Source organism: Neopelma chrysocephalum, unplaced genomic scaffold (genome assembly GCF_003984885.1).
Source record: "Neopelma chrysocephalum unplaced genomic scaffold, ASM398488v2 Primary Assembly neopelma1_84, whole genome shotgun sequence".
Classification (NCBI taxonomy): domain Eukaryota; kingdom Metazoa; phylum Chordata; class Aves; order Passeriformes; family Pipridae; genus Neopelma; species Neopelma chrysocephalum.
In genome coordinates this window covers 4,777,434-4,845,614 of record NW_020897746.1, presented here as the reverse complement: position 1 = coordinate 4,845,614, position 68,181 = coordinate 4,777,434, and the positions used below count along the sequence as shown (strand labels likewise).

At 53.4% G+C, this 68,181-nt stretch overlaps 4 protein-coding genes across 25 annotated transcripts in view; 1 reads left to right on the top strand and 3 right to left on the bottom strand.

The window, feature by feature from the left end:
• The window catches only part of GALR2 (galanin receptor 2), a 3,211-nt gene extending 3,071 nt beyond the window's left edge, over window positions 1-140 (top strand). The window contains exon 2 of the mRNA XM_027691972.1: window positions 1-140. This exon is cut by the window's left edge and continues 1,389 nt beyond it. The gene's annotated coding sequence lies outside the window, so the exon portion shown is untranslated.
• A 4,580-nt stretch (window positions 141-4,720) lies between these two features.
• Window positions 4,721-25,364, bottom strand: EXOC7 (exocyst complex component 7). Of its 11 annotated transcripts, XM_027691959.1 has the most exons (22): window positions 25,183-25,364; window positions 24,229-24,294; window positions 22,964-23,148; window positions 22,197-22,302; window positions 21,439-21,661; window positions 20,354-20,521; window positions 19,315-19,326; window positions 14,564-14,656; window positions 13,537-13,605; window positions 12,117-12,262; window positions 11,723-11,875; window positions 10,980-11,078; window positions 10,320-10,382; window positions 9,931-9,997; window positions 8,615-8,653; window positions 7,496-7,561; window positions 7,100-7,220; window positions 6,603-6,698; window positions 6,255-6,318; window positions 5,677-5,718; window positions 5,389-5,522; window positions 4,721-4,975 (listed from the first exon to the last, which is right to left on the bottom strand). In XM_027691959.1, exons 1-22 carry the CDS (start codon window positions 25,240-25,242, stop codon window positions 4,873-4,875), a joined length of 2,175 nt encoding a protein of 724 aa, XP_027547760.1. In that variant the 5' UTR covers window positions 25,243-25,364; the 3' UTR covers window positions 4,721-4,872. The 11 variants fall into 11 exon arrangements, with proteins under 11 accessions (XP_027547760.1, XP_027547762.1, XP_027547764.1 ...); XM_027691961.1 differs by lacking the exon at window positions 8,615-8,653; XM_027691963.1 differs by lacking the exon at window positions 13,537-13,605.
• A 9,240-nt stretch (window positions 25,365-34,604) lies between these two features.
• Window positions 34,605-41,277, bottom strand: FOXJ1 (forkhead box J1). Of its 3 annotated transcripts, XM_027691548.1 has the most exons (4): window positions 41,174-41,277; window positions 40,105-40,327; window positions 39,776-39,945; window positions 34,605-37,036 (listed from the first exon to the last, which is right to left on the bottom strand). In XM_027691548.1, exons 2-4 carry the CDS (start codon window positions 40,271-40,273, stop codon window positions 36,236-36,238), a joined length of 1,140 nt encoding a protein of 379 aa, XP_027547349.1. In that variant the 5' UTR covers window positions 40,274-40,327; window positions 41,174-41,277; the 3' UTR covers window positions 34,605-36,235. The 3 variants fall into 3 exon arrangements, with proteins under 3 accessions (XP_027547349.1, XP_027547347.1, XP_027547348.1); XM_027691546.1 differs by having other exon boundaries at window positions 39,776-40,327; XM_027691547.1 differs by lacking the exon at window positions 41,174-41,277 and adding an exon at window positions 41,088-41,116 and having other exon boundaries at window positions 39,776-40,327.
• Window positions 41,278-42,854: 1,577 nt separating this feature from the next.
• Window positions 42,855-67,479, bottom strand: RNF157 (ring finger protein 157). Of its 10 annotated transcripts, none has more exons than XM_027691540.1 (21): window positions 67,316-67,479; window positions 61,990-62,108; window positions 57,909-57,997; window positions 57,267-57,413; window positions 56,610-56,727; window positions 56,427-56,493; window positions 56,240-56,283; window positions 55,811-55,858; window positions 55,519-55,590; window positions 54,811-54,970; window positions 54,343-54,455; window positions 53,824-54,062; window positions 53,627-53,735; window positions 53,330-53,447; window positions 52,710-52,915; window positions 52,502-52,567; window positions 52,133-52,181; window positions 50,553-50,663; window positions 49,847-49,942; window positions 45,854-45,894; window positions 45,280-45,381 (listed from the first exon to the last, which is right to left on the bottom strand). In XM_027691540.1, the coding sequence occupies exons 1-20, from the start codon at window positions 67,401-67,403 to the stop codon at window positions 45,854-45,856; spliced, it is 2,100 nt and encodes a 699-aa protein (XP_027547341.1). In that variant the 5' UTR covers window positions 67,404-67,479; the 3' UTR covers window positions 45,280-45,381. The 10 variants fall into 10 exon arrangements, 9 of the variants coding, with proteins under 9 accessions (XP_027547342.1, XP_027547343.1, XP_027547341.1 ...); XR_003535585.1 differs by having other exon boundaries at window positions 45,341-45,381; window positions 48,733-49,942; XM_027691543.1 differs by lacking the exon at window positions 49,847-49,942.
• Between the last annotated feature and the right edge of the window lie 702 nt (window positions 67,480-68,181).

Genomic DNA, 68,181 nt, shown 5'->3' with positions numbered 1-68,181 from the left:
ACAGCTTGGACACGGCTCAGCCTCTCATCAAAGTGAGGTGATTGTGGAGAAGAGTGAAGCAGAGCAGCAGCACTGCTTCCCTGAAGCCACGGTGTGGGACTAGACAGCCAGGGCCGTGTGAGAGCTGAGGGTCCCCAGCCAGTCAGGAAAGCCTTAATAAAGCCTCTTCATCTCACCTCCTGTGTTCAGCTCCCTTGAGACACCCCACAGCTGCAGGGGAGGAGAGGAGGGTGCTGGAGGGGTGGTGGGACCTGCTGGATGGAGGGAAGCTGAGGGTGGAGGCGGTGGAGGATGTGGATTATGTTTGAGCACATCCATGGAGGGAGGTCACTGTGGCACAGGAATGTCACTGCACCCTCTTCATACAGCTGTACCTGCCCATGAGAGGCTGGTGTGATTCACAACCTCCTGCTCATTACACTGCAAAGGCTCTGTGAGAGCAGAGCCCTGTGACCACCAGCAGCCAAGGGCCTTAAATGAAAGCCCTCATTTCTGTGCCACAAGAGCATCACTGGAATAGGATCAATTAACTCTTTTGAAAAGCCTGTGGCAGAGCACAGCCAGAGTGGCAGTGAAAGTGCACAGGAGCTGGGATGAGCTGTCTGCACAGATTTCCCTCTTGTGAATCTCTAAGGCAGAACTCTCCAGGACTGGGCTGCATTGCAGGAGGCTATTTCTGTCCAGGACCCTGGTTCTCCCTGGGTGTCTGGTCAGGACACAGCTCTCCTCCACCCCTCCCCAGTGCTTGGCCTTTCTTCTGAGAAGCTTTTGGCTGTAAATAATTTCTTTTCCCCTGCTGAGTGTTATTATAACCAGATCTTCCTGCCCCAATGCAGAGAGCCATAAATCGGCCACTGCCTCATATCAATAACTGTGATATTTAGTCTCAGCTTCCTTGCAGCATAAGTCACAGAGAGCAGCATATAAACAGCTCCATTAATTATATCTGGATTTATCTCCCTGCTCAACCCTTTACAGCCAGGGAAAACATTGGATCGGCTGCACAAACACAGCTAAAAGCCTTATCTTCCTCCTGCGCTCATCTACCTCTGCTCAGAGGGCTGCAGGATCTGGCTGTGATGGATCCCACACACACCAAGGGGTTCAATCCCCTCTCCTGGACAGTTATCAGCTCACCTTGGGGATGGAGATGTTGACCCATCACCTCTGCACTGCCCAAGGACATGGGTCCCTGTGCTGGCATGGCTGTCCCCTGTCTGCTCATGAGCGCAGAGCATCCCAGAGCAGACACTGACCCTGCTCCCCTCCTTCCCACCCCAGCCTTTCCAAGAGCCCTCCAAGCCCACAGCTGAGACCTGCCCTACCCTGCTAACTGTTCTAGAGCTGCCCAGCCACCCATGACCACTTTGAAGGCACGTCCCAGGACACCTCTAACTCAGCTCCCAGGGCACCAAAAGGTTTTTCTGCCACACAAAACCATGTTGGGAAGTGACTTTCCCCCACAAATAACAGAGCATATCAGGAAAAGACAAGAGTATCACGATCTGCTGCTACTCAGCACCCTCCCAGCTGAGGGAGGCAGGCTCCTGGTCTGTTCCCTTGGGAGGTCTTGTCTTAAATTAAGACCAATGCAAGTCCCCATGTTCCAGTTAAAATTTAATAAAAGCATATTCAACTGGAAATGAAAAATAAATAGGCTAAAGTCAGCTCTCAAGTCCAAGAGTGCGCAGGGACACGAGGGACACTTAGCTGAAACCTCAGTTAATGTGAACTTGGATTTATCCCTGGAGTTAAAGAAGTTGTTTTGGTTTGTGGTTTTGTTTTGTTTTCAAACACTTACTCTGCCAAATTTGCTCCCCAGTATTAGGAGGCAGCAGGTAGGAGACACCCAGATCCTGGCACAACCCCAGCATGGGCCTCTGTGGAGCTACAAAAATAAACAACGGAGAAATGGGGCTCTGGCCCCAAAACCTTGGGCATCAGAGAGTCTGTGTCAGGCAGAATGGGAGGTGAGGGGAGAGCATTAAACCTTGCAGGAGCCTTGGAGAAAGCAGAGGGGGAGGCAGAGGGGGTTCAGCCCCATCCGTGGCCCCTTCCCACGGTCTGAGCATCACTTGAGGCTCTGCAGTCAGCTCTTAGCGAGGATGTGAAGGGCTCAAGTGTGAGAGGGCCAGGCTGTGCTGGCTGCCATGATCACTCTTAATTAACATGTTGCAAACACATTCCTTACCATAAAAAGCCAAGGAGCACACGGAGCAGTTCCCTGCACTGTGCAGTGTTGGACAAAGTCAGCCTGGAGGGGGCCAGTGGCTCCTCCTGCTCCCACCCCAAGGGAGGGGTGGCTCAGCGTGGAACGGGCTGCTGCTCCCAAAGCAGGTCTGGCTGCTGCAGGGGCTGCTCAGCGAGGCTGAGAGCCTGTCCAGCTCCCCATGTTCATTCCCTGCACAGGGGAGAAGCAGGTGATGAGGGAATGGTTAGAATCAAGGGTGAGTGGGAGGCTGGATTTAAGAAACAGGGACTGGATGGCTCAGTTTTCCCTTTAACGCAGGGAAAAGGAAGGTCTTGATTACCACCTGGGAATAACATAGCTCTTCCTGCTACCTCCTCTAGCTCCTCCTCACTGCACAGCCTGCACAGCCGCCAGCAAGCTCAACTCTCAGTCCCCAGCTGCCTCTTACCTCCATTCCTTACTCCAGATGCAGGAGTAAGGGGGCATCCCTGGGGTAGAAAACAACCCAACCAGCTACTGGTGCTGGTAGTGGAGAGCCATCTCTGACTGCATCTCCCCACCAGCCCTGGTCTGTACAGCTTTCCTGGGGGAACAGGCTGACAGCAAAACCCAGAAATGCCTCTTTTGGCATGGGTCATGCAGACGCATTCCCAGAGTCTCTGGAGAACAGGATGTGGCCTTGTCCCAAACCCTAAAAGATTTCATGCATTTTCCACAGGCTCTGGTTGGCACAAGAGCGTCAGCATAGCAAGGATTCCAGCTCCTGCACACTAAAGCTCAGGTGCTCCAGAAATGCTGCAGGCAAAGCTCCCTCTTCCCTCCCCTGGCTTTGCCTGCGACTGTTCTGGGTGAATTGCCTTGCCCTGGGATCAGGGGCAATAAAACATATTTTACAGCTCAGCCTGAATTCCACACACTCTCCTGGTGAAAGAAACTCACATCAGGCTGCTGCAGTGGCAGAAACACATCCAGAAAGATGGAATCCAGGTCCTTCTGGTGAATGTCAGTGTGTGTATCCAGCAAGCTGGACACTGCACACAACACAAGCCAGCAGCACTTTGCTTATGCTTTCCATCACTGTCTGGCGCCTGCTAGCCTTTGGAGGCTCTTGGAGCTGGCAGAGGTGAAAAACAGCAAGTGCTGAGGTCTCAGGTGTCCTCAGACATTTGAGATCTAAAAGCAGGAGGGAAGGTCCCTGCAGGGAGGGCTCTGGGGTTGGCACTGTGAGCCTGCACAGACACATAGAAATGGCCAGGTGTGGTGGGTGATCAAAGCTTGAACTCACACTGTGGTCCAGTGTGGGCTGGACAAGCCTGTCCAATCTGCTGGTTTTCAGGCACTTGTTACGCCAGGTAGTGTTTCAGACCAGGCTGAGGAGGAAGAGGAGGTCAGGGGTTTAGAAAAGCCAGGAGCTCCCTGAAAAACATCTGTCTGAGGAGGCAGCAGCCGAGGCAAGAGGCTGGGTCGGCCACAGCAGGACCTGCACTAACATCCAACAGCTCTGCCACTGCTGGGCTAATCAGACACCAGCAAACACTCCAGTAAACACAGCTCAGGTGAATAATGGATTTGCTCCAAATTACAAAGCTATTGTGAGTGCTCCTCACTCTCTGGAAACCCTGTATTTCAAGTGTTACAGGCAAACAGTGGAGCAGCAGCAGGAGAGAAGGAGGTGGGAGCAGGAGGTGCCTGGCCAGAGACCACAGATACAACAGAGGTGTTCCTCTGAAAGGCTTTGGTGCAAAGCTGTCAGAGTCCAGTTCCTGTATCAAAGCCTGCCAGGATTGCTCCAAGGCATGTGGGAGAGCACTTGCTTCACACATGATGCCCATGGGCTGAACAGAGGGAACAGGCTTGGATGCTTGCAGGGAAGAGATGCATCAGATTTAAGAAGACAGGAGACAAAGGAAAAAGAAGGATGGGAGGAAGATGCTGAGCAGAAATCTGTATGTACACTTCTGCACATGCTCTGCCTCAGGTTGAGGGGCAGCACTCAGCCAGGCCACCACGGAGCTCCCTCTGGTTTCCCACTGCTCTGTCACAACTCCAGACTGCCTTCACCCCACCTGCCACTGCCTCATAAAGGACTGAGCACTGACACAGGGACAGCTTGCCAAATTTTGGGTAAAACACCCTGGTGCATGACTAGACTGCACCACCACAGCCAGACACCACCACACCCCAGAACTGGCATCGCAGCCCATCACTGAACTAAATAATAGTCAAGAGTAACAATGTGAAAATCCTTGGGGATCCTACAGAACTGAGATTCCCAAAACCCATCAGGGAAGCACGTGGCACCATGTGGAGCTCACAGCTTCCTGCCCCAAACAGAAAGGCTGTATCCATAAGGTTGGGGGGGGGGGGTTGTGTGTGTGGTTTTCTTTCCTTTTTTTTTAATCACACTCCCCATGTCTGCTGCACATCAAGGCATTAACACAAACCCAGGTGAGAGGATGCCCAAATGTAAGAGCCCACATGGTAGACTTTGCCTTATCCCATGGATCCAGAGCAAAGACAGCCAGGAAGGAGTGTTTCCACAGGTTTATAAATCTGATAAATACAAGTATAACACCCTGCCCACCACAATGGGGCAGGGGAGAAGGGAAGGGAGTCCCAAGGGTTGCTGAGAGAGCACTGGCTTGTACTTGGCAGCTGGAGAGTTCACGACAGCTGGAAATTTATGCTGATGTGTCAAACAGCTTCTCGATCATCTCCCCCACCTGGTCAACCTGGTATTTGATGTACTTCTCAGGGTTCTTGGTGAAGGGCACATTGCCATATCTGCAAAGGAAGACAACCCCCAGGTGACAAATGACTGGAACGCAGCAAAGAGACCCACTGGCCCCTCCTCTGCCACAAATCAGCTCCACTCCAACACATACCACCTGAATCCAACAGGGTATCCTGTACAGAGCAAGTGACCTGCTTCCACTGGTCTCACAAGTTTTACATGAGCAGCCCAGGGGGACTCAGAGCTTTGTATTCACTAGAACACCTGCGCTCACCCTGACCGAAGAATCGGGGTGACAGCACGTGTCTGCAACTGGTAGAGATCAGCTTTTGGGCATGTTTGAGTGTGCAAGGTAGAGAAGCTGAGACAGGACAGCAAGGAAGTGCCTCAGCTCAGGCTACACTAGGCCTCAAAGACCTCTGTAAATCCACAGAAGAGAGGACAGTGTCGCAGGAGGCCTCACCTGTTCAAGAAGGCACCATAGGTCTCTTTCACAATGGTTTTCTGTGCCTGGCGGATTTTGTCTCGTTGCTCCATGTCTGGAATTGCCCAGGCCTTCTGGATCTTACACAGCTCCTCCAGCCCATCATTGAAACCCTGTTAAAAGTAAAACTCGGTGAGCATCTCATCTCCACACCGAATCTGATGCTCTTTCCCTCTGCTGCTGATCACCAACAGTTCTCCTCCTCAGGCAGATCTGTCTGTCCCAACCAACCAGGGGATGTTCTTATACCATCCAACACCTCCTTACCTTAAAGCGCTCCTTTATCATCTGCCTCTCCTTGTCCTTGAGCTGCAACAAGGAGGGAAAGGATTTTATTTCATCTCCAGGAATAAATATCCAACATCAGTGCTCACCCACAACTCCCCATCCAACCTAAGCAATATGCAACCTACTTGGTTTGGATTCCCTCTCCTAAAGCAGTGAGGAGAGAGCTGCAGAGAGCAACACACTCTACATTCAGCAAGTAGCTTTCAGCTGAAGTAGTTTTAACAAGAGTAATTTTCATCCAGAACAGACATAAAAATAGACTTCTTTATGCTTTCAGCCCTTTCCAAGGGAGGGTCTCAGGGTTTTGCAAATCCAAAATAGAAGCATGTGAAGATATAAGAATGGAGGCAGAGATTAAAAGACTTGGATGAATCTGGGGCAGGGGAGATCAGAAGGCACTGCTGCTCTCCATCTTGTGCCAGCCACAGCTTTCACTCTGCAGAGCGATACTGGCATGAGATATAAAGAAGGTTTCTGAGAATTTTTTAATATGACAAAGGAGAAGATGTTTCTAGCAATTTCTGTCATCTCAAGCCCATTCTTGCCCATCCTCTCACCTTCACTCCTGGTTGAAAGACAGGCAGGTTTCTCTCCAAAATGTAATCTGTTACCTTCAACCAGCTGCACATGAAATGAGATGGGAAAGAGGCAAAGAGGAGTTACTCATACCTCACTAGAGCTTCTGTGCCTTTACCCATGACCCAAAGGCCAACTTAGACAACACACACTCCAAAACTTTCCACAGTGACCCCTTCCCAAATTAGATTAATTGCTTGAGAACTAGAATAAGTGGCTTTGGTTTTAGACAAGTTTCTGGTTTAGGCTAATCTCTCCCACTGCTCCAGCAGCACTGGCTGCCAAGGAGCTCCCAAACCAACCAAACCAAGGCAAAAGCAGAGGATGACCTGCGCTGGTATGTCTGGATCTGCTGCTCGATGAGCTCCCGGTAAGACCTCTCAGCTGTTTTCTGTGTCACAGCCACCAACTGGATCAGCTCGGACCTGGAAGAGCAGAAATTCTGAGGAAACACCTGAGCCAGCTGCTCTCCGGGCTGCTCTCAGCGTGGCAGCATTTCAGCCCTCATCAACAAGTCCTTTTTTGCCCTTCCCAATAAAAGAGCCCTTGACACGTGCAAAAGCAGCGACTCAAAGTCACTTTCCAGTGTCCTCAGTCCTCCAAAGATCAAAGGATTCTCTACAGCCTAAGCCATCTCAAATGCTTTCATCTGCCACTCTCGTGTAATGTGATGTTTAAAATACTGCAAAACTTTCAAAAAGGCAGTTTCAAGAATAGAAGATAAAGCAGATCTGAGACAGGCTGGCAAGTGAATGCTCTTAACGCAGAGCTCTGCTCCAAACCCAAGCCTTGGACTTGAGGGAGATTTACCCAGACACACACTTACTTCTCCAGAGATTTCAGAATGTAGTTGTAGTTGTTGTGCAGAAAAATGGCACTCAAAGCTGGGTCTTCATAAACCTTGGATTTACTAAGAAGGTTAAGCTGCAAGTTGCCCAGCACTTTGCCTTTAAGAGGGAAAAACAGAGAAAAAGTTTTGCACTGGGACTTCTCTTTACTGACAAAACAAACCAAGCTGTGGGCCCACAGCAGAGTGAACAGCACAGCCCCAACTGCCTGTACAAAGGGTACAACCATGTGGACTTAACAATCCTTACACAGATCTTCCCTCAGCAAGTCACCAAAACCTCTCTGCAAACTATTGCCTTCGTTGCACCTGGCAAATGAGCCAAGTGAAGGAGAGTCCACGGGGCAGGAGAGGGAAGGTGAGCAGGGTACTCACAGATGTAGGTGCTGAGCAGCCGCCTGCTGAACTCTGAGCTGTAGCTACTGGCTGAGGAGCTGGTCTCTGAAAAGAAAAGAGTTTTAGGCCAGTTAACATGCCCTGAGAAGGGGGGGGTATGTGTGGCCACTCTGCTTCTATTCAAACAAGCCTCATCCCTGTTGCTATGGAATTAGTGCAGAGCTCCCATCAACAGTGAAATTAGCTCCTGCTTCAGAGCTGACTGTCAACAGCTCATCCCTGGTGAGGGCGGGAGAGCTCTGCATTCCTCAGTCCTTGTATCTGCATCAAGTGCAGAGCACTCCACCAGAAATCTCTCCTTTTCTTCTAGTGCTCAGAGGACACTCCTCTGATCAGAAATAATGTCAAGAAACTCATCCACCCCATCATTCCCCCACCACCCGAAAAGGGTCTGTAAGCACTAGAAATTGGCAATCAGAGAACAAATAAGCTGCAGCTGTTAACAACAAGCACACAATAGTAATTGAAACAAGCAGAAGGGCTCTGGAAAGCTTCAGCCATCCCCATGGTTGCTGACAGGGCCTGCCTGGCTCTGAGGGGGATGTGCCAGCATGGGAGCCTGCCCTTACAAGCAGTGACTCCGGGCTGGCACATGCTCCTCTGTCTGTGCATAAGGGATGGCTTTCTGCCCTCGAGGGCTTGTGGGCATGGGGCCCAGGGGACACGTGGGGTGGCCACCTCCTCCTGCCCCCACCAGAGAGTTTGGCAGTCGGGCCTAACTCGGGTGGTCCGAGTTCACAAGCACCCCATGGGAAAGGCCTCGAGGCTCCTGTTGCTGGGAGCTGGACAATACAGAGCTGAGTGCACATGGGATAAAGCATGATCCCAGCCGGGCCAATGTGCTACCTGTGCCAAAGAGATTCAGTGCCATGAGAGTGTCTTGAGCCTGTTTCAGCTCATGTGGCATCCCTCATTGTCTGCTGCTGACAAAGCCCTCCCTATTCTCTCCGGCCTACTGGCAAGAATTACCTACCCTCCCCTTCTCCCCCTCTTCAATAATGTGTTAATTTATTTACCACTGCTGGAGGATAAAGAATTAACATACATCACCAGAGTCCGAGGCAATACGAACAGGTACGTGTGGGTAAGTCTGCTTACCTCTGGGATCTAAAGGAATATTGTATGTGTCCCCAAGAACTACAAAGATTAGGCAGAGCAGAGAGAAAAGGGGAGGGAGGAGAGAAGAGAAAAGAAATGCAAAGTGCAAAAAGACAGGTTAGAGACCACCATCCCTTTGAGAACAAAGCAGATATTAACACAGAGCAGCCACAGACAGGTACACAGGAGAGCAGGCAGAGTCCTTCCAAGGCCTCAAATGGAGTGGAGATCACAGAGGAAAGGCAGAGTCCAACCTCCTTCCCCTGCTAGAGACATTGTTTGCTTTGTCACTGGTTGTATTAAGCAGGATACCTCATTCCAAATCTGTTCAAACCCTCTTTCAAGGCAAAGCTACCTCAAGCCTATGCTACCTTTTCAATCAGCTCTAAGACAGATCCCCACTGCACGACATATATGTCAAGACTTCCAAACAACAGCCCCGGGGGACTACATGGGGAAACAGTTGATTTTTCCAAGAAAAAACTAAGACCAAAGGGCCACAGAGAGAGAGCCAAAGCCCAGGAGGATCTGAGCACACTGAGCTTGCAGGTGGAGAGGGCACAAGGCAGTGGCTAGAGGAGCTGTGGCAAAAAACAGAGACATTGAGTTAATTTAGAACTGGCAGAAATTTCCAAGCAGGAATTTGCAGATAACAGTCTGGAGGCAGCTCTAAGCTTCCCTATACCTCTGCTTCAAAGGGGGTCCCTAACCCTCTCCAGCCTGTGCCTCCTCAGGGCCCTGGGCCCCCTGAATCATCTCCACTTCTCCAGCCTGCTCTATTCCAAGCTACCTGAAAGCAGGAGCTCTGCCAAGGTCGAGAGCTCACTGGGGAGCTGGGAGCTGCTGCTCTGCACAGAACCAAAATCACACTCCAGCTGATAGACAGCAGCATCCCGCTACACAAGGCAGCAGCTCTCGGCTTCTGATCTAGGCATTTATTCCTGGAATGAGTCTCTTCAGCATCCTGGAGAGCAGAGCTAAAGCTTGTCTCTCTGATAGGGCACATGGCACACAAGCAGCTCAGGAGACCCAGCTTGCCCACAGCTGGATGCTAAGGAGATTCTTGCTGCTGCTGTTGTATTCTGAGCTGAGGAGCAAGTGTGGAAGGCCAGCAAGGAAACTCTGCATCCCTTGGAGTTCTCCAGATAACCAACTATGTGGTCATGGCAGATCGGAGGACAAGACAAACCACAGGGTGAAGGACAGGAGGAGAACAAGCTCACAGTGCATGTTGAAGTTTGATTATTTTAAGGAAGATGTCCAGGCAATTTGAAGAAGGAACTGCATGCCCAGCCAAGCCTCATGCATGTATGTACCTTGTGATGCCAGCATGGCACCTGCTGTCTCCTGGAAATCCAATAATTGCTGTAGGAAAAGGATGGCCTGGAAGCAAGGAAGGGAAGTTAGGAGCAACCAACATTGCATCTCCTATGCTCTGCTATGAAGAATCATGAAGGACCACTTGCTCCTCCACATTTAAAACCTCCGAGAAACAAATCACTACACTTCTTTGAGCTGGTGAGTTTTCTAACACAGTCACCCATGGCTGAGTCAGGGCCACCAGCTCATCTTGCCATGGAAGCCAGGTAATTATTTAATTGTTAATACCATGACAGCTTAACTTGAGAAGTTTCCCTACTGCTCCTTTAAAACCCTCTTCAGAAGCCGTTTTTCACAAAGGATGGTTCAAATCATCATTACTTACATTGCTGGTGAGTTCATGAACTGTCCCATCTTTTGGCATGTTATATTCCTTGTCCGGATCGTTCTAGGAAGGGAAGAGAGAGACATATAATGAGCATGTAAAAAAAGTGAAGACACCTACAATACAACTGCTGCTACAAGTGAGCTGAAGGCTTGTTTATCCAGCCTCTCTCAACACCCTCAGACCTGGCTCTTGCAGTGCCATCTCCTGGTGCTCAGAAACCACAGCTCCCACACCCCAGCAGCTCAGAACCACAGGTGTTTGTTCAGCATGTGACCATCATACCTTCAGCTCACCTGCCCGGCAGTGCATTCCCCAAGCCCACCTTACACAGGGACAGCTTAACATGAGTCCTCCAAAACTTTTCAAGGCAGCAGTTTTCCTTTCTTTTGTAATTGAGATTGATACTGATACCTGCAGAGGCCTGGAAGCTTATGTCAAACTATTTGTAGTATGCCTGTTAAGAGTCTTAGGCAGAGGCCTCCTGTAGTTGAAACCAGCACCAAGCATTTGGTATTTGAACATCCACAGTGATTCAACAGGTTCCTGCTTTAGTCAGAATCTGCACAGTGTCATGGAAAGATGAAAACTAAACTAGGGGTTCCGCTCAGAAAACCCCTCTTCCAAGCCTGCCAGAGACAACACTGAGGAGAATCCTACCTTAATGTTGTCTGCAAACTCTTCCAGTGCCTTTGCACCAGTGGTCTCCATGGAAGTGATCAGCCCTGGCAGTTTGTTCTTAGTGCCTGCTGCAGTTCCCTGGAATGGTTCCACAGTAGATCAGTGAAGGAAAACAAACAGTATCTGAACTTCCATCCAGCATCTACCCTCCCTCATCCCCCATCCCAGCATCTCATTCTCACTTTTCCATATGCCAGAAGAATATTTACAGCACCATCAACAACACATGAAATCCTGCCAGGCAGAAAGGGAAGATGTTGTGACCCTAACAGTAATTAGGACTTGCTACCTCTCATGGTTTGTCTTACACATTATCTGATACAGGAGATTGGGGCATCACAGCTGGAAGCAGATGGAAAGGAGCCTTGCTAAACCTGGACGCCATGACTGACACATAGGGAACCTTGTAGTGTGGTCCAAGCAGGCTTTCCTCAGAGCAGCTCAATAGTATCAGAGTTGAAACACCTCAGAGGCCATGAAAACAGGAGAATTATGCAGGTGATCCATCATGGGGTCAGAACTTGAACTTGAACTGCTGCTGAGAGATGCTGAGTTGCTGGTTCACCACCACAGAAAGAAGCAAGGTGCATTTGTGTCACTTCCAGTCCATGCTGGAGGACAGAAGCAGCATGGCTTTGCTAAAAGCCACTGGGATAATCCATTTCAAGAAGTTCTCCAGACGACCCAAGCCACAGGAGCCTTTCCAATCCCATTACACTTACCTGCAAGACCTGGTCAAATTCTGGCTTCATCTGCTTAAGATGCTTCAGGATGGGGAAGATTGTGAGCACAGCTGAGTAGTCGTGTCGGATGATGGCTTTCCGGGCAGCTGAGACAATGTTATCCCCCTCCATGATCAAGTTATCTAATGACTCCTGCAACAAAGCCACAGACTCAGGAGGAAGCAGCACGACTTTTGCCCAGGCAGCACAAGGAGCTCAATGCAAGACACATGTTACAGATGCCCATTTGGCTGATGGGTCATTTGTGGTACCAGTGAGGAACTCTGAGCACATGTTCTCCAGGGTCTGTGCTTGACCCCATTCCCTGAACAGGTCCTGGAGGACAACCCCAGCATCCTTTACAAGAGAAGCAAAACAGAGAGGCTCAACTGACCTGGATGAGAGAATCAAAGGTCTTCTTCTGGTGGTGCTCTGGGACAATTTCTGTCAGGAGCTGGTACTCGCTCTGGGCCAGTTTGACAAAGGCACTGACACAGTGGATGTAGGCGTCGATCTCGATGTCGAACACGTCGTCCCTCCCTGCAAGGGCAAGAGGGATTTCAGAGAGAAAAAAATCCACACTGAGCTTCCAGCAGCTCTGCTCAATCCAAGGCTTTGGTTTACACAAGGCTCTTCTGGAAAAGTAGGCTCTGGCTTTGCACCCATAGGTGTGTGAGAACAAGAGCTGTCTTCTCACCACACCTGCCCTGGGTTTGTGCATGGGAAGCTCTGCATATCCTGCAGGAAGCAGGAAAAGTCATCTGCAGTTCAGGAAACGCATCAGGACACCAGCTCTTTCCAGCCTCATGACAGAAGGGAAGTTTGGAGCTCTTCTGGGATACAGACTAAATTTAATCAAGGGCTTGAACACAGAGTACTAAACTCAGGAAGGTCTGAGGTGAATTATTCAACATCTCTGCTTGTATTTTTAGAATTCCTTATCTCCATCCATCATGCAGATGAAGAACTGCCATTTTGCATCAACATTTCTGGGAAATAAGGGCTGTCCTGGAAGGCAGCCTCTTCCCACAGGCAGAAAAGGAAGATAAAAACAGGCAGATGAACATTTACATCCTATGAAGCAGGAATATCAGCACAGCTAGGTGAGTTATCTGCCACACAATGATGCATAAAAATGAGTCCTAGACTACAAGTGTCTTGGACAAGGATCCATCAAAGATCCTACATGGATCTTTGTGCCAGTGTGATTCACGGGCTGGCACCAACTCATGCCAACCACTGCTGGATGTGTCTGCAGGACAGACATAGACAGACACTATCCTGCAAGACAGTAAGATGACACAGAGAGGCCTTCTCTAAGCTATGGGCTGCTGCTTCTCTCCTCACAGCAACTTTTGATGGAGAAAGAACCAATTCTTCCCTACGCCGACAGGTCCCTCAGGTTGATATTTTAAAAGTTCTGGTCAGCACAGGAAGCACAAATATGGTGTGCTTTTACAGACTGCCTACAGTGCTATGGCCCACTATACTGTAATGCTGCACATGATCCCTTTCCTGTTCACTTTGCTTCACCTTCAAACAGGCCAGTAGCCACCAAAGTGCCCCTCAGCATAGCCTCAGTCAGTCTCTGGTTGGACAAAGTTGGGGTTCCCTGTCTGAGGGCTTGGGGGGTGTGTGATTAGTGGGAGTGAACTCTACTGAGAAGAGCCAGAGCTTCTTAGCCAGAGGAGGCCCATGCTTCAGGACTGCCCACAGAGACAAACAGCCACTGGCTACAGAATACCAGTGCAGCATGCTGGGAAGGAGGGATGGATGTTAGCCAGCTCATCACGGAGTGACAACACGGTACTTACCCGCAGCCGGCCCGTGCTTGTCGCTCAGGGTATCGCAAAGGTGTTTAACTCGTAAATCATGCTCATGACCTAGTGAGATGTCAGCCGGCACAAACAGAAGGCGCAATTTATCCAGGGTGGTTACAGCATGGATGCTCACACTGGGCTGGATGCTGCTTCAAGGCTGGCTTATTGGATCTGATGGACACCATTTTCCCTACACAGTCCCAGGAATGCTTCCTGACCAGATCCCTTTGTTGGGCTATATAGCAGCAGCAACCCTTTGAAACCTGATGGGAAGTGCGAGTTAAGTCGTTTGTTGGGCCACAGAGTCCCTTGAACCTCCTGCCTAAGTTCTGAATGGGATTGCAGGCACCAAGTCCAATTTGTACCCACAACCATTACAAATCCAAACTCAAAACCCTGCTCAGCATGAGAATTTTCCCCCAAATGAGTGATGTTAGTCACCATTTGGGTTTTAGGAGACTACAGCATAGGTGCTGAAGAGAACTGCTTTGGATGCTTACACAGCAGGAGGCAGGAATTTCTTTTGGATGCTTTGAAGCAAATGACCTCTTCTCCCTTATCTGGCACAACCTCTATGAGCAGAGGAGGTCAGAACATGGAATATGGCCATTTAGGGAGGTGTACAGGAACAATACACTGGCTGTGGTCCAACACTTCAGCATCAGGTTTGGAAAGGTCACTAGGAAACTGAATGTCTCAAAGTTCAGGCAAAAAGAAAAGAGAACAGGAACACCACAAGCAGATGTCAGCACAGCAGAGCTTCCATTACCCAGGTGGCTGTGGTGGGTCAGTGTTAAGGTAACACTCCTCTCCACCTTTACTCATGTTTACAGACACCTTGAAATTTGGACACTAAATTCAGAAAAATAATTTGGCCCTCCAGCATCTCCTTGTTTCCCCAAGGATAGCTGTACCTAACCAATGCTGTCCACCAAGCACTGGACTAATGGAAGCCCCACCTGGAAAAGCAAGACTGATAAACAGAGAAAGTCAAGGGTGATGTAGCTAGAGCTGTGATTACCTTCCATAGGAATGAGGTTAGAGGCCCCCTTTTTCCCATCTAGACCATGCTGAGAGTACTGTTTCAGAAGGTTCTGAGCCTTACGGATCGTGCCTGTCACCAGAACCAGAGAGAAGAGACAAGAAGACCTAGAAAATGAGTGAAAGAAAACAAACCCAGAACACCAGCCCTCCACCAGCATCACCTGGGCCCAGCAAGAGGACGCTGGGCACCAATGAGCATGCTCAGTACAGGAATGTGAACTCCAAAATCATGTCCAAGTGTGCAGATACAATGGCATTTCCAGACTGTTTCCCTGCTTTCAGGCTGGGGGCATAAATTCCAGCCAGGTTACAGAACCAGGGAGTGCTCGAATCAGTTTGGAGGGGGGGGTGAGAAACACTGTCACAGAAGGGAAGCAGTGAAGCTCCCTTCCCTCTAATGGGTTTATTTAAGTTGGTACTCTGCATCCAAGCATACAAGGTCTGTTGCTTTTCCTCAGCTGTGGAAGCAGGGCTTTGCATATGGACAATTCCTGTCTGGCAACACGCTGCCTGCTCCTCGGAGCCACAACTGCAGCCACTTGGTAAGAGGTGCCTTTCCAAGGGGTATTTTCTGAGCATAATCAATAAAGACCCATCAGGAGCCCCACAGCCAAGTCAAGGAATGGCACAGGAAGCAATAAAAGGGTGACAACCTCTGGGCTCTAGGGAGCAATTGCAGCAGCAATTCCCATCCCAGGAATCACAGAATAATGGATGCTGCCCACCCATGTCTAACTCGCATTAAGCCACCCTAATCCCCAAGACACTTCTCTTCTAAAGAACCGCAAATCAATTAAAACCATGGAAAAAAAATAACACGGGGTTAAAAGATTTATACTTAACACACACAAAAACCAGACAGAACTGAACAAAAGGCAATGCTGGATATACAGCTAGAAAGCACAAAACAAAGCATTAATGGGACAACTGAAGACTAGGCAGTGTTTCCACATTAAAAGGTTAGTCGTCATGCAACAAGCTACAATTACCACAAGCACATGGACACCCTCTCACAGCAGAGCTTTGCTGTTGCCTGCACAACAGGGAACTGGAAGTTTTGGGAAGGCAGAAGGAGCTTCCATAGGAGACCCAAATGAAACAGAACCAGGCTGAGTAAATGAAGAAGCCAAAAAATAAAAATGCGGCTGCCAAAATTAAGAATCGTTCTTCCGCCGCAAAGTAATAAATACTTCAAACATGCAGAAAATCCCTGCTCCCATCAGTCACTGGAAATGAGTGTTGGCTGCCCAAATGCTGAGGGGAAGCACAAGTACACACAGCTGCAGAACAGCATTCTGGGATGCAGGACAGCTTCATCCCATAAAGGGATATATGGCAGGGGAAAGGAAAATTCAGGTTCCCCTGACAGTGCATCTCTAGTGGGGGAGAACAAGAGAGAGCAGTTCCCATTAAATTACTGCCCTAAACTGGTGCACTTACTAAATAACAGAGCATGGTTCCTAAGGCATAAATTTTCACTGGCAACATTTTTCTTCTACCAGTTCAGAGTGTTCTCAACCACTTAGTAAAGAAAAAAAAAGTCATATCCATAAAACACATTCTTCCAGTAGGAAACTTCTCCCCTCCAGACCCACACCTGGGAGGTGGGCAGACTTACACCCTTGCTGGCTGATGCATTTGCTCTTAAGCTTCTGCCATATGATCAAATGAGCGGGCTCTGCCTCTTCTTCCAAGCTTCCCAGTGCTCTTCACACCCCACATTTCCACTTCATTTTTAGCTACTTTCAGAAAGCTTAAAAACTTGGGCTCAGCAAGTTCCTCTGAGCAAGGAGGGCTGTGGCAAGCTCTGGAGAGATGCACTAAGCTCTTCCTTACTGCTGTTCCCACAGCCCAGCTGATGCAGAGCAGCTCAACCTGGGTACTGTTCTTCTACCACTTCTTTCACCTTTCCCACTTTCAAGCATCCAGGGGGAGGGGAAAAATAAAAAGGAATAAAAAGAGAGGGTAAACTGGTGTGAAAACAAAGCAGACAGTACAACTGCTGCTGCTGTCAGCAGGGTCTCACTGCACAGGTATGCAGGGGATGTCTCCAAAGCCCACCCCTCATGGTTTCTTTTTCTTTTTTTTCCCTCTTTTTCTCAATTTCAGGGGATGAAATTATGCTGCATTTTGTTTGCATAAACACAATTACCTGTGTTTACTGACACACGCCGAGTGTTGGGTGTCCATGGGCATCACTTCAGTGCTGCTGGATCCCTCTGACTTAGCATTGTAATTAGGCTTTAATGGATTCTAGTGGAAGCCAAATGCTTTTGTTCCAAGATTTTTTTCCCCTATTAGGCAGCTCCCTAACCAAAGGGGACTGTGTTGCAGCTACTAATGAAAACATCACATTCAATCTAGGCAGTGATCAGTATGGGAAGCAGGAATGGGCTCTGTATTCTGTCACTCAGCCTGCCTTCAGGTACTCTTGCCTCACTACTAAGCCAAATAGGTAACTAGGTACCTATTTGGATCATTAAGGAAACTGGAAAAGGGCTCCCCTACAGCTTGTAAAGAGCCATAAAAGTAAAAAAAAACCCAAACACCTGAAACTTCTGCTTCTGTGGCCCAGTTGTTAAATAAAGTGGCTTTTGGGCATACGTGAAGCACAGTTTTCCTACTTGTTGTCCTGTTTCTCCCTTCCATTAGGCAGTGTTCCATCCAAGCAGCAGGGAACATCCTCTTTACTTAAGCAGCAGCTGCAGGAATCTGTATGAAACCAGACAAAGCTCTCTCTGGCTTTTGCTTGTAGGCAACAAGGTCGAGTGGCCCCATCCTTCCCAAAAATGCAGAGCTGCTGAGCTACCTCTACCTGCTGCTCTCAAGCCAACAGGAGAGAACAGGGTCTACAGGCATCACAAAGAAGTTGTATTTTATGTGCATACGTTTGCAGTGGGATGATTTGGGAATGTGAACACACCTGCCCCCTGAGACAGACTGCTTGACATTTCAAACTACAAACTAAAACCAGAAAAAGCCCACAAATTGCTTCATCTGTTCAACTTGACAAGTTGCATTTAAGGGGAGAAAACTCTGCTTTAGAAGCATCTCCAGCAGTCAGATTTTAAACTGCACGTTGTACCAACAGGAGACAGCACAGGGAATACCAACAGATAAAACAGGAACAGAGAGATGAAGACCCTCTGAAACCACACATGGATGTGGAGCATGTTCTCTAGAATCCACCATAGTACCTAGGAGGGTCTCTGCCTTGTTACCTAATACCTCACCTTCCCTTCAGCTTTAGCCTCTCTTGTGCTTTGTTTTGTGGGTAAAAAAAGCTACAGCACATCAGATTTAGTTTGTTATTTACCCCTTGCAGTAGGTTAAAGTGTGCATTGGGGTGTGCACTGGGATATTCTTATTTAAAGACAAAGGAAATCAACTCATTTGTTGGAACTGTGAGAAAACCCCCTTGTCTGAAACCCAAATTGGCAGAAATTGACTTTACTTACTGAAATAAAGTAATAGAACAGAAAAAAACTGTCTTTGTCCATAACTGAACAAAGGCTAAACCCAGGGAACTCAAACAACACCAGGTAATATTGCTCTGAACAGAGCCAGTGCCAGTGTGAAGGGGGTGTGAGACCTCTACCTCAAGAGCTGTCCTTGAAAGCTGATGGAACTGCAGAAAAAAAGGTGAATCTCTGGTCAAAGACGATTTTTTTTTCCATTTTTAATTTCACTTAAGTATAATTCAGTAGCCATAAGAGATGGTTGGTGTATGAAGTGTAACCACCACTGTCCTTCAAGAGCTACAGTCTGGTTCTCTGTCCTTGTTCACGGAAGATTGGAGACAAATTAGCCACTATTTTTTCTTGAGATTAACAATAACCCAATGGATCATTTGAAGTGCTCTTTCCTTCACACACCATCAGCTCTGTAAGTGCACTCAGGCCATGCTCTGTGCCTTCTACCTGGCCCATCTCAGAAGATCCAATTAAACTGGGAAAAAGACATGAAGATCTTCTGGCAAATTTACAGCAAGACATTCACCATGACAAGTAACTCTGGATGCCCAAATGCACCCACTTTGGAGAAGTCCTGCTTGTAGGGAACAAACACTTGTGGCCCTCCAACATGTGGGCTCCTTTCTGTACTCTCTATGTGATCATTCAAGATCTGAGACTCATTAAAAAGACTCTAGTGATTTTTTTTTTTAATCTGTCCATGAAAAAAACCAACTAATCCATTCCTGACTCTTTACCTAGAGCACAGGGGAGATGCTACCATTTGTCAGGCTGCTCAGAAATGTTTGCTGACCATACTGAATGCATTGCAATCAAAACACAGCATATTTTTCCAGAATCAGGGGATAACCGAGAATTGTGGACCAAATCTGAAGCATCTGCAACCTGAGATCCCCTTGGCTCAACTACAGATCCCTTCTGGCACTTTTTAAGTGGCTCAGTGTCTCTGAACCCCTTATCAGGGGGTTCTCTGCTGACAGGGGAAAATTCACTGAAATTCACAGTTGGGCTGCAGTTCACAGATCAGCTTTCAGGAACAGCTCCAGGGCACAGCAGCAATGGCACAGATTGATTTTTAAAAGACCAGAGGGGTGATGTCTGGATGCCACAGCCTTCCCCAGGCAGCCCTCCCTCCCTGAATATCACAGGCACACCCTCTGCTTTAGCAAGAAGAGGCCCAGCAAAGCCTCTCCACACACAGAAGTGAAGAGAGTGAGCACCAGGGCCAGCACACACACACATAGACACACATTACCTGGGATGAGGACTGCATTCACAGCAGGATTATAAAAATAAACACAACACAATTAAAATGGGTATTTCTTCTTCCTCCCTTTCCCCATCCCATCCATTCCCACTCCCTACCCACATTTCTTACTGTTTTCCTGAACCCACTAAGAGTATTTGGACAACACAGGAAAAAACAGTAGGGAAGGAGAGTATTGGCCAGGTAAACTCACAGAAATGTGGACTTTTCTGACTTGATTACTCTTACAGATGAGACAACAGGGTGCTGGGACACAGAGGGACAATATCCCTGTGCTGCTGTGGGAGATATGTGCTGGCTTTTGCTGGCTCTCCTGGCCATGCTCCCACTAGATGGCACATTCCAGAGATGGGAATTCCAGCTCTGCACTCCTCTACACCAGAGTGACCAACCTCACCAGCTGCAGAAAATGCAGCAAAACCTCATTATGAGGAGAGGAGGAATAACCCATCAGCCACATCCATAGCTCTTCCAAAGACAGGCTGAGGCAAGAGCTTTAAGAGCCCTTCCAAATTCAGACAACGCTGGATCTCACTTTTGCAGGCACCTACCAAGGCCCCATCTCAACTCCTGACTCCTTGCTTACCTAGTACAATAATAATTTAATAATAGCTAATGATAAGTGATGTATTTTATCAGATATGAGCTTTCTATGTGCTGTGACACAGACTACATTCCACATTCCAATGCTGAGAAAGGTGTTCTCAGATCAAATCCTTTTACAGCCCTCTAGGGTCTCTTTTTACTCATTTCCTTTCTCAAGTCCTTTCCTCTCCCTCTACACAGGGCCCCTCTCCTCCCTTTACAGCACCCAGAGAACAAACCTGATGGCTTGACTGACAGACAGAAAGCACCTGTAATTCCAGTGCTGAATCCAGGGCAGAGAAGAGGTGTTTATCTCCAAAATCTCAGCCCTGCTCCTGTCCCAAGAGCACATTTTTAGACACAGAGGCTTCCTCAGCAGTGAGAGGGCCTGCAGGTGTGTGTTCAATGCCCAGTACAGTGATCCCTCTCTTCAGGGACTCACCTGGTCTCTTGATTGGCTTTTTGGTGGGGGTGTCCTTCCTTTTGTTCTGAATGGCAGGGGAATAGGGCACCCCAGAGGAAGAGCTGTTCTTACGGAAATGGTCTTTCAGCCCCTTGATGGAGCGGTCGAGCTGGACAGAGCGGATTTGGAAGTAAACAGTCATGAAATCTAAGGAGACAAGGTAGAAATAAGATTATAATTTAATGAGGTGCTCATCATTTGAAAGCAGAATACAAAGTGACCAACAAAATATGCTCTGTGTGCTGGAGTTGCCTGTGATCATGGAAAAATTCTTAAGAAGCTTTTAAGGATGTTCGTCGTACTTGGTAGGCACAGTAATCCCCATTCAGAAGTAAATCACTGAGGTGGGGGGTTTTCTAGGAGCTACATGTTGCAGGAAACCTGTACTTTCACATACAAGTCCACAGTGATTCACTCCCAAAGGAAAAGTCAATAAAGGAGTATAAGGCTCCAGTCAGATCTTGCTGCAGAACAGGAAAGGAGAGATAGGTACAGACTGAAGAAAGTCCGTGCTGTTCTCCCCCCGCCCTTGGTCACATCTCATACAAAAAGTTATGCCCATAAATATTTTCCAAATGGGAATAAATGACCAGTGTCTTGCACATTTATAAAACCTGAGCACTGGATAGCTGCAGCTCCAGCAGAAGGCATTACAAATGCAAGTGCAATGGATTTCTGCTTCAGGACAGACTATACATTGAGATAATTTGTGCTTTATTTGCACAGCTCATTCTGAAAAATTCAACTGACAAACCATCACTTCAGTCTCACTACAAACACTAAAACCAGCAAGATCTTCAGGGGATGGAAAGACTGAAGTACTCACCTAAAAGGTGCCACTAAGGCAGTCACTAGTCCTGCCAGTGCTGCCAGGTGCCCACAGCAGTGACTCACGGACTGGTGGCCACAGCAGAGGCTTCATGGCTGAAGGGGTGGGATGTACAAGCCCAGCTGTGCAGGGCTACACACACAACCCTCAGCATCCCCCTTTTGGTCTCAACCACACATGGGAAGTAGTGGTAAGAGACAGAGCTGCAAGGGAGCACCTGTACAGCACTACCAACCTTGATTCCTGCCGTTCTCCACCAGCCAGCCAGAAATGCGGATGATGTCGTGCAGGACACTCTCCGGGAGGTGCTCCAGGGACATCTCCTCCTGTGTCTCCATTTCATCATCTCCGCTGATCAGGTCCAGGATGAGGATGGGTGGCACTGGCTTGGTGTGCCGTGTCATCAAGCTGCGGAACTCGGACTCCAGGGACTCCTTGCCCCTCTCAAAGAGGGATTTCTGGCACAAAACAGCAGGACAGAAGCTGTAATCAATCACTCACTTCTGCAATCAATCACTCGAATACTTCTGCATAAGAACATACTTTCTGCAGCATTTCTAACCACTGCCAAGTGCTTCATGCTTCAAACTCCAACCACGCCTGTATCTGAGAGACACTTAAAGGGAATTAAATAAAAAAACTGCTTGGGAGTCAGTCAGCCTTCAAGTGGGATTTAAACAGATCACCCATTCTGCTCAAGCAGCTGAAGGACTGACAAGAGCTACTCAGGAGGAGGTTCAATCAACTCCTCCACAGGTGTAAGATCTGCTTTCAGAATTCCTCCTCGCACAGTGCACAGAGAGTAAAACACCAGGAGCAGAAATGCTGCTGAGGACAGGCTTAAACAGGAGCCAAAGCAATGGTTCCTTCAGCTGTGCCCAGACACCACCTTCACCATGCAGCAAACCCACAGCCCCTCACAGCAAGAGGACGAGCAGCAGGGCTCTGTCTGTCCCTCTCCCACCCATGCCAGGTTCCAGACCCACAACCTACCACACGGTTCAGCTCCGGGCTGTCCGGATTGTTGTCCTGGAAGTATTCCACTGCCTTCTGGATTTTGTCCATGCAATTCAAGTATTCCTCCAACCTCCCAGTGGGGCTAAAAATAAAACCAAAAGTAAAAAGCAGTGCCCCACAAAGCAAACAAAGAGGATAACAAGTAAGTATCAGATGAAACTTAGGATAAAAATAACACGGAAAGTTTCAATTCCCTTTTCTTCATCTAGGAGGAGATCATGGAATTCCCTTTTGCCTCCACTCAATGCCTCAGCAGAGTACCCAATCCATGTAGCAAGTGCAGAAGGACTGCTGATGGACAGCACATAACTCTTGTGCCTTGCCCTCCTCTCTCAGACAGGCCCTGATGGGAAGGCAAAGGAAACTGCACATGCCACCCCAGAGAAGAGCCACAGAGCAGGCTCCAGAACAGCTCTGGTTCATCCTGGATGCAATGACAACACTGGTGGGCAGGAAGAACCTTTGGGAAAAGGGCAGAGGAAAATAGACAAGCCACCAGTGCTCATGAGATTCATATGGCAGCACGTCTGCACATCCTGGAAGGGACATCAGTGCACAGTCTAAGCTGTCTTTATCCTATGGGGATGGAAGAAGGTCAAGTCAGTGTGGACTGAGGGTGGGGAAGGAGTGTGGGAAGGGTACCAAGCACACGAGGATGAGTGTGTGGAGTCGGCTCCCCTACCTCTATCCCAAAAATCCAATAGGATGAAACTCCCCAGCAAGATCCAGCTGGCTCAACTCACCCTTCCTTTATGATCTTCTCCGTGTCTTTGGCCACATGATAGTAACTGATGACATGATCCAAGCAGGACAGGGTCTTCTCCACATTCTCCTGCAGGCGCTGCAGGTTCTCTGTCTGTTTGTGGACTGGGATAATCGAGTTCTCCAGCTTCATCAAACGACTTTCAAAGGAGGACAGGATAGAAACCTGCACACCAAGAGAGAAACCAACGGCTGAGGACATCCTTCCTACAGATCCATGCAGTGGGGTATGAGTTAGAGAAGGTCAGGGACTGTCAGGGCCCAGCTTCATTTTTTGGGCTCTGCTACCAGTTTTCCATGGCTCCTTAGCAGCTGTTTCCACCCCTCTACATCCTGATTTCTATTAACAGTCACAAAACAGATCACCTGACACACAGAGGTGGGCCAGCCCTGAATTAAATGTTTGTAAAGAGTGAAGATAATGTTCTAACACAGTACTAAGGACAAGCAAAATTTTATTTGACAGGGCAAAATAAATCCACAGGAATTGCTTGGAGGTGCCCCACGTAAAAAAAGCAAAAAAAGCACAAACCAGCAGCCACTTTACTCCACACCAATGAGACCCAAAATTGAGCTGCACAAATGAAGGTTCAGGATCAATATAGTGAGAACCTACTTTTCCATCACAGACATTTGGTTTTAGAAGAGGACTGTGATATTGCTTCTGAAAGGTGGGAAACAATATTAAGCTCATAAAAGAGTACCTCAGTGTCATCTTTTCTAGGCCAAAATGTAATTCCTAAAAGATTCCCTCCTATGTTATGTTTTCTACACTTCTCTGGTGCTGCCTCTATGACTTCCTTAAAGCCCTGAGCCCAAAACTGGACACGGTATATAAGCTGAGGGCTTATGAGCAATTACAGAACAATAATTACTCCCTACCTTTGCACAGACAACTCCCAAAATAAAACTCCAAACAAAACCTGAATTTATGCAGCAACAACACGATGCTGTTGCACAAACTAATCTGAGGTCTATTAATACCTCTTCCCAAGAGAGAGGGCTGACTGTGGTGGAGGTGAGGCCAACAGCTCACCTGAGCCCTTCTCAGAGCAGCAGAGAAGCTCAGGACTGAGGCATTGATCAGGTTTCCCCTCTGCCCAACCACTGAAGCAGAAAGTGCAAATTCAGAGGAAGTGGTTCATTACTCCACATCCCTCAGATGGGCACAATGACAACCTTGAAAACTAACAAACCTAAGAAATAAAGTAAAGTAAATCCAGCCCCAACATTAGGACCTCCTTACCATGTTCTTGGTGAGCTGGTCACTCTTCTCAAGGCTCTCTTTGATAAAGGACAGAGTTTCTTCTTCCTGTCAACAGGATGAAAAAAACAGTCTTCAATCCTGAACACTAAGCTTTTAAGTCACTAAACATTACACATAGGTTTTTACAAGTCCTGGTAAACACTGCAGCAAACCATGTTTGGTCTGATGCTGAGGACACATTTTAACAAGCCACCTCTTAGCAGAAATCAGAGCAAGTGACTCCAGGTGGGGACACATCATGTAATGAGTGAGGTTTTTATGGATTATTTGTTTCCCTTCAATACCACAATATAAAATAACACCTCCCAGACCACACACTTCCCTGCCATAGCACAACACAGGTGTTGCACTGGCACCTTCCAAAAACCCTACATGGGGCAGAGAACTCAAGTGGCCAAAGCAAAGCAGCAACCAAGGGCTGGTTTTAAGTCATTAAAGCCCAGAGGCTTTAATGCTATTCCGGAGGGAATAGCAGACTGCAAGGGCTGTTTTTAAGTAACCTAAACCCAGATATAGGGGTGGAACAGAAGCCAGCAAGGCCTGGTTTTAACTCACCAAGGCCCAGAGACAGAGGGAGAACAGCAGCCAGTAAGGGTTAATTTTAAGTCACCTAAGCCCAGATATAGAGGTGGAAGAGCAGCCTGCAAGGGCGGGTTTTAAGTCACCAAGGGCTGGTCTCCCAGGCTACATTTGGAGAGCCCGCAGACGCCCCTGGGCCCGAAGAGGGGGCCAGAGATACCCCCTGCACCTGAAAACCAGGCCTCGAAGGACCGGAGCAGGGTGACGAGGCCCTTGGGGGTCCCGGGTCGCCCCCAGACCCGGTGGGGACCTCCAGGCCCAGCCCCGTCTCCCCGGCAACGCCTTGGGGATGCGGGCCTGGGCCCTGACCGCAGCCCCGGCAGAGCCCCCAGCGGGTCCCGAGCTCAGCCCCACCTGCTTGAGCTTGTCCTCGATCTCCCTCCGGCGGGCCGACACCTCCTCGCTCGGGATCATCGCGCCGGGGCCACTCGGCCGCTCGGTGCCACCGCGCTCGGCCCGTCACCGCCCCGCCGCCATGATGGGCGCGGCGAGGCACGCTGCGCATGCGCGGGCAGCCCCACAGCCATCTTGAGAGTGGCGCCGCTTGAGGAGGGGCCGGGCCGTGGCAGAAGTGGAGAATGCGCGTGCGCGATGCTCTGCGAGCGGCCATGTTGGGAGTGGCGGGAGGGCTGCGCCGCCATCTTGGGAGTGGCGAGGTGGGTTAAACAATCACAGACTTAATTGGGTTGGAAATTGATCTGAGAACATCGAGTGAAACCTGTGACCCAACACCGCCTCGTCATACAGACCATGGCGCTTCGGGCTGTGTCCAGTTTGTCCTTAAACACCTCCGGGGACGGTGACCCCACCACTGCCCTGTGCAGCCCATTCCAATGACTAATCAGCCTTTATATGAAGAAATTCCTTCTCGTGTCTAACTCAAACCTCCCCTGGCGCAGTTTAAGACTATGTCCTCTCGTCCTGAGCGTGGCACTGTTGCGTAAAATTTTCTTAAGAAAGGATGTTCTTTGATGTTTGGTCTTTGTATACTTTCAAGCCTAATCACCAAGAAGGGAGATTTAATCAGTGAAACAGAGAGCAGCTCACAAGCCCTAAGTGAGGGCCAGGTGTTAGAAAAACAAATTATTTGTTGGTAGAATTGTCTTGTTAAGGTTTAGGGCTTGACATGCTTCAGTAATCTCAGACCTACAGGGAGGTTAACAAAACTTGGGAAGAAGGATGTACTGGTGATAGTGGACACAAAAAACGCAGAATTTAAGGGCCTCAAGGACATTTGGCAGAATCCCCAAGATAAGGAAGAATCTAATAAAGCCAACTCAGCAGCTGAATCAGCTCCAACTGGATAAAAGGTAATTCTGGCAGGGGGAGATCTTGACCACCAACCCATGGCCACCAACCCAAAACAAGAGAAAGACTGAGCATGTGGACTAATTAGCATGAGAAGTGAGAGACTCATTAATCAATAGAAGATAAGATGCTAATTAATAAGATAACTATGTTACTTGTAGCTAATGAACACTAATTCCTTTGTTTACTGAAACATATAAATAGTAAAATAAATAGTAAATTGATAGTTGATGTGTTTAATTTGTGGAATTCCACCGAGCACCCAGACTTGTGCAACTCTGAAATAAATAAACAGTGTCTGAGTATGCAATTATTGGCTTGCTGCACACCAGGTAACGACTCTGATTTTTGTGCACAACAGATGTGGAAGGAGATTGCTGGGGTTTGAGCCCAGGGAAATGATATTATAGAAAACTGAATATGAATTACGGAACCATAGGCATTTTGCAGGAGTGCAGGTTCACCCAGCCGTGTCCTGCATCCACTTTCTAGGGAGATATGTTATCCCACAGGGAAGCTGCCACCTGCTCCCTCCTGCAGCACAGATGGGGAATATGGACAGGTGTATCACACACTGCAGGCTCTGCATCCTCCTAAATGACATCCAGCTCAGAGCAGGGAGCTGGTTCTCCCAGTACCTGCAGTCCCAGCCTCCCACCTTCTTGTGCTGCTCTGAGGAAAAGGCTCCTGCTGCGCAGAGGGACCAGCGTGTTCCCATCTGTCTTCCCCTTGTCAAACCACGCCAGGCTCTGGAAAGAAGCTGAAACAGCCCAAAGGAGCTCTTTTGTTCAACAGCTTCAATGGATTTCATAACCCACCCTGTCCACAGGTGTGCCCAGGCTCTGGCTCTGTGAGGGGAGACGTGTTTTCTCTGTGTGATTTTGCCTGGTTACGTTTTGTGGGGACACCTAATAAAGGGGTTCTTGAGGGTATAAGAGAGAAGATCCCTGTCCAGGCTCAGCCCCCCACTGGGCTGGTATGATTGGGAAATGTTTTTTCTCCCTGTACAGCAGAGCCACTTCTTTCCTTACAGCATTCTGTGCTCTTTCTGCCAGCACTCACCCCCTCGTTCAAAGGGCAGCCAGAGCCAGAAGAAAACCTCCACTCACTGACTCTGGGGAACAGTTGTGCCTGCTCCCCCCAGTAATGCTGTTTATCTGCTGAAAAGCCAGAAAAAAAGCTCCCTCACCCCTCATGGAGTGGCAGACCCCTCAGAGCAAAGAGGGTGAGTGGGATAGAGGCAACCACCTCATATCCCAGCTGCTGTGTAGGGCGGTAAAAGAGTGAATAAATGTACAGAAAATACATCATATAAAAACTGCTGGACTCTGCAAACGTGAGGTGTAACACCACATCCAAGAGGAAGCAGCAGGAAAAAAAAAAAAGGCTTTTGGTCAAACGTAAAGAGTCAAAGTTACTTTGGTTAAAAATGAAAAAGAAGGGGTAGAAAAGCTGCAGTTTGAACATGTGTTAAAATAAGGTGCAAAAGGACGCAAAGATCTCTGGGCTGTAAGTCCCCTCAGCTCATATCTGGCTGTTTTCCCAGCAGCGGGTGCAGCTGGCGGAGCGGCAGCTCCAAGACAATCCCGGTCTCCTTCCCGCCGGAGCTGCCCTGGCCGCGCCACTCTTCCCGCCCCGCGAACCGCGGGGTCCCCGCACGCCCGCCAGGATCCCTTCTCGGCGCCAAAGCTGCCGCCCGGGATCAAAGACTGATGTGGTGACACAGCAGTGACCGTGGAGGAATGCTGAGTCACCTCTTGCTTCCCACTCCATGAGGCAGAAGAGGGAGAAAAAGCCTCTTTTTCTCCCCTGGAGAAGGGATTTTTCACTCTCAGCACGGGCACAGAAGGTGGAAAACGCAGAAAACATGGATGAATAAGGATTGCATCTCTGCAACGCTCATTTGAGTGTGGGTGTGCTAATAAAAGATTTAATGAGTCCCTTTTACAGCATTTGCCGAGCAAAACAGGTCCAAATGCTCCAAACCCCAAGACACAGGATCAGATAGGAGCCCAACACCTTTGGGGTGTGGAGACCACGGGGTTCAAACAACATCTTGGCCCCGTTGTTCAGCAACGGGAGTTTTCGCCACCACAGGCATGAGGAAGTGGCACCCCAGGGACGTGACAGTTGCTGCTCTCTGAGGACAAGGTATTCAGGGCGTTGGTCACCTAAAATGCCACTGAAAAGAGAATCAAACCCGATTTGCAGATCTCTCTGAGGCACAGAGAGATTTTGGTTTTCCTGCTCAGGGCTTGGCAGCAAGTCGCTGGAAAGACCCAGATATACCCCAAAACCACATTTCTATTGGCTGGCTTCATGGTGGCAAAGGTCATTGTACAAAAGTGTAATCTTGACAAGACTTGGATAAATTCAATTAATAGTAGCTCTTAAAGCAGGGACATTCTGTCCCCTGCATTGTGGCTCAGTACTGCTCACCACAAGAACAGTTCCTGCATTAAAAAATAGTTATCTTATTGCAAAAAAAAAAAAAAAAAAGAATTATGCCTGTTTGCCTCCCCGCCAGTGGGGCTAATCCACTCCTGCACAGAGGGGACAGTGGGGAGGGGATGGGGCAGCAGCATTCCCGAGCCGCAGGAGCTGCCTGCAAGGATGCAGTGTGTGGCAGTGAGGGCAAAACAAGGTTAATACAACCAGGAGCCTCCAAAAGGGTTTTGCATTTGATGTGGGAGAGGAGAGAGATCAGAGTACAGAGGACCCAGGATTAACATAAAATTACAAAATTTTCAATCTGGGCTGCAGGGCTGTCCCAGCCCGTGTGACCCAGCAGTGCCCCGGGCTGTGGGAACACCTTTGCCAATGGCACTGCCCTCACCTTCTCCCCAGACACATCCTGTTCTGTCTCCCCTCAGGTCAGCTGGATAGAAAAAGCGATTAATCTTCGGCCAAATTAATCTTCGGCCAGATGAATCTTCAGACAGAAAAACCAGGAGCTCTGAGCTTCCTGACAAGAACCTGATTTTCCCGAGGGAGAAAGTGTGCACAGACAGGGCACGGGATGCACCTGGGCATGTGCCCTGGCTGCTACATGTCCATGAACTTGAACAGATGAGACAGGAACCAAATCCACCACAGGACTTTGCCTCCCTGGTAACGCCCCAAGCCCTGCTGAGTTTGCTTTGATCCTGACCTGGGCCAGACCACTGCAGTGCACATCCATAGGGATGTGTAGTGCTCCCAGAAAACCAGGTCCGTGTGGAGCAGGAGTTGGTGCTCAGCCTCCTGGAGCTTCCCGGACCTTTCCACGTGGCCCTGACCAGCCTTGCTGCTCCAGGGAAAGGATGCAGCATAGCAGGAATTGCCCTGAAACAGCACCCAAACAGTCCCGTAACAGGGAATCCCTCAGCAAACCCCCATGCTCCTTGCAGGAAGGAGTTCATGGGGTTCAGCCCCTCCAAGGCTGGCCCCAAAAGTCCCCCACCCCACCAAGCCTTCATCTACCGCAGACACAAGCTGTACTCTCCCTCCCTCCAGCTTTATTTGCAGAGGGAATTAAGGTCCTGCTGGGAAAACCTCCCCTATGCTCTGATAACTGCCTGCAGAGCCAGCTCTAAATGCCTTTTTGTAAATGAAAGACCAGGATTAACGGAGGTTCCCCTCATCACTGTTTACTTAGTTCTCTGTGGGACTGGGGGGAACAGGGTAGAGACCCCCCTTTGCCAGCCCAGCACATCAGGCCACCAAGGAGCTGCCAAGTACTTGGGACCAGCAAGGTGCCACCCAGCACATGGCTGAGCCCTTCCTCTCCTCCCTGGAACAGGAGGTTCCCAGAGGGTTTTGGAGTGGGTGGGATGTGTCCGTGAGCACCAGGAGCATCGGTCCAGGGGACAGGGCAACCATAGGACACTGCATTTTGCGAGCTGGGGGCTGGGCTGGGGGATGATGCTCATCTTCTTTCTATGCCATGTTGCTGGGGAAGGAAGGGGGGTGTTTGCCATGCGGGCTGGTGTTGGGCACACGTCCCCCCACGTGACAGGACCGGGGAGGCCACACAGGGCTGCAGCTGGCCTCATCCCCTCAGCAGGAATTCACTCAGGGATGGCAAGGAGCTGCCCAGCAAGGACATGGGGTGTGCTGAGGGTGCAGATCCAATAAGCCCACGCAGAGGGGAATAGGGGACCCTCCTGCACCATCCCTGTCTGTCTGCAGTGGGGCACGAGGGTCCTGCCTCTGCCTTCTGCATTCCCAGGGACTGGAGCCACCACAGCCGCCTTGCACAGCTCCGACCTTTGGATGTTTGCACATTCCTGCCTGTTAATGTGTCTCGTAACCAAAAGCTGCCAGGAAGGAGCATTACTCCGCTCAGCACTTGCAAGGCTGCTCCCCCGCCCCGTTCCCCAGCTGAGAATTGGCACCGACCCCGTAATCGGGTGGGAGCATGCGCTCCCCAAAGGAGCAAAACCAAATCCCTGGCACACTCATCCAGCAGTGCCTCTGCTAGGAGCGATAAGCATCCCACCCCTTGACACCAGCAAGCCCACAGTGCTCACAGAGCTCCTGGGGCAGACAGCAGTTGCCTCTCCCAGCCCAGCTACGGGGAAAAGGAGCGCCGTTTCGGAGCAAAGCCGCGCTTCCCTCGGCTGCCAGGCTGGCACCCTGCCCACGAGCGCTATGCCAGGCCAAATTCTTTGCGATTTCTAGGTCAACACCCGCCTCTCCTAATGCCCCTCAGCCTTCCCGCTGCCTGTGCCGGCCCCCAGCCCAGTGGTCTCCATGCACAGGATAGGAGCATCCCAAGGGATGCATCCATACCAGACATCCCCGTGCTGCTCATCCTGGCTGGTCCCATTCATAAGCCCCCAGTATTCAGGGCTTATGCCCACATTGCTCCCCAAATGCAGCTGCTCACCCACGGGCTGCCTTTGCTGCCTGGCTCTGCCCTCAGCAGGTGAGCTGTGTCCAGGGAGTGCAGAGCCTGCAACCTGCTCCTGCTTCCACCTTTTTGAGGGGTTTAAGGCCCATCCCCAGCAATCAGACACCAAAGGAACATGCTTTGGATTTCTAAAGCCATTTTCTCACTATCATGATGGCAATGGGAAAACAAAAAAAACCAAAACCCAATCTCGGGACGTGGGATGGTCCTAACGCTCCAAACCTGAAAATAAACCACTTGAAAAAACAGCCTTTGTAAAGAAATCCTCGTGGCCACGGCGTTTGTTTGCAAACCAGCCAAGTTTCAACCTTGGCATGACGTGGTTTCCCCGAGAAGGAGGCGACTCTGGCACTGCTCCTGCAGCTCAGCCCCACACCGTGGGGGGCTGGATATGTCCCCCCCATGCCCGCAGGGGTCACTTTGCATGGCACGGGCTGGGCTGGTGGAGCAGGAGCGCTGTGGGGCTGCAACCCCCTACCTGGGCACGCATCGAGGGGATGAGGTGGGGATGAGGAGGAGAAGGAAGGGCAGCGTGCCTGCCCAGCGTCTCCTCGTGACGGCACTTACGCAGGGGCTGTTGCATTGTGGAGCGGCCTCCGGCGCTCCCCCCGCCGCAGGGCAAGCCCTGGCCTGCCGGCACATTGTGCCAGCCAGGAACAGCCACTGGCAACGGCCCACTGACCCGTCCCGGGGCTCCGGGAGGTGCGACACGGAGAGCACTTTAGCTGGATGTGCTCCCCCAGTGCCAGAGGGTGCAGCCCTCCCCCCCACATGACTGAAAACAGGGTGCAGGCGTGCTCCAAAACTGCCTCCTAGATAATCAGGTTCTGAATCACAGCAGCCCACTGCCTTGCCCTGCCTCAGTTTCCCCATCAGGGTACCCGGAGCCATCCAGGCTGTGTGAATGCCACAGGTCCCGCTGGGCTCTGCTGGCAGTGCAACATCACTGCTGAAAAACAGCGGTCAGGGGCTCTTCCCCCCCTCTCTGTTCCCAAAGCCACCTCCCCCAGCACCCCTGCACCTCTGCAGGGAGGTGTTTGCATCCAGCCTGGTCGCTCCAGGCAAAGCCATTGGAGTCCAGCCGTGGGCCCAGCACAGCCTGTCTGGGGTTTGCTATGGCATCTCCAGACCTGCAAATATAAAATCCTCTGAAAAGAATCACAGGTGCAGGGAGTCACTGAGATGTCCCCAAGCCCTGCCCTGCATGAGGGCCAGGCTGCCCCAATGCCGCCCCCATCCCACTCCCACCAGAGACCTACTGTACCAAGCAGATCTTCCTATCTGAGTGTAGTTCCCAAGAGATTTCACATCCATGTGAACTCCGTGATGCAGGTTTTGGAATCTGGTTTTTCCCAAACTTTGGAGGTTCATGCATTGGTATGTAAGGCAAGTCCATTTCCTACCCTCCTCCATCCTGTTTCCCCCTTCTCCCCCCTCACCACTCCAACCATCCCACCCTGGGATGTTAAAACGGGATGAACTTTTCACGAAGAGTGGGGGAAAAATTTTTAGAAATCTGGGGATGGAGAGAGAACCCCTGAGCTGTGACCTCCTCCAAACTCAAGCCACCAAATCCATACAAGGAAAACAAAAGGCAGCGAGATTAGCATTTCCAAACAGAGCAGAGATGGCCCCAATCTTTGAGCTGTTTATTCTAGGCGTTGATTTTCAATATTTAGGATGATTAGCAAGTGAAAGCCGGCTGTTGCCAGAATGGCTCCATGCCAGCCTCACACTCAATGGCGAGGAAAGAAAGACACGGCAAGAAAGGGAGAGAAAAGAAGGGCTTATGTGTATATTTTTTCCCCCCTCTGTGAACGAGAGATTGGTTTGAGGTGTCAATGTTTGCCCATCAGGGAAGGATGATGGATGAGGAGACGGCTGGGGAAATAGCAGAAATAAATAATAAAGGAATAATTGCCCTGTGCTTAATAACCAGTCAGGGAAGGACCTGGCTGGGGCTGCAAAGCTGAGTTTGCAGAGTTTTTTGGAGCTTGGCTCTTCCCAGACCCGCTTTGGTGGGTGCTGGTGGAAGCCCCAGAACGCAGCCAGCTCTGCAGTGCTCTGGGTTTCACTGCAAGATGCTTTGCCCGCTTGTAGCGGGGGGGGGACACTGCCAGTGTGGGGGTCCCCAACCCGTCACCGCGAGTGTTCCGGGCGAGCCGGGACAGCCCCAGGGCTGGACCAGCCCCAGCCACAGGCTCCAACCCCGCTGCCACCGGCAAGCCCGGGCAGGTCTGGGGCTGCCGGGTCCTGACGTCCCTCCTGGCACGGTGCTTGGCCCCGAGCACACCCGGGCTTTGCGTGGGCAGGACCGCGGTGTCCCGCCTGTCCCCGCGCCCATGGGAAGCGATGCCACCACCCCGAGCACCCCCCACTCCTGCACCTCCTGGCTGCTGCTTAAAAAAACACACCCCCTCCCTCCACAAACCATCTCATTGAAAGAAAAGAAAATTCACGTCCAACTTGGTTCGGTTGCTTTCAGAAGCCGAACAAAACGAGGTTGTTTCAGGCCTCGCCTGGTGCCTCCTTTATATTCACCCTTTCTCACTTTAAACCCCTCCACTGGCTCTGGGAGGCTGGAATAGTTTTTCCTGGCAAGGTTGTTTTTTTCAGTCCCTGGCAGGGTGGGGATGCTGGAGGCTCCTCTTTTCCAGGGGGTTTAAAAACAGAAACTACATGTTTGTGCCTTGCAAAACAAAATAAAGAAGTGGACCAAGGGACAAGGGGGGTTTGCCAGCTTTCTGCAGCCCTGAAGTGCCACCAGACCAGGGGGAAGCAGGCAGCAGCTCTCCCAGTCCTATCAACGGGGAGCTGAGAGGAGGAGAAGCCAGGACAGAAAACTCCTTATTGCCTTTTGGTGTTCATGGTCCACAAGCTCAAAGGAGAGATGCAGATCTGCCTCTAAAATTCCCCCCAGACACACCAAAGCTGTTCCCCACAGAGATAACCCTACCTTATCCCAAGGGCAGCACCTTGCCTTCCCAGCACAAAACACATCCAGTCCAAGGCCAGCCCCTACAGTGAGCTCAGCCCTTATTTTGGGTTGAGATTGGCTGGATTGGGAGCAGCTGTGGCAGCTCTGGCTGCTGCAGTGCCTGGTGCTGAGGGGATCCAGCAGATCACTGGGAAGGTGGCAGAGTGCTCCTCGTGTGCTGTGGAGACAGCACGGTCTGTGACAAGCCCCAGGCAGGGTCTGGAGGGGGATCTCTGTGCAGCTCCTCTTGCTGCCCAGTGCCCACAAGGGCTCTGAAGTCACTTGGGCTCCCCGGAGCACCTACAGGGCCAGGAGGAGACATGGCACAAACAGAGGGATAGTCCCAGGCATTCAGCCCATGTCACCCCTAGGAGCTCCCTGCAGGGGCAGGGAAGGCTATTCCTGGGGTTGGGAGCAGCTCCCAGGACTCAGGCCACAGCCAGCCTTGTGTCACCCATTTGGTGTGTAACCATTGTCCCACAGGGAATTTCTGTGCTGTCACGGAAGTAGGTGAGAGCTCCCATGTCCTGGGGCTGGATGTACAAGCTGGGCTGGGGAGAGGAAATAAGAAGGCAGAAGGGGTTTTTTTCTTCTCCATTTCTTCTTTATTATTATTTTTTTTTAAATTTGTAAATAACTTTGCATGAAAAAAGTTAAATTGCACAAGTAACTCTGCAGTTCTTCAACATCATCCCCAAAGCAGGAAAAATAGAAGAAAAACAACAAAGAAAAGGAAACTTTGTCAATACAAACAGCTACACCAATCCCAAAGCCCCCTCTAAGTGCTTTTGTAACCAAACCAGAATCTATTTACAATCTTCCTCTTTTTTTTTTTTTTTGGCAAGTCTATGACACACCACTAAAATTCCAGCTTCTACTTGCTCCTACCTAATGGCTGCTCTACCTCTCACAGCCCACAGCAAAGGAGAGGCAAAAAATCTGGTTTTTGAGAGCTTCAAGTCAGGTTTCAGCAGAGTTTGGCTCTGCTCCCAATATATTTCCAAGCTACCTTGCACAGACCCTGCTACACTCTCGCTGCACATCCCAGTGTCTCTCCTGGCTCCTGAGCTGCTCCTGGCTGGACGGGACTTTATTTCCACTGCTGTCCCCAGAGCCTGTTGCACACACAAGTCTTTGGCCGGAGCTCCTGGATGGAGCCTGGATGTGGATTTCTTTCCTGCTCAGTCCCACCTGGGAGCGTTAGATGTGGAGTGATCCCACCACCACCAGCTGAGGGCCAGGCCATGGGGTTTTCCTTGCACTTGGAGCCTGATGGAAGAGCTGAAGAAGTGAAGAGCAACAGTCTCAGACCAAAAAAGCAGAGAGAGGCTACGTCAGTGGGTGAACGAGAGGGTTTATGGTGGTCCACATCCTTTGGCAACTGCAGCAAGGATTTTGGGTACAAAAAAATACAAAAGCCAGTTTTGGGAGCACCCTGGTCCCTGCTGCTCCTCTCCTGTCCGGGCCAGTTCCTGGATTCTTCACGAATCCTGTTGCTGCAGGAGTCCTCCTTTGCATGGTCTTGTTTTACAGAACAGTGAACACAAAACCTTTAAACTGTGAAAATAGAAAACAACTCCCAAACTGCATTTCCAGTCTATCCCTCCCCCCTTAAGAAATTCTAGTGCTAAAAAATATAGATTTCTTTGAATATATAATATATAATAGATTATATAAAAAACATCTAAAGAGGCACACTTGCTGAATTTATAAACCTTTTCTTCTTCCCTAGGCACAAGTCAGCTGGGATGTTGAACTTGGAGAATCCAGAAGGGACCTGTATTTGCTTACCAGCTAATTATCACACTGCATCTACCAACTGCACTGAGACAGAAAAAGGAAAGACAGAGAGAAACAGAGAGACAAAGAGGAGAGGAAATTGGACTTAAGTCTAACAAGTCCTAAGCCACCAGGAATCTCCTGCCTTGGATGGGATTTAGCAGGTACTTTTAGCCCTGATGGAAAAAAAACCCATTATAATTCACATTTCTTTTTTAAAGGTAAAATGTAAAAAAATAAGTAGTGTTATTTTCCTTCTCTTGAGAAAACTAGAGACTTCTGAGGTGTCCTTTAAAGACACAGCAGGCAGTTCCTGTGGTGGTGGGTTTTTTTCTCCCCTGGTGTTTCTGGGAATAACCTTACAATGAAGCTGGTAAAAGTCACCCATGGGCATCTCTAGAAAATCTTGTCCCTTGTAAGTCCAAGCTTGGGGAGAGCATCCTAAAGTCTTATAAGAGGCGTGCCAGACTGCTCAGGTTGATCACATCTGCCAGCAAAGAGGCGTCGATGTCTTCAAACACCTGGTCAATGTTGACGCAGTTGGAGAGGTAATCGCTTGTCCCTTCATCCCAGGGATGCTCCAGGTAAGTAGTGGCCATGAGGGTTTCATTAAAGTCCAGGTTGTACTGGTTGGATTCGGTGAGGACTTGCTCCTGCCCCTGGGGACAGTCCATGTGCTGCCCTTGTCCCGTCCAGTCCAGGTCACACGTTGCGGGGTTGATGGACGGTGGGAGCTCCATATCCACAAGAGTGGAGAAGTCTCCATTAAGGTTGGTATTAAAGACAGTTTCCCAGTCAAAGACACCTTTCAGCGATCCCACCTCGGTCTGCTCTTCCTGGGTCATCAAGGCAGAGCTGGAAAGCCGGGACGCCTTGGCCGTTGGCATGGGCGAGGGCTGCTTGCGCTTCTGCCCAGCTTTGTTACCCACTGGATTCCAATTCTGGCTGCTGGTGGTTTCCTCAAACTCTTTGAGCAGCTGCTGTGATGCCATGTTGGCCTCCAGGATGCTGTTGGAGCTGCAGGCTGAAGTGGCTGGGCTGACGACGTGCTGCGCTTCCTTCTGGGCTCTCCCGGAGAAGGCCGGGTGGATCTGCACTGGGGACATCCGCCGCTTCTTGTAAGTCCCGTACTTGAGCCTGTTGGCATAAAAGGGGTCAAGCTTCCAAAATCCACCTTTCCCTGGCTCGTCTTTCTCCCGGGGCACCTTGATGAAGGACTTGTTCAAGGAGAGGTTGTGCCGGATGGAGTTCTAGATCCAAAAGAGAAAGAAACCAAGGCTGAATGCTCGTCTGCTGCCACAGGACCTACCTGTGTGGGGAGGCTGGTGGACAGTATTTTCAGCAAGGACCTTCAGGAAAACAAAGCAGAACTGGCAGTATCAGGACATCCCAGGCTACGTGCCCAGCAGAAAGTCCCCCAAACCCCCAAGTCTCCAGCAGAGTTTTCCTGCCTTCTGTCTCATCCAGGCAGAAACGCCAGGAGCTAACGGGTTCAAGCAAGGACTTGCCAACCAACGGGAAGCTTTTGGGCAGCTCTCCTTGGCTGGAAACTGGGGCCTTGGATCATGCAGAGCACTGGGAGAAACCTTGAGTTGCTCTAGGCATGGAACTAAGCTGGAGGAGGTTGGGTCCTCCCTCACATCTGAGGAGGAAGAGGTGGGTCCTTACACCGATGTGGCCACGGCCCCATTACAAGGGGCAACACATGGCAGCACCACAGGGAATGGCATTATAGGGCCCTCCTTGCATCCCCCGGTTCATCTACTCCTATTGCTACTGTTGAGGGGAAAACATTTGCCCAAAAATCAGGCACCATGCCTTCCCACAGCCAGGCTGGCACAAATCAGACGGGAGAACACAGAGAGACACGCGGACTGTTCCACCGCAGCCCTGTGTGTCCCCAGAGGTGCCTCCTGGCCTGGGGAAGCTTGGTGTGAGATCACTGCATCTTCATCAGCCACTGCTCAAATAAGCTGAGGGGGAAGAAGAAAAAAAGGGGGGAAAAAAAAAAAGAAAAGGCGGAGTTTCTACTCCCGTCGAGCTGTTCTGAAACCCTGAATGTGCCTAGAGTGATGTGAATAATCAGAAAGGAAACTCAGTTATTGGGTAAATAACCCAGCGTTGGACTCCACAAAGCCAGGACTGTACTAAGAGATTGGATATGGTAGAGGTGGGGGTTTTTTTTAATGTTGCCTGGATATCTTTATGCTTATTCATCCATAATCCGTAGTGCCGAATAGGAAAAACAAGGCTCGATTGCTTAGAGCTGCTGAAAAACATGCACACACACACACACACACACACACACACACACAACAAAACCCTCCTCTGGGCTGAAGCTCCTTGGGTTTGTTGGCTCCTCTCCAAAGCACTCAGCTCCCACAGGAATATATCCATCTCCCCCCCAGACTATGGGTGGCATGACCTTTCCAGGCTGTCTTCACGTACGGGAATCGGGATAGGGGATGAGAACACAGCCTTGGAAAGAAAGAAAAGGAAAAAAAAAGAAGAGAGAGGAAGAAAAAAAAATAAAGTAAATAGAAACAAAAGAGAAAAAAGAAAAGAGAAAAATAAAAAGCAGAAAATGAAATTAAAAAAAAAAGAAAAGAAAGAAGAAGCAGGAACACGGACATCCCTCCACACAATCCAGGCTGTGGTAACTTCAATTTTACAGTTTAATGAAATTTTACAAGGATCAGAGACTTGAAAGCTGAATTCTCTGCTCCCCATCTCTCCTCCCCATCCCAAACTTCACTCAGGCTGGGCTGAGTTATTACCCAGCCGGTTAACATATTTATCATTCCTGCCTGCCCCAGTCCAGTGTACCCCCTGGATCTCTGCAGAGAGGGATTGAAAACCTTCTTTCTTTTTTTAATAAACACATTTAATTAAAAATGTTGTGAATACTCAGTCATGAGTATGCAGGAGAAAGTCAACACTGGCACCCAGCTCCTCCTTCCAAATCGCTCTCATAGGTCCCCTGAGCAAGGAGGAGGCTGGGGGACCAAGGTGACCCTGGAGAGGGACTGGGAGGGGTTCCCTTCCCCATGATGGGGTTCAAGAGCTGCTGGAGGCAGCAGTGCCTGGGCAGGGCCTTTGCAGTGGGCTTCCCCAGCCCTGCCTGGGTGGGCACTGCCATCAGGGTTAGTGACATGCTGCGGGTTTGGGCTGGGAATGACAGCAGGATGAGCCACCCAGGTCCCTCTTGCCCTGCCACGTCCTAGGAAGCCTCACGTGCCAGAGGTCCCCTCGTGTGACGGAGGAGGGCAGCGAGCCAAGGTGGCTGGGAAAAGCCCCCAGGCTTCAGGCTGTCCCCAAAGCTGGTGAGCCTGGGGGCTGTCCCCAAACCCCCAAGGACATGCTTGTGCTTGCTGGGGACAGCAGCCCTATTTGACCTCTCTTGGGCTTCCCTCTGCAGGTCTGAGCAGCTCATCCCAGCGATGGAGACTCCTTGACCTGTCTGAGGGGCCAGAAGCTCAGCCCTCTGCCCTGCTTGGAAAGCAGCAGCATTTCTGCTCAGAACCTCCCCAAGAAGTGCCTTGTCCAACAAGTGGCATCTCCATCCCTCTCCTGTGCTTGGTCCTCAGCACCCAGGGACACTTGACCTGCTGATTCCATGTGCACTCAGTCCCGAGGGACTCAGGGACCAATGAGAGCTGCAGAAGGGTAGGGATTGAGAGGCCTTTGCCCTGGAGCCAAGAGGAGCCTCAGGTGCCAGGAGCCCAACAGGTACCTCCCTGCTCCCAAAATTGTCCCCGGGCTCTCCTCCAGAATGGCTCCTTCCCTCTGCCACCCCTGCAGCTGTGGCATTTGTGCCCAGCCAAGTTCTTTCCTGTTCCAGCCCTTCCCCACCGGCTGCCAGTGCCACTCTTCTCCCAGTGGGATCCAGCATCCCTGCAGACCTTGTTCGTGCAGGGTGGAGGCTGTGGAAAGCCCTGCCCAGCCCTGCAGGGAGAGGGGCTAAGGCAAGAGGGCTCCAAATCTCCTACCTGCCAGGTGGGATCGGCGTGCCGGAAGTAGCAGAAGTTGTCCGTAATCCACTTGTAGATGGCAGAGAGGGTGATTTTGGGTTTGTTGCTGGCTTCCATCGCCATGCAGATCAGGGTGGCGTAGGAATAGGGTGGCTTGACGTGTGGGTTGGTCTTGTAGTCGATGTCCCCCGCGAGATGGGGGGGCACAGCCACGTCGTGGTGCGTCGTCGACGAGGTGGAGGAGGAGACGGGCGTGCAGGGGGTGTGACGGGTGCCCTTGCACGCAGGGTCAGCGGCCAGGGGTGAGCAGGGGGACTCGAAGTCGACCAGACTGAACAGACTCTCGCTCATGGTGTAACAGTCCTGGGGGTCCGAGCCAGGGTATAACTGGGGCAGGCCTGTCTGGGCAACTGTGAAGTCGCTCAGCCACCTGAGGTCTGGCAGGCTGTCATCCGGGTCTTCCTCCACACACTTCAGTTTTCCCTTTGCTTTCAGCGCTTGGCTCGACCACGCCATGCCTCAGGGCTGCACCGGGTGCACGGGGAGAGGAGGGAAGGGATGGGATGGATCCTGCAAGAGCAACAGGGAGAAGGCTGATGTTCTCCGAGGCGCTCTCTGGCAGCCAGGCAGGGCCAGGCCTGGGTGCTCCTGGTGCTGCTGAGCGAGACCCATCCCTGGGGTGCTGTGCAAGGGAGCTGCAACACCTGCCCCAGGGGGGCTTTAGCAGCCCTGAGCCTTGGGGAAATTCCCTCAAAACCCTACACTCCAATGTCACCCAAACTCCAGTTGGCTGGCGCTGCTCAGCAAGCTTTTGGCTAAACAAAGAATTAAATAAGAAACCCAAACAACAAAAAAACCACCCCAAACAACCAAAATCCCTGCCAGCCCACAAAGTGAGGTTGTTTCTTGGGGACACACAGCTCTGGGTACCTGCTGCTAGCAGGATTAACTCTGGGTCTAACACCTCGACAAAATACTTTAAAGTTTCCCCCCTCGCAGCCAACTTCTCTCGGTTTGAGGCTATTTCTGCTTCTACCTTCCCCTGGTACCCAGAAACAACTCGGGGAGCTTAGGGGGGTTGGCGGAATCCCATCCCAGGCACACCCACAGAAACAACTCGGAGGGCTTGGGGCGGGATTGTCAGGGTCCCACCCCAAGCACACCCTCAGTCAGAGAGAGCCGGCAGCTTCAAGCTTTGGGGAGCCCCGGGTAGGGGATGCGGCGCCTGGCTCCGGTGCCAGTCTCCAAACCCAAAATCCCGTGGTTTTGGGCCAGAAGAGAGCGCCCGGGAGGGCACATAACAAGAGCCGCTCCCCCCGCGCAGACCTACCGCCCCTACCAGCGGCTTCGCCCGCTCTGCCCGTCTCATCCCATCCCATCCCACCGCCCTCCCCGGCCCCCACCGCTCCCCCTTACCCCCGTCCCGGTGTCGTCCCACTACCGCCAAAGTTCACGACAGAGCAAGAAGCTTCTGGAAAAACAGGAGTGGAGGGGTGAAAAAAAAAAAGAAAAAAGAAAAAAAGCGGGGGGGGAGAAAGAAAGGGGAAAGAGAAGCCCTGAGGCTGCCGGGGTGCCCGTGCCGGCTCCGTGCGGTGTGCCCGGGCCGGGCCGTGCCCGCCGAGCCGCCGTGAGCCGCGGCCGCCCCGGCGCGGGGTTAAGTAGCGGCTCCGAGAGGCTTCGCGCGTTGCCGCGGCGACGCCCCGCCCCGTAAACATCCTCCGGCCGCGCCATTGGCCCGCGCGTTGCCATGGGGACGGGGCGGGATTTTGCGGGGGGTGGTACCCAGGGATGCTGCGGGACCCCCAAGGCCTGGGACAAACCCAGCCGCGGCAGCCCCAGGGAGATGAGGAGGCTATGGGTGACCCCACTGCGGGTTTTCAGTACCCGGAGGGGAGCGACGAGGAAATGGAGGGGGACTTTTTGAGAGGGCACGTAGTGATAGGACAAGGGGGAATGGCTTCAAACTGAAAGGGAGTAGGTTTAGATTAGATATTAGTAAGAAATTCTCTACTGTGAGGGTGTTGGAACAGGTTGTCCAGAGAAGCTGTGGCTGCCCCATCCCTGGAATTGTCCAAGGCCAGGTTGGATGGGGCTCTGAGCAACCTGGTCTAGTTGAAGGTGTCCCTGCCTACGGCAGGGAGGAGTTGGAAAGACATGGTCTTTAACGTCCTTCTGACCCAAACCATTCTGTGATTCTATGAAAACCTATGTCCTGTCTCACAGGGGCAACCCCAGCCCTTTTCCTCCTCCCTGTGCTTCCATCCTGCTTCTGGCTTCCAATGCACCCACAGTGATGAGGGCAAAGCTGAAGGAGACCTGGCAGACCCCAAAAATAAAAGATGGAGTCTGCCTTTATGTAATTCAAAAAATTACAGCCATAGGCTTCTATAAGAAAACCCTGCCCACCCTCCCAGCCATCCCAAGGGCTTTAACAGAGACCAGGGAGGGACCCCTTTGCAGGATCTGACCATCTGCAACCTGTCCCTGCAGCTTGTTTGGTCATAGGTTGGACTCGATGACCTCAGAGGTCTTTTCCCACCTGATTGATTCTGATTTTGATTCTGATTCAGCTGCAAGTTGCTCCTCCCCACCATCATCAGCCCCCCTATTAAACCCAAATTATAACCCCTCTTACAGCCCTCCTCATCTTCAAGACTTCAGCTCCCAGCACAAGTTTTCTTCCTCTGCACTGGAGGGATTTCTCTTGCATGAGCTCTCAGCTTCTTAGTGCTCCTCTTCTCCTCCAGAAGTTCCCTCTGGTGTCCTCATCCGTCCCAGCAGTGCCAGCAGCCACTCACACCCCACACCAGGAAGGTGCCTCTACCCCTGGTCAGACTCTTCCTGCAGAGTTTTTTTGCATGTCCTGTCTCCATCCTGGGCTCAGAGGAGACAAGATTTAGGATGGATTGGGAATGCAGGTTCAAAGGAACCTTGGGAAGTGTTTTAGGACATTTGAAGCAGCTGGGCTGGTATGGGGAGGTGCCCAGGTGACATGTAGGTGGACACTTCCAGCCAAAAAGGGTTTCCACCCACCAAGCCCTGCAAACCCCGACTGCCCTCAGCCTGCAACCACAGAATGACTCCGGACACTTTGTCAACATAAGATACCCTTTATTAAACATACTCTTAAAACCCAAAACATGCTCAAAGCAAAGTCGTAAGCAGCAATCTGGTTGCCTTCCTTTCCTTCCTGACTGGTGGATCACTGGAACAAGGGGCTGCCCCGTGAGACAAGGGGCTGTTCCCTTTCACCCCACACTGCGCTGGCAGCTCCTGCCCATCCCTTGTCCCTTCTGGGGTGTCACCCATGCCCAAATCCCGTCTCTCCTGTGCCACCCAGAGGATGGATTCTTTGCTCACAGCCAGGCAGCAGCACTTTACTGGGCCACAGCATCCTCCTGGCTCCTCTCCATCACCACAGGCTCACTGCCAGCCATGGTTGCTCTGAGTGAGGGGCAGTGCCCACCCACAGTGAGGGGCAGTGCCCACCCACAGCCACCTGGGTCTGCAGCCACCCCATGAGCTTGTTTGGCCACTCCTGCAGCCTTGGGGACACACAGCTCGGAGCAGCCAGAAAACTCTCCCAGTCAGTCCCAGGACCTGCTTGCTCTGCCCTGACCTGCTGGCAGCCACAAGCACCATCACAGCCCTGTGCCAGGGTGCCAGGCCAGCTCTCCTTGTCCCCTTGGAAACCATGAGGAAGGCTGGGCTTTGGTAGATGAGCCACTCCTGGAGCATCAGCCTGATTTTCCTGCCCCTGACTGTGCTGGAAGGTTATGGAAGATGTGGCCTCCCTGGTTTTCTCAGCTCAGCATGATGGTGAACTTCCAAAGCTCTCCTTGTGCCCAGAGCAATGCTGGTGGCTCCTTGGGGTTGGGACACCCGAACCCAGGTCCCCACAGGGGGATGCAGCCTGTCCCCAGATGGGACACAGGGCTCATCCCCACCACTGGAGCCCTCCTTGCTGTTTGCAGCTCCCATCCCACAGGATGGCATTTTGGAGATGTCACCTCACATCAAGTACCCAGCCCTGAGTTCCCAGGGAGAAATCTGGAAGCTGTTGAGCTTCCAGGAGATATGACAGAGTGCCAGCCAGGAGGAGGGAGCAGCAGGATGGCTGAATCCAAATCTACCTCTGGCAGGGCCCACACTGGGGCGATGGAGTGAGCAGTTCCCTGGCTGTGAGCCAGGCAGAGAAAACACCTCCCAGCCTCCAAAAAGGGCTTCTTTCCCCTTTAGGAGCCACAGCCACCAGCACAGCCCATGGTCTGACATGGGGATTGGCAGTGGGGACCTGCTTCCCACACACTTCCCACAGGGATGTTGCTTTCCGTGGATGAGCATCTCTGTCCTTAGGTGGCTCTGAACTGCAGTGTCCTCCTGCAGAGAGGAGGTGGCCTTTGCTATCACACCCGCACAACAAGACCAAGTGGGGAAAAGGGAGGCTCAGCCTCCTACCCTGGGCTGCCCCAAACAGATCCAGAGCTCGGGAGATTGGGTCTGATGCCCCTCAGAGTGGCTTCCAACTGTCCCTGGTGCTCTCTGGAGCAAAGCCTGGCTTCTGCCAACAGCCCCATCAGGTCTCTGAGGTCTGTGGCTTCATCCCTATTCCTTTGCTGTCCCTGTGTGTCTGTCCCCTGGAGCAAAATCTGCTTATGCTGCTGGCCCAACCCTGGCCAGAGGGATGGGAATGGAGGGATGAGGGAGCAGCTCCCACATCCTCATCCAGCCCGTGCTACAAAGTGCGATGGGGAGGGCAGGACGGGTGGGACGGGGGTGACACTTTTGGCACTTGTTCCAGAGAGAGGGCGCAGCCCCGAGCCCTGAGCTCACAGCAGGGCGGAAGACAGTGAGGGTAAATTAGCCATGTCCCAGGGGCTGGTGACCATGCTGGGGGTGGTACCAGGTGCCCTGCCACCCCTGCCACCCTGCTCCATGTCCGGGGGAAAAGCAACCTCAAGGGCCAGGCCCTGGAGCCCACGTACTGCTCAGGAGGAGGGTGGAGGGAGGGGGAGCTAGGGGGGGCACCATCACTGTCAGTGCATTAATGGGGACATCCCATGGCATGGGGACAGCAAACTTGGGGGGGTGGGCCAGCCCTCCATGAAGGTCACCAACTCATGCACCGAGGATGCCAATGCCACCACTCATCCTGAACCCACACCCCTGAGCACCATCCTCCCATCATCCCCATCCATCCACACCCCAGGACCCCTTTTGTGGGCTGACCCTGTCCCATCTGCTCCACACGCCGGAGGAGAGGAGCCCAGGGGTGTGAGATGGCCGGGGGCAGGAGGTGACCCATCCCCTTCAGGGCTGGAGAACAGGAAGGTGCTACTGAGGGGCTCCAAAGTGACATGGCTTTAGCCCCCAAGGAAAAGTTGAGGTTACCGTCTTTTCTTTTGAAAGTCAGTCCTGGTGCAGCCGAGGGGTGGAGGTGGTGACGCCCTTGGCGCCCGGACACCAGGGTCCCTCTGGGTGGGCAGGGGGGTCCGTGCCCCCGCCGAGGCTGAGCCCTCACACGGGCAGGGCTGTTGCTGCCCGCTCCAGGTCTTGGGTGCCGGGGGGGCGGCGGGGCCAGGGCGTCTGCTGCAGCCGCACGTTGTTGTTGTTGGCCTCTGGGCCTGGGGGGAGAAAACGGGGGGTCAGGGGCTCCCAAAACCCACCGGCACTCTCAGCTCATCTTTCCACGGGGGATGCTGTTTAGTCTCCCAAGTAACGCCCACCTCCCCAGATCCCCTTTGGGTTTTGGCTGCAGTGAGGGCTGGTGAGTGCCTGCACTTACCTCTCCAGGCTGGGGGGGCCCCTCGAACTCCTGGTTTCTCAGGAATGCCGAGGGCCAAACCGAAATCACAGCGTGACCATGGCTGGGTTTGAATAACCCAAACGAAGGGGGCTGCCCTCTGCCCGCCCTGCCCAGCCAGAGGGCACATGCAGATGCCCTGTGGGGCTGCAGGTTGGGCACGAAGGGATGTCACTGTGGCCCGGACAGTGAGGGGGCTGCCAGCAATGCCGGAACAAGGGGCGCCAACCCAGCGCCAACCCTCCCCGGGGTGATGGGGCGCGAGGCGGGCACAGGCTCTGGGGGTCTCATACCTATTCCTCAATGTTAATGGGGCAGGAGTCCGGCACGGCGGCTGCGTGGCAGGAGAGACCAGAAGGCACATGGTGAAGGCGGGAGAGGCAGCAGCGGCGCGGGGACATGCACGCGAGCGAGCAAACAGGGGCACCGGGGGGGACCGGGGGTCTCGCTGCCTGCAAACGAGGCAGGGACCTGCCACCGGGCACGGCGTGAGGGGTCCCTCATGCGTGGGGCCTCCTGGGGTTTCGTGCCAAGAAGAACTGAGGGGTGGGCATGCTTATGGTGCGGGGCAGCAGGGTCCCTGCATGACTCCTCTCCGGCTGCAGGCTCCCTCCAGTTCAGGCAGCACCCTCCAGTTGGGACAGGGTGAGGGTAGAGGCTTGTGTCCCACCACAAACCCATCAGGGGCTTAGGAAGTGGGTGCGCCCCTAAAGCAGGGAGCTGCACCCACCAGTGAGGTTAAACCCTGTGCCCAGAGCAGCTCTGAGCCAGAGGGACCGTGTGAGGGCACGTTAAGGCCAAGGGCTGAGGCTTTCCCAGAGGGGGAGCAACAAAATCCTGCTGCCTGCTGATTTATGGGAGGTGACAGCTACCATTTCGACTGGCTTTTCATGGCGAGCTCAGGCTGGAGAGCGAGGCATGTTAAGTCTGCAGATCCCGGAGGGAATGGATAATTAAACAGGACCACATGTACATGCACACTGAAATCCCATTAAGAGCTTGATATTGCCTAAGTCACTGCAGAGCTTCAGTGCAGAGACCCAGCTCAGCTCAGTGCACCCTTGGGAGGCCGCTGAGAAGCAGGGCTGGGGCAGCAGGACAGGGTCTGGCCCTGAAGCAGGGTATCAGCCCCATGCCCACCTCTTGGGCTGCAGGAGGGGTTTCCCCTGCCATCAGCAGCCAGCAAACCTGTCCTGGGCAGACCAGCTCCTAAATCCCATCACAGTGAAACCCAACCAACTCCCTTGGCCTGCTGTGAGGTCACTCAGAGCATCTGTGGCTTTAAATCAGCAAGAGCCCTCGGGGGATTTCAGGTCTTCTGCAGCAGCTCCCCAGCCCTCCCACCTTGGTGCCAACCTTTTCAGCAGAGCCTTCACCCAGTTTCTCTTTCTAAAGCTGTTTTTGCCACCTTGTCCCCTGACTGTGGCCACAGCCAAAGGATGCTCTGAGTCCTGGGGACAGCCCCTGTAACTCCCTACACACCCCACGGCTCTGCAGGATCCACTCAGGACACAGATCTGTATGTTTTAGTTAAATCTTGTGTCCTAAAATCCCTGGGATGTGGCCTTACAGCTCCTCCCAAAGCCTTTTCCCACCACACTGAAATCTGCAGAGATTTCACAACACCTTTGAGGAACCACATCTCCATTACAGAGAAGGCAAAAACATAATTATCAAATCTCAATATCATTCCACGGGCTTGGAGGCTCTCCCAGACATGGCCTCTTGAACACCAAGGATCTCAAGGGCCAGTGTGTAACTGTCTCCTAAGGTCCCCTAAAATCAGTGAATGGGGTTGTCATGCACTGGGTACAAGTCCTTAAAAATTTTATGAACGATACAGCCAAAACAAAACCACAAGATATGGAACACTCCCAGTCTGTCTCACTGTGAACCTAAAGGATTGTAAATTGAAAGATACAAAACTGGTCTTATCTCCTTATGATATAGAATCTGACTGTGTCCTAGAGGGTTTAAGCATACTCTCCATGATTGCCCCCAAAACTACTCCAAAACCTATAAAATTGCCCCTGAATGTTTCACTGGTCAGACTATATGAGGTCAAACTGGTTGGACAACAACAAACATTGTTTCATCCTGGTTCCTTCAAGAGAGCAGAAATGTCCATGCAGACCAATGTTTCTACTATCAGACCAAAATGTTCACCTTTTACAGGTGCCTCCTCTACTGGATAGTTTTCCTCACTAAACCAAAGGTCATCACCTCTCACATCTAACCAGTATATTGGGAACTGGAAGAGGGATATTGAACAATATTGATCTGGAAACTCTGGCTAATAAATTGGGTACAACCATTAATGATTTGAGCACTACAGAGCAACCCTTAAGGTCTTCCTAACCCTCTCTCTGGAACACACAGTGTCACATTCAACTATCTTTTCTGTCTCAGAAAAATATCAAAATGCTAACAACCAACTGGCTGATGCTCTGGGAATTGCTCAAAGCAAAGTGCCTTCAGCACTCAGCTGTATCCCAGGTCAGTTGTGGCTACACTCTATCAGTGCTGTGATAATCAGAGAAGGGAAAAATGGACTTTTATTTTGAATTTAACTGAAATTCCAAAGGTAATTTTGGACAATGCCACTGCATTTGAAAGGGAATTTCAATCCTGCTGGTCTTTAATTTTCTTATCTCCCCATTGCTAATAAGGCCACAGCTTATTAGCAATATGCAATGCTTCAGTCTATACCATACACCCAATCGTTGTGCTCGTAAGGGAACTAGATCCACTAGAACATCAAGCACAGGCTTTTAAAAACAATCATACACACATGGCAAATCATTGATGTAGATGGTTGTGTGGTGAGACAATGACAGGGGTTTATATGTGAAAGTAATACTTTGAAAGCCCAAGATGCCTGTTTGGACACAGAGCTGTGTCTGTCATTTTGAAATGTCTCCTGACACTGATCCTGAATCCATCCCAGTATCCATAGAACAAGGGTGTGTATGTCTAAGAACCCCTTGTGATAATTAAACAGTGGATGACAAAGATATACCTTTGTAACCACTTGATTCTATATACTTGTAACTTTACCTATGGAGCAGGACGTGACTTCAAATATTCCCTACCAAAAACTGTACCAGAGCATACGTGACAACATCGTGTTACGTGACACTTTCCCTCCAACCACTCCTGGGATGGACATTACCCTGGTTTAAAAACCATTGGAACATCCTGATCTACACAAACTGGTACAACATCTGAAAAAGGAAAGTTGTTTAACCACTGTCCATCATGATGTGGAAAAAACACATCATGTCCTACAGTGAGTGTAAAGGGGTGGAGAACATCACTGGTGTTCTTACCACTGGCCCCTCTGCCATCCTCAGGGGACCATGGGCAGCCCCAAAGCTCCCACTCTGCACCTCCTCTGCCCCTGGTCCTGGCATGAGCAGCAATTCCCTGCTTTTCCCCGCAAATGCCGAGGCTGGATCGCCCCTCATGCTGGCGGCAGGGCAGTGCTGTGCCGAGGGCTCCAAGCAGCACAGCCGCCAGACACAGGGACAGGTGTGGTGGCCAAAGGATGGAGAGTCCATCCTTGGCTGGGCTCGTCCCAGGGGCCAGATCCTGCACCCCAGCCCAGGCTGGGGACACGGCCAGTGCACTCCTCACAGCAGAGCAAGAATCTGACCCTGTGCTGGAGCCGTTTGGGCTGCAAAGCTCCCCCTTCCTCATCCTCCCCCCAGCACAACCAAGGGGGATGCAGTCAAGGATGGCTTTGGCTGCTGCCACAGCCAAGGGATGCTTTGCCAGGCTCCCCAGCAAGGCAGAGGTGCTGCTGAGGTATCCCCCCCAGCTCCCTCCCCAGCCCTCCTGGGCTGGCAGGGCTCAGGCAGCTGCTTCCAGAGGGTGATGGAGGGGACACAGGACTTTTGTGGCAGGAGCCTGTTCCTCCCCAAGAGCCTCAGCTGTGTTTCTCGGGCACAGAAACCACCAGGAACAGGCAAGGCAGCAGGAGAGGAGGCTTTCCCAGAGGAGTAGCGGAGAAAAAAGGATTTCCCTTCCCTCCAGTGGGTTTCACCCACCCTCTCGGCTCTCCAGCACCTGCTGCAGGTCTCGGACCTGCCACAAAGTTAGGCAAAGGGGCAAGGCAAGGGCAGAGTTGCTTTCAGCTTGTCCACAAATGTATTGATGGAGACCCCTCCGAGGGCTTTGTCTTGGTTTTTTGCCCCATTTCTCCACACACAGGCTGAGGAAGGGTCCCCAGCCCACTGCTGCCTTTGGCCCGTGTGGGGACCAGGGGTCACCAATACATTTGTCACCTTTGTGCAACTCTGGGCAGGGAGGGAACACAAGCGTGGGTGGAGAAAACCGTGTTGGCACAGAGCGAACATGAACTTTCACACGGACGGAGGAGCCTGGGGGGAAGGAAGAAGAGAAAAAAAAGAGATGGAGAGAGGGCGGGAGGAAACAGAACTGGAAGGAGGGTGGGAGAGAAAGCATGAAGAAATGGGAAAGAGAGATGAATGTGGGGCTCTGTAGAAAGATGACCTGATCTGACATGCCCCATCTCCCTGGCCTTGGAGGAAGAGGAGGAAGAGGCAGGCAGCTCCTGCTGTAAAGCTGGACTGGTTGTGGATCACATCCCAATGCAAATACTGCTGCTCCCACCACGAGCCTGGACCAGCCACAGTTGTGCCACCTTCCCAGGTGCCCCCTGGGGTGCCAGCAGTCCCCTGTCCAAGGGACAGAGCATCCCATCAAAGCAGGTCTGCAGCCCCCTGGGGACATTCCAGGGGGGACAGTCCACCCTGACCTATGGGTGGTGATGTGCCTGGTGCTCAGCCCTGCAGCGAGATGAGTGCGGGGGTGCACTGAGGACGACCTGGTGGGGATGGTGGTGGCTGGGATGGTGGGAATGACGGTGATGGGAGAGGAGGGATGGACGCAAAGGGCTGGGGGGATGCAGGGAAAGAGTGGGACTGTCCCCCCCCACCCCAAGTTCATGTTCAGCAGACGGCCACTCACCAGGTAAGCAGGCCTCAGAGCACAGTTTATTGTCCAGCGCTTTCACGTGTGCGATGCCCATGTCATTGTTATTGTCACACCTCAGACCGAGGAAAGCGCCTGTCCTCGGGCCTGGAAGGGAGTTAAGGCAGTTAACGGTGCTGGGGCTCCACGCTGCCTTTTAGCACTGGGGGGTGGCGTTTCTGGGGCTTTTCCTCTCCCCTCCCCAGCCTCTTTCAAAAATAAAAAAATAGATAAAAACAATGCATCTAGGAGGGAGCGGGTGAAGAGCGGACAATAACTCCTGGGCACGGCCCGAGCTGCTCCTTTCCTCGTGCCGGAGGGCAGCGGGACAGCGACGATGCGGCGATGGGCACACGCGTGAACTGCCCAGGGTTCAGCCAAACCTTCCCCCCTGCACAGCTGAGCGGTCCCTGGTCGGTAGAGCCAGGCCATGGTGGCATCAATCACCTCCTGCCAGAGCCTCTCCGGCACCATCGGTGCGTGTGGGAGCTGCGTGGGTGCCGGGAGGAGGCAGCAGTTGGATGCGTGGGGCAAAAGAAGCCGTAGCCAAGCTTTTGCAGGGAAATGGAGGCTTTTGGGGCTGAGGGAAGTTAACTCTGTTTCTTAGCATCACCTGTACAAGAGATCAGCCCCCAGTTCCTTGCCTGCATCCATCAGATGCAGGCGACTGAACCTCAGGAGGGATGTTCCCAAACAAGCCCCGCTGAGAACGGGAGCAGGACTGTGTCCTAAGGAGAAAGGCCATCCTGCTCCCAGAGTTGTTGGGATGCCTGTGGATGTCCACCACAGCCCCTAGTTGTCCCTACTTGTCATATTTGAGTCTCCCCATCAGCAGGAGCCTCTCTGCAGGGCAGAGGCCACATTTTGGGGATGGGTGTTCCTGCTTTCCAGCTTGGCTCAGTGTCCAGGTTGGATGGGGAAACAGTTTTGGCATATTTTTGCTAACAAGAAACTTGCAAATATGCAAAGGGGCACACTATGGGCCTCCTTATTGCCCAAAAGCAATCCAGGGCAGTTGGTTGCTGATGGCACCTCTTTCCTTGGCTATTTGAGCTCAAGGGAGGAGGCAAGAGGAGGCCTTAATCTGCATGTGTTAACTTGTGAAATCGCACTGAGGACAGGCGAAAAAACATGAGGAAAGCATCCCAAGGGGAACAGCTTTGCAGCCTCTTTCCTATGGGAATCAGCCCAGACATTAATCCCTACAGGAGGGGCTTTCAGAGATGCAAGGAAAACCTTGTTGAGGGGGAAGACACAGAGAAGCCTCTTTCTCACTTGGCTCGTTGGAAAAACCACTGGATCCTGCACATCAACCATCACCTGCTCCATGTCCTGCACTGAGCTCACTGGGGTCCCCCATGGCCACCTGGTTCCCCCACCCACTGGCGTTCAACCCACCCGTGGGTGGCCCTGTTGTGATTGATGTTTCCCTGGCTCTGGTGCCTGTGGAGTCACCCAGGGCTGTCCCTGATGGCAGGGAGGGGAGCTGGGGACAACACAGCACCCGCCACTCATGGCTGCCCACTGGTGACTGCGACCTGAACGTGAAGGGACAACAACAAGCCGGGGCCTTTTACCGTCTTCCTGCGTGGGAGAGGCGTCCTCATCCTCCAGCACATCGTTGCCCTGCAGCACAGGCGAGAGGCAGCGTTAGCCAGGGGCTGCTCCCAGGTGCCCCTAGGGGAATGTCCCCAGCCCCGGGGGTTCCATGGACCAGGAGGATGATCATGGCCAGGGGACAGCCCCACTGCCCCATCCATCCCCAGGGCAGCCCACAGGGACATGGATGTGTTGGCAGCTCCTTCCCCATCCCAGCCCCAGGGGAATGTGGTGCCAGCTGCCCAGCTTCCCCCTCCGTGGGCACCCAGAGACGGATGCAACTGGGATCCCCCTCCACACTGAGGGTCACCACAGCTCCCAGTCCCTCATGGGGTGGTTACGGTTACCTCGGCATCGCGCTCCTCGGCAGAGATGCTGACAAAGTTCGCATCCGGGGACTCCACAGGCGTTGACTGCGAGAAGAAGGGGGGAAAGATGGAAGGAAAAACAAAAAAAAAGTCTGGTGCCAGTGGGTTTGGAGGAGAAGTTACATCCCATGGGAAAGCTCTCCAACCTGGGGATGATGAGCACCATCAACAACCCCCCAGCCCCTACCTCTCCATCAGAGGCTGTGATGCTTGCGGCCGCAGGCGAGGGGAGCATGTCCCCCTCCTCCTCCTCCTCCTCTTCTTCCTCCTCTGTGCCAGGAGCAACGTAGGAGCCAGACATGGAGGACACAGTGTCTGTGCTGAGCTGGGAGTGCTGGCTCTGGGAGGAGGCCATGGACATGACGGACTGAGCCAGGCTGCTGCTGACGGGCTCTGGGGGAGAGCAGGGGCTGAGCGGGGTCGTTGGACCCCCCCAGCCCATCAGCGCAAATCACGGCACAGCACCCGCTAATTAAAGAGGGGGCTAACAAGGAGGAAGGACTGGCTGCATGCCGGGGAGATGGGATAGGTGCAAAGCTGCCAGCAGTGGGTCCTGGGCCTCACAGCCCCCCATTTCTATGGGGTGACAAAGCACACTTGACCGGTGCCTCCATGAGCCCTATCTCCAGGTCTACGAGTGACAAAGCAGATGTGACACCCTGGGGCTCCATGCAATGTCCGTGGCAGGGTGGGAAGGGCCATGGCAACCCGCTCTGCATCCCCCTGCAGCAGGATGGTCCCAAGACCACGATGCCACTCTCCTGCCCTGCCAGCACCCGCGAACCCCACTTCTGGGGGGAGCCCCACCTGTACCTTCCGGAGATGAAATGGTGGAGGAGAGGGGTGTCCCAGTGCATGAGGACTGGTCAATGGCTCCTGATGATGACAGGGTGAAGTTTTCGCTCTCCGGTGTTGCGCCACATTCCTGGAAGAAGAGCCCATGGGAAAGATGGGATAGGAGATAGCGTGGATGAACTGCCTCACCCAGATATCCTTATGGATGAAGGAAGAGCCAGGAGGGGCAAACCCCAGCCACACCCTCTTGTCCCAAGCCTCCCCAAACCAGCTGCCCCTCCAGTGCCTCAGCTCACCACCAGCACTCACCTCCTCGCACCGGGCTGGGGATCTCCTCCTGGAGACCCTCGGCTCCGACTCGGTGCACGACTTCTCGTCCTCCTCTTCGGGCAGGATGGAGGAGTTCTGCGAGATGGACCTGGCCAGAGAGGGCAAAGCAGAGGGTTTCACCCCCGCCCACAGAGCCCCAGGCCCTCCCAGCCCCCTGTGCCCACCCTGGTACTCACTTGGAGATGCTTTTCTTCAGCTTGAGCCCCGGGGGGCCGCAGTCGGGCAGGCGCTGGAGGGGTGAGAGGGCCCTCAGGGCGGGCAGGGGGCCGTCACTGCCGTAGGAGGGGAGGGTCCCCACACCCGGGGGGTCCCCCAGGGCCCGCAGTGGCAGAGCAGCCGGCGAGGGTGTCAGTGGCCCGTTGAGGGCCTCCAGCAGCGACACCACCTCATAGCCAGGGGGAATGTTCTCTGAGGACTGAGGACAGGGAAGAGACAGGGTGAGGATCCTCCCTGGGCCATTTCTCTGCATTCCCTTGCTCCCAGCAGGATGAAGATATCCCAGGGAGAAGATAAACCCAGAGAACAGACACCCAGCCAAATGCCCATTCTTTATGCAATACCAACCCTGCATTTTGGTCAATTTGCATTAAACAAATAAGCCTTTTCTCTGGAAAGCACATGGATCCCCGGACATTCCCACCCTGATCTTGGCAGGGTGGAAGGGGTGGGAGTCCTGCATTCAGCCAGGCACTGACCGAGTGCTCCTCGGAGTCTGAGGTCTGCGAGGCGATGATGGGGTTGAAGCTGGTGGGCGAGAGGGGGCCCAGCTTCTTCCTCATGGCTCGGATCTGAAGCAGGGCTCGGAAAGCTGTGGCAGCAGGGGAGAAGGATGGGGTGAAAACCGGGTGCTGAGAGGAGACCCCTCAAAAAAATGCCACCCCATTTCCCAAGAGGGGCATCTCCAGTCTGCACGGCATCACCACACATGGGGATGGAGGGACTACAGAATGAAGGATGGGAGATGCCAGCCCGTCCCCAGAGACGCCAGCCCGTCCCCAGAGATGCCAGCCCGTCCCCAGAGATGCCAGCCCATCCCCAGAGATGCCAGCCCGTCCCCAGAGATGCCAGCCCGTCCCCAGAGACGCCAGCCCGTCCCCAGAGACGCCAGCCCGTCCCCAGAGACGCCAGCCATCCCACCCAAGGCAGCAGCCCCCGGCCCTTACGCAGCCTGCAGATGGGGCAGTTGTTGGCCTGGTAGCGCAGGGTGTCGGCGCAGGTGTTGCAGAGGCAGAGGTGCCGGCAGGGCAGGATGAGGGTGTCACGCACGTCCGACAGGCAGACGACGCACTCGGCGCTGTTGTCGCTCACCTCGTCCTCGGCCACCTGCCCCGAGGGGAGGATGGGAATGCTCAGGGCCCTCAGGGTCCCCAGCCCACGTGGCACGAGGGTGGGGTGCTCTGAAATACTGCCTGGGTGCTCAGAGTGATTGCTGTGAGGTCCTGCCTGTGTCCATGGGCTGCCTGCTCTTGAAATACACCCTTGGACCTTATTCCTCCCCTGCTGGAGGCTGGGAGATGGGGCCAGAGGAACCCCATAGGGAGATACAACCTTCACCCCAACTTTTACATATATAGAGCAGAGCATGAGGCACATCCCATGCCTTGAGCCCCACACTCCCTGTCTAAGCCAGCAATATCCAGCCATCATCTTCCCACAGGACAACAAAGGACAGGGGAAAACCTCAATCCTTCAGCTTTCTGCCTCCAGCAGCTTGGATGCCAACACAAAGTGTCCGCAAACACCAGCAGCTCTGTGCTGTGCTGCCAACTCTTGCCCTGAGCACGTTTTAGGGACTGGACCTGTGCTAAAGGAGGGGAAGAGGGTATGGTGGAAGACCCACAGGATGCAGGCTGGGGGCTGCAGGGACATACCTTGGAATCCTGTGTGTTGTACTTGTTCTCAATGCCGTAGATCTCCTGCAGGAGGTAGCTCACACCGTCCACCTGCAATCCCGCGGGGAAGGGTGAGGAGCAGAGACATGCATTGATTCCCTTTGCATTGACACATTCAAAATTGCATCCAAAAAGCTCCCTGGGAGGCAGGGGCAGGGCAGGGGCAGGCTGCTGCCCACCCCAGGGTTTAGGGCTCCCCAAAAGCCCCTCAACATCTCCTTGCAGGGTGTGCAGGGCACCTCCACTGCCTTGGGGACATCTGGACACTCACCACTTGCTTCTGCTTGAGGGGCTTCACACAGAAGGTGCCATCACTGTGCTGGAAGGAGGAGAGAACACATGGGTGGGCACCCATGGACTGCTGTGCTGGAGCACCCACCCACCCTGCAGCTGCCACTGCTCCCAGCCAGTCCATTTGGCAGGAATTCTGGCTTTTCCTGACGCCCCAGAACCAGGTAGCTGTGGGATGTCACGGGCATTGCAAAGCTGGAGACTTGTTGGAGGAAGGAAGATGGAGTTGAGCCCAAATGCCTCTATAGTGGGTGCTTAAAATGAGGAAATAGTGCCAGAATTTGAGGAGCAGCCCCAAAACAGCCCCCACCCAGCAGCACCATCCCAAGCCCCTCAGGGATTCTCCAGGCTCTCACACCTGGTGGGTGAGGGGGTAGGAGGGGGAGGATGGCCCCAGCTTGGCACTTACCTTCTCAAAGGTGGCCAGCAGCACATGGCAGTGCCCGATGTGCTCTGCAAGACACAAAGGGACAGGCAGGGCTCAGGGGACAGGCAGAGCCACAGTGGCAGAGAGGAAAAGCAGGAGGCTCTGCCCAGTTGGTATCACAATGCCAGCAACTGGGAAAGCCCATCCCAACAAGGAACTCCCTTCTCACCCTCTCCTTCATCCACCACTGCCTGCACCACCATGGGATACACCTCCCGGTCCAGGTCGAAGCCCAGCTGGAGAGAGATGGGAGAAGAGGATCGGTGAGATGGAGATGGGATGAAGCCTCTGTCACTGCTGGTTCATCACTGTACTCAGCCCCACAGTGGATGCTGGGGCTGGGGGGACCCACCTCCTCCTCGCTCCACTCAGAGGGGTCGATGGTGTGGGAGGGCACACAGAACTGCTGGCACACCCCCCGCTTGTAGTGCACTGTCTCCGACTGCAGGCTGTTGTCCCTGGGGATGTAGCTGTCCCATGGAGAGAGGACAGAGTCAGGGCACCACAGCTGTCCCCACACTCCCCCTGGTCCCCCCAGATCATGGAGACATCAGGAAGATGGGAGTGGGGGGGAGGTCACTCCTCCCCTCCCTTCCCAGATGCTTCTTGGGGCTGAGGTAAGAAGTCCTAAAAAGGGCTAAAATAATCCACAGGGCTAAAATAAACACAGGGCAGCCAACACAGCACAGGAGGGGATTCAACCTGGAGAGGACTGGGAGGGACAATGTTTTCTCCTGGTCTCCGTTCTGACCTGAAGGTAAAAAGAGGGAGCAGGATGGGATGGGGAAGAAGGTGGCAGGAGCTGGTAGGGACCTGGTGATGGCACCTGAGGGGAAGACAAGGAGCCCCCCTCCATCCTCAGCACCGCCAGCAGCTGTCTCGCGCCCTGAGGAGGAGAGACACTCCAGGAGGGAGAGGCTCCAGGTCCAGCAGCCAGGGGCACACACTGGGCTTGGGGGGACACAGGCCAGGCTAGAGGGGAACATGGGCCAGGCTGGTGGCTCCTCACCTGGCCACCCCGTTGTGAAACTCCTCGGTTGCCTGGTAGTAGATGGTGATGGCCACGCGGGTGTCCGTGTCGAAGGTGAACTCCACGTTGTAGTGCACCTTGGCTTTGCTGACTTCTTCCCCGGGGGTCTTCACCTCCTCTGAGCACCTGGGGAGCACAGAGGGTCCAGGAGATGGGCACCCCTCAGGAATGGCTCGGAGTGCTCCAGGACTGGCCCCCTCAGCACTGATGGCCCCAAGAAGGGGTCGCTGCCCTCCCTCAGGGGAAACTGAGGCACGCCAGGAGGGCCCAGCACGCCCAAGGTCAAGCCTACAGGCTGGGAAGTGCCGCAGACAGATTTCAGCCTAATCCCGAATCTCACAGCCCTGCCGCAATCCCCAGCCTCCCTCCAGCAAAGCCTTTGGAAGGTGGGGGAGGAAGAAGCAGCAAAGCACTTCAAAGGCAGCACTAAGCTCCTTTAATCCTGCGGCAGTGCCTGTGCTGGCATGCGGGAACCGGGAGGGGAAGGGCACATTTGGAGAAGCAGGTTCATCCCTTCTATCTGCCCGTGCTGAAATGAGAGCAGCCCCGTGCACACCATCCCCTGGGAGCATCCAACCAGACCCTTCCCCTCCCTCGGGGCCGTGGGGTGCCCGGACTCACTTGACGAGGCGCAGGGTGTCCTTGCGGATATTGATTAAGCTCCTGAGGGTCTTCACGGGTTCCTGAGGAGGTGGAGCAGCGTAAGGGAACTAGGATGAGAGAGACACCGGTGAAGGCAGACGCTCATGGGGGGTTAGAGTGGCTGCGGACCCACCAGTGACCCAGACCCAACACCCTCTGGAGGGAATTGGGGTGGGCAGGGGTGCTCCTGCTGGCACAGGCAGCACGGTGACAAAGACATCCCTCGGCAAACAGCAAGCCCAAAACCCCCTGCAGGGACAATTTCACTGGGGAGGGGTCACGCAGAGAGGGGCTGTTCCTTGTCCCTTCGGCTGGAGGGTGAGGAGGATTCAAGGCACAAGGAAGTGGCTGCTGATGGATGTTTAGGCTGCTGAATGAGGCTGGGCAGGGGGAGGCTGAAGCTCCCTCCCTGCCCACCAGCCAAGGAACAGGCACAAATATCTCTGTTTCCTCCCTGGGATGGATGGGATTTGGGTAGTGGGATCCCTTCCAGCCCCATGCCCAGAGCAGGGAGCCAGTGGGGCAGCTGGGTAGGACCAGGCAGGCAGTAGCATCTGTCCTCCAAGGTGACATTTTCCTTCCCAGTCTTTCCTGTCCACCTGCACAGGGGCTACAGAGGAGAGGGGACACAGTGGCACCCAGGGGACACCCTCTCCTTGGCACTACAGCCACCCAAAGGAGACCAAGGGCACTGCGGAAGGGATGCAGGACCCTCCTCTCCCCTCTCCGTCTCCATCTCCCAGGTGGGTTGAGGTCGAGGAGGGATCAGCCCCAATTAAGGCCCAGCTTGTTGCCCAGCTGTCACTGTGTGCCAGGGGACAGCCAGGAGGATGTCAGGTGCCATCAGGGAGGGCAGATGCTCAAAGAGCCTCAACTGCTGCCTTAGGAGAGGGAATAGTGTCCCACTGTCCCCCCCACCACTCCCAGCTCAGAGAGGAGGGACAGTAAGGCACCCACTGCACCCCAATGCTGAGGGGACAAGACCGAATTGCAGGTGGCACGTGGAGGTGGCCTGCAGCGATCCAGGTGCCCCTTCCCCATGTCCCTGGTGCCCTCACGTGGGAAATCCATAGTCACCTAACCTGTCCCCAAAGCTATCATCTCCTTCCCTGACCCCAAAGCCCTGCAGAACAGGATGGATGGGGCTGAGGGACCCGTGCTGGGCTCAGAAGGACAGGATGGGACAGGCAGCTGGCAGAACCCAGCAGGGCAGGCACAGCTCTGCCCCATCCCTCCTCCACCAGCCCAGCATTACAACATCCAACATCCAACATCCATGGCTCCGATCCCACTGGGGCCATCCGAAGGCGGATTAAAGCCTCGGCTGGATGCAGCGTGGCTGATGGCACCAGAGGCAATTCATTTGGAAATGAATTTCCAGCACTGTGGAACTGCGTCCCACTCCTCTAGTCCTCTCCAGGAGGGCAAAAGGGCAGCAGAGCCATTAGCCTGGTGTTCACGAAGTTTTTAATGAATCGCTAAACTTGCACCTGCAGAATTGTGCACCTGCAGAGTCACCCACGGCAGCTGGAAAGGAGAAAGTGAGAAAAGGCCTCTGGGCTGGAGCTGAGCCATGTCACGACACGTTGTGCCGTGTTGCGATACATCCCCTGCTATTCAAATTAACAAACTAATTAAATCTTGCTCGTTGGCACCTCTGCCCAGCCGAGCCATACCCAAACCAGCCCTGGCAGGGAAAGCACCCGTGGATGCAAACCCCCTCCTGCTGCAGCACCCCGGGGGTGGGTGGCAGAGGAGGGAGGGGGCAGCTGGGTCCCCTGGGTGCCCCCCGCAGGGGCCGTTGGGCTGGGCAGGATGGGGAAGTGACACAGGCAAATTTTGTGCTGCAGAAACTGCTTTGGGCTCTTTCACACCCACGTGTGAGCAGCTCTTTTTTGGGGGTGGCTGGATTTTTATTTTTTTTTTCCTCCCAAATTAAATTTTGCAAGTTGGATTTGCACATCAGAAAGGGGCCATTCAGAGGACGTTTTGCATCTCCTCGCTTTAAATCAAGTTGAAACACAACAGAAAAAAGTGGGTAACGGTTGTGGTGAAGAACATCATTCACGTGTCTGTAGCAACATTTGTTCCAGGCCAGCTTCTGCTGAAGTGAAAAAAAACAGCCTCAAAAATCTTTCTTGGGGTTTTTCTACAAGCAGACCCTGGCAGGTTTGTGTGGGCAGGGAAACCCAGTGTCACATTTCAACTGTTCCAGGCTTCCCCTGTGCTCTCGGGGTGCCACCAGCAGCTTCTCTGCTCCTCAGCCCCTGCATGGTGGCAGCTACTTAAACCTGCAACGCCCTTCCCAGCCCCTCTGGAACCTGTTCACAGCTGGAAAATCCAGATTATCATGTATCCATGGAAGGGAGAAGCTGCACAGCCTCCAGGTGCTCTGCACACCCCTGTGGCAGCAGTGCTGTTCCTAGCTCAGACAAAGTGCTTTGCTCAGAGAGGACCTGGGACACAATTTTTCCAAGACCTCCTGGCCCTTGATCCTCAAGGAACCCAAAATAAATCCCCCACCAAAAAAAGCAGTGGCCATCTCCAACGTTTACAGCCCAACCAAAGCTCTCATAGGAGTCCAGAACATGAAAGCATCGCAAGCCAAGAAGCATCAGGACAAGATGCCCAAGCGTTGCCTGGAGATAGGCTTGGACCAGAACCAACATGAATCCTCCCTAACCCCTCCCTGAGCCCCCAAAACTGGCTGACCCGAAAGCCCAGCCCCAAAGCTCTCCCTGCTCTCCAGGAAGAGGGATCCTGGTCCCAGCTTGGCAGCCCAGGGCCACTGGTAATTAAGCCAGAGCAGTGAAATTTAGCTTGTGACGCCGTATTAATTCTCTCTGCTGTTTCCAAGCTGTTCCTTTACCTTCCCTGCTGCTCTGCTGTCGGGGCCACTGACTCAAGAACTGCTCACTGGGCAGTTTAGAGGCTTTTACCGTAATCAAGAGGATTTCTCAGCAGTCACTGCTGCAGAGACCCTGAGTGCTGACTTCTCATTTTCCAGGAAAGCACAGAGGATGGAGAGAAAGGCTCTGCCTTTGCCCACCCAATGCTCACAGGATTCAGGGGTGCTCCTGCCCTTGGCTCTGCCAGGATCCCTGCTCTGGCATAGCCCAGGGCTGGACACTTCCCCACTGAAGGACTGCACAATGCTGCCAAAATGCTGCCAAAGCCAATTCCAAAGAGGAAACAGGGACCTGGCTGGCAGCAGCCTCGCCAGCCCAACATGGAACATGCAGCACTTGAGAGCTGAGCCAAAGCATCAGGCAAGTTTATCTCAACTCAACAGAAAAGCTTTAGAGCCTTGTCATTTCCCACCTTGATTTTTTTTTAATACTTGACCCCCCCCAACTGCTACAGCTGATGCTGGTGAGCTGCTCTGCTGAGATGGAGCCGGGGACATCACTGCCACGGCTGAACCCTGCTCTCATTTCCTCCCTTTCCAAAGGCAGCAAGCTCAGAAAACATCTCCAGGAGTGTTGGTTGCGGGTTCCCCCATGTCCTGAGAACAACTGGAGCTGGCAGCAGCCAGCACTGTGAAACCAATCAGTTCTGCCCACAGCCCTCACCAAATCCACCCCCTTTCTTCCCCCCCTCTTCTTCCCCTTTCTCTGCTAGAGCTTGGGAAATACTTTCACCTTTTCCTGTCCAAGATACTCTGCCCTGCACCATGACAGCACTGCTCCACCATGCTCCCCACCCGTGCCCTCTGAGCTGGGATATGGCTCCTGGCTGAGATGGGAAAAGCAAAAGGAAAAGCAGATCTCAGAGATGGAGTCAGAAAGAAGGAGCTGGATTAAATCAGCCCATTCTCCCTCACCACTGGGGGTTAGTCCCCAGTGGAGGACAGACTGCAGCAAGTACCCAACCCTTATATTACACATCAGAGAATCCACTCAGGCCACCCCAAGCGTGCTTGGCTGGCTCTGCCCTTGGAGTGGGACAGTCAGCAGCCTTATACCATGCACCCCATGGCACACACAGCCGTTGCCATTTTGGGAAGGGGTGTGCCTGTGCTCCAGATCCCCCCCAGCCCCGTGTCCCCTTCGGTACCCACCACCACGGGCCGGTTCCCCAGGAAGTTGAGGTCGCTGTTCTCCCCGAAGAGATACCCCTCGGGGTGTGTGGAGTCGAACTTCTCGCCTCCCATGATGAAGTGGTTGGCAAAGTAGCTCCCTGGAAACGAAAACACAGCGAGTGCCTCAGCAGAGGGGGAGGAGGGGGCTTCAGCCGGGCGATGCAGCGGCACAAAGCCACCAGATCGATGGCTCCGAGGTGACTTTGTCCCCAGGGTCACCTTGCTGGGAGCCTTTCGGGTTGAGCTCACACGCTGACAGCCCCCAGGCAGGCAGAGGCAAAGAGGGAGCTGGCCAAGGCTGCCCTGCACCCCCTCTTCTCCCTGCTCACATCAGCAACCACAGCCAAAATCTGGGCAGACAGAGCCAGGATGAGGAGAGGCTGGTGCAGGGGTCTATTCCCATGGCAGCACTGGACCCGGGGGCTCCTCCACCCTGTGGGATTTAATGGGAGCAGATTCACACCCCAGAGCTTCGGCAGCTGCAGCACCTGCTCCCCTTTCCCTTCCCAGGAAATCCCTGTGAGCCCCAGCGTGGCCTGAGCCACCCAAGGTCATCCTGACCTTCAGCCATCCCTTCCCCGGCAGGGGCGGCCGGATCTGGTCTGTGAGGAGAAAGAGGAGACAGCTCCGGGGTGGCAGAGCAGGAGAGCAGCTCCTTGCTAATCCTTGGCATAAACACCAGCTCATGCCCCGAGGAGGCAGGAGAGGCAGCAGCACAGCCTGACCTGCCAGAGAACCCAGAACCCTGCAAGTCCCAGAGGAGCCAGGCCGGCTCTCACATCCCCAGGGATGCTGCCAGGAAGGGGCAGCATGGACCAGGCACACAGCCCTCAAAACAGGCAGGGTTGATCCTGCCCAGAGCCCGGCGATATGGACCTCGTGTGCCACCCAAGGCAGCGTGTCCACAGCCAGACACAGGCACAAATTTGCTGCAGCTGCCACCAGGAAGGTGAGCAAAGCACAACTGAACTGAGTTCCGTCAGTTCTCACCTTGCAGCCTTCCCTAGGAAGGGTTCACCTGCAGAAGGGAGGATTTTGGGCTGGCTGCAGACCCTCCAGGAGCTCAGCAATGCCCTTACAAAGTGCTCCACGTTGCCCTGATGAACACTGGGCAATGACCAGTGTCCCTTCTTCCCTTGCAGGATAAACCCGTTCCCTAAGCTGGGAGCAGCCCCCAGGTCAGGCACTTCTCCACTGGAAGAGATTTTCCTCCCAGCCCAGACAGGAGCTGACTGGTGCCTGCTCCTTGTCCATGAGGTCTGGGCTGCATGAGGAAAGCATATTGTGGCACAGGATCCAGCTGGGCAAGAGGGTCGGGAATTGAGATGGGAAAAGAAGGGAAAGGGGGAGGTGGACAGGGATGGGGCAGCAGTGAGGGGGGACCACAAGCACCTGGGAGCCAGGAGAGGCAGTGGATGTAGGATGGACACAGTGTCCTGCATCCTGACGGCCACTGGGACAGGGTCTGGCTTGTAAAAAACCCCAAACCCACCAGCACAGATCCATCCACAGCCCCGCTGGGGACACCCCAAAACTAAACCATTGGGGTCCACAGACAAAGGAGCTCAAGCCTGGGCTGCAGCTCTGCTTGTGGGGACTGCAGTCAGAGGCTTCTAGCAGACGCAGGGACTGTCCAGGGCTGGATCAGGTTTTAATACTGCATTTAAAAACCAAAGCCAAGCCCAAAGCCCAAGGGGAGGAGCAGCAGGGATCTAACACCGGGGCAGGAGGGATGAGTGGGGCCACAGAGCTTCATCCCAAGGCCCTGTGGCACTGGGATGCCCGGATGCAGCGTGCCCGTTAGCAAACGTCGACCATCAATTATTGATGCCTGCTGCTTTCAGGTCCCATTTTCCATGTACATAATTTATAGGCAGCTCGCCTGGAAGGACGCGGCCACGTGGAAAAAAAACAACCCCAAGAGCAAAGTGCCTTTGGAGCCGCCTGAAATGGCACAGCTGGGGGAGAATGGGGCCATCGGGAGCTTTTCCTGGCGCTCACTTGGGGCAAGAGCAGGAGATGGTAAAAAAATAATATTTAAACCTGAAGAAAAGCTGCCCCAGCACCAGGGAAAAGCTGGAAAATGGAGCACAGGCTCTCTGTGATGGCCCCAGCCATAGTCTGGTGGGTGCTGGGGGCTCCTGTAGGATGGGCAGAGTGGGCAAGGATCATGTTGCTGTCACCCAGTCTCCCTGCCAGGGATCAGAAGCATCCCTGCAGGTTCCCAGCACAGCCCCAAGAGGCTTCAGCTCCCCCTTCACAGCAAACAGCACCAGCCCTGCGCTCCCTCCCAGGGAAGGTCCTCCAAAACCCTTGTCATTTAACAAAAGCCTTGAGCTGTGCCAGGCTCTTCCAGGGAAGCACCAGGGAAAGCCCAGGGCATTGGCACAGGAGCGTGTCGGTGACTCCATGGGCACTGGCAGGTGGCAGAGGAGGGAAGCACCTTCCCAGGCACAGCCACCTTATTATCAGCTAATTGTAAATCCTTACCCAACGCCTACTCCCGGGGAAGGAGAGCCTGTCAAGGACGGTCAAGCCAAGGAAGGGCTGCTGGAAAGGAGGAATAAACCCAAACTGCCTGAGGTTCCTGGCAAAAAAAGTGTGTCCTGCACATCTGCCAGCACCAGCACACGGGACACATCTGGCACCAGCTGTCAAGCCCTTTTCCTCACGAGTGCCAGGGATGCCACCCTGCTCAGGTGCACAGAGAAGGGCGAGAACCCCACAGGCACAGACCCTGGTGTGTGCTATGGCTGTGCCCGTGGCTCTGGCACACAGTGGCACATGTCCTGCTCTGTCCCCTGAGCCACCACTGCCCTGATGGGGTCTTGCTTAGCTTTGGTACTGCAAACTCTGGCTCTCCAACGTTACAGCCCCACTCTCTGAAGCAGCTAAAATAGAACAGCTCGTTCCCAGCCCATCCACACGCTCCCAGGGAGGGAAGCACTGGGTTTGCACAGCCTGTGGTCAGCCCAGCTGGGTGGCCGTGGCACGGTGCTGGCACAGGGATACCCTGCGGCAGTGAGTGCCAGCATAGGGTGCTGTGATAGTTAAAAGGCTCTGGGTGCCCCTGGGCAGCCCATTATTTAATTCAGTGCTCTAAAGCAGGCAAACAGGACCAGCAGCAGCTGGAGGTGATGCCAAACCCTGTCTGCAGCACTGCTGCGTCAGCCCTTGCCCGCCCTGGCAGTGCCACCACCGAGTCCCCCAGGACAGGGGGTGTCACTACTGGGTTAATCCCTGTGCTCCTGTGCCCAGCCAGTGCTCTACTCATGGTCCCACATGCCCCAGGGGAGCTCGGTGCCAACCACAGCCAGTGACAGGGGCTGCAAGCAGGGGACTTGCCCCACAGCCACCTCACTAGCCAGGCAGTGGGCTCCATAAACAGCCCGCGTTGGCTCTCCCTCCTATTGCCTTTGACAGCCACTGAAGTAAACCCGAGCCTTTGTTTCAAAATTCTGGCTTAATTAATCCCATTTACACCTTGCCTGGAGGGGATGGGACCCCCAGGATGGGGAGATGTTTAACTGGGACAAGACACAGCTGCCTATTCCCATGGGCTGCACTGGCCATCCCAAGCGAGCCTGCAGCCCGACAGACAAAGCCACATCCACAGAGAGAGGGAAATGCCCCAGAGTCCCATGAGATCCCACTCCAGGGCCACGGCTTCCAAAACCAGTGGCTGTTTCCAGCCGGCACTGGAGGCGTGAGAAGCGCTGCCGCCACGGAGGAATCGGCTCCACCACCCGGCACGTCCCCCCTCCTCAGGCTGCCGGCAGCGCTGAAGGCAAATCCCACTCGGATTAAAGGCAAACCAGCCATAATCTCCCACTGCCACCAGCCTGCCCTCGTCCCAGTGCAGATGGCCATGTCACCTGAACACCTCCTGCCCCTGTCCCCAGACAGCACCAGGACTGCCCAGGCCCCACCAGTGGGAGCAGCCCAGCTGAGCACATCCAGGAGCCCCAGTTTCTCCCTGGAAGCCAGAGTTAAGCATCATCCTGGTGACCTCTGCCAGCTGAGATGAGTTTGGAAGTGCTCAGCTGGGTGCACCTGCTCCTTCGGAACAGGGCACAGGACTTGCAGCCTCCACCCTTTCGTACCCAGATATTTCAAGGGCCCCTAAATAAGACACAGTCACAAGGAAAAACCCCTTAATTAATGGAGCCACAGCCCCCACAAAGAGCACACCCATGGATGGGGTGGTCCAGCTTCACCTGGCATCAAGGTGATAGAGGCCTTGAAACCATGTAAAAGAAGGAGCTGGAGAAGCCCACCAGGAGGCCAGGCTGCCAAGGACCGGCCATCTCCAGCCAGCTGTGCAACCTATTTTAGGTTAAAATGAAAAAAAAAGACAAGCGCAGCTTTCCAGGACAAGCGCAGGGTTTGTGTTGGCTGTAATTCTTCCTAAGGAGGTCTTTAGTTGTAATTAGCGAGCAATTTGTCACAGCGCTAACGATCCAAGCATTTACCTTATCCTATTAACTACCAAAATAGTTGCCTATTAATAATATTCAGTGCCGCAAGGATCCTGTGGCAATCCACACACACACACAGGGAGCTCCGGGGCATCATTCCCTGATGCCGGTATTTTTGCGGCTCTGAAGCGCTGCTGGACCCCATCGCCTCCCCCCCCCGTGCCCCCCCCCCCCCCCCCCCCCCCCCCGGACACCCGCTCAGCCCGGCCCTTGCAGGGAAAAGTGAGGCTTGGAGAGGAGGGACGGATTCTCCAAGGTCACGCACAAGGTTTGAGACAGGGCCAGATTGGGGAGCAGGAGATGCATCATCACCGAGCCTCCAGGCAGGGAGAGGAGCCGGGAAGGCAGAGGCTGGGGTGCTGCTGTGGGGCAGAGCCCTGGGAAGGAGGGATCCCCTCCAATCCCTCCCACCCCACCCTCTCTCATCCTCCCGGGAATTTAAACCCAGGATTTTCCCGAGCAGCCAGCAACGGATCGACAGGCTATAAACACAAAAAGCGCCTTTAGAACCCGGTGCCGCAGAACACGGGTACAGAAATAATTACAATAATAATGTCATTAAAGTCGCGCCAAACTCAAGTTTGGGAACCGAGCTGGGCTGGCAAAGGGGCGCCCGGAGTGGGGTGACCCCATCCCTGCTCGCACCCAGGGTGTCCCGCACCAGACCCGGATTTTTAGGGTGCCCCTCCCCGTGCGTCAGGGTTTGCTTTGGGGTGCGCAGGGACACCCCGGCCCGGGCAAGGTCGTGCCCGGTGCCCGCCCGGCTCGCTCCCCTCTCCCCCTCCCCATCGGCGGCACCGGCACGCGGGGACCCCCGGGGGACTCACCGGATTTCGGGGGGTATCTGTAGACGGAATTAGCGGGGATATCCACTTCCTCCACCCCTGCGTTCTGCCGGCTGGTCAGAGCCCCCATGGCCGGGCCGGGGCTCAGCGGGCGGGGGGCGGCGGGGTGTCCTCCCGCCCGGGACCGGCACCGGAACCGGGACGGGGGCCGGGACCAGGGCTGGCGGCGGCCCCCGCCCGCAGCATCCTCCGCTCCGCTCTGCGCCGCGCCCGGCGCCGCCTCCGCGGCACCGCGGGGCTGCGACACGCGGGGCGGGGCCGGGAGCGGCGACACGCCCCGACCCGCCCCGGAGCGGTCCGGCTCGGCCGTGGGGATGAGGGGACAGGACGCTGCCCCCCCCCCCCCCCCGATCACCCGGTGTCCCCCCACCCGCCCAGCGGGGTCCCCCCCTCGGGTGCCACTTACCTGTCCCCTGCGGTGGTACACGCGTTCCCACAGTGCCACCCGCCTGCCACCCCCTGTGTCACACAGGTGCCTCCAGTACTGCTCAGTGGTCCCCCTCGCCATTACCTGCCGCTCCCGGTCACACCACCCAGTGACCCCTGCCCACCCCACTATCACCCCCCTCCTTGCCCCCATCCCCAACAGTGACACTGAGCAGCACCCCCAGCCCAGGGACCCCCATGGACAGTCTGGGCCCCTGAGGCTGGTTCAGGGCATGATCCCTCTGTTCCTGTGCTCCCTGCTGCTGGAGTGCCCCTGGGAGAAGGACAAGCCCCCCCTTTTCCCAGCAGGTCACAGGAGGAAGGAGTCAGTGCAGCTGTTGGCACAGGGGCTGATCCCCTCCAGCAGCACCCCAGGGCTGCACAGTGCTGAGAGGTGGAGTAGGGCAGGTTAAAAGCCCCCC

What these genes read in the sequence shown, in the direction of transcription:
- RNF157 (XM_027691536.1), bottom strand. Translation starts at nt 67,403, where the DNA reads ATGGGGGCTCTGACCAGCCGGCAGAACGCAGGGGTGGAGGAAGTGGAT. An exon ending in TGGGGAACCGGCCCGTGGTG is followed by an intron (nt 57,998 to 61,989) that starts GTGGGTACCGAA and finishes CTCTCATCCTAG; the next exon opens with TTCCCTTACGCTGCTCCACC. An exon ending in CTGCCCCATCTGCAGGCTGC is followed by an intron (nt 54,456 to 54,810) that starts GTAAGGGCCGGG and finishes CTGCTGCCACAG; the next exon opens with CTTTCCGAGCCCTGCTTCAG.
- FOXJ1 (XM_027691546.1), bottom strand. Translation starts at nt 40,273, where the DNA reads ATGGCGTGGTCGAGCCAAGCGCTGAAAGCAAAGGGAAAACTGAAGTGT. An exon ending in ACGCCGATCCCACCTGGCAG is followed by an intron (nt 37,037 to 39,775) that starts GTAGGAGATTTG and finishes TTTTGGATCTAG; the next exon opens with AACTCCATCCGGCACAACCT.
- EXOC7 (XM_027691959.1), bottom strand. Translation starts at nt 25,242, where the DNA reads ATGATCCCGAGCGAGGAGGTGTCGGCCCGCCGGAGGGAGATCGAGGAC. An exon ending in CAAGCACGGGCCGGCTGCGG is followed by an intron (nt 12,263 to 13,536) that starts GTAAGTACCGTG and finishes TTGCCCTTGCAG; the next exon opens with GGAGGGACGACGTGTTCGAC. An exon ending in TCTTTCAACCAGGAGTGAAG is followed by an intron (nt 5,719 to 6,254) that starts GTGAGAGGATGG and finishes TCCTTGTTGCAG; the next exon opens with CTCAAGGACAAGGAGAGGCA.